Genomic DNA, 72089 nt, shown 5'->3' with positions numbered 1-72089 from the left:
GAACTGGATTAGATACTCCATGGTGACCACAGTTAACTGTTGGAGGTTTCCTTTCTAATCTTGGCCTTTTCTCACTGGTGACCTGCCTTTTAGTTTTTTTCTCTGCCCTACGGCAGTAAGAATGATGGGCTCCCATCTTCATAATCCATTATAGCTGTTAGGCCTAGCTGTAAAATTGACCAACATTAGAGACAAATCTTTTTTGAGATTGGCCTAATATTTTGTTTGTCCACCTTTTTATTTGTATTATCTAGTTATTTGTTTTCTTTCATTATCTAACTACACTGAGCTGTGAACAGTAACGTAGGCTGTATCCCTCATATTCTTCTATTCGCGCATGCCTATTAGACACGAAGTGGGGCTGTGTTGTCACCGTTTTCACAAGAATTGCGTATTGCTAGTTTACACAGCAACGATAAGGGTGGCGTTCTTGAATAATTCTGGAACCCGGTTTCAAAAGTTTGCGGTTTCAGGCCCCCAAAACGCCATCATGTAAACAAAAGGCCATGCCGCAAAAAAAAAGTCTGCCGTTTTATAGAGGGATCGTTGTCGTGTAAACAGGTACAAAATGCCAGGCCAGAAACCTAGGTGTCGTGTTGGACTCTGATCTTAGCTTTGAAGCCCATGTCGTCGCTGTCGGGCGGAAACCTTGTGTTTCCAAAACGGCTACTTTTCAGCAAATAAAAAAAAAAGTGTTTTTTGTGCGTGGCTGTAAGACAGCACCTAGGATAGCATTTGTCCGGTTGTCACTCCCTCTCTCCCTCCTGTCAATGTTGACCTGCATTTCTCTGTTGGCACCACAAGAGGCAGTAGACCCAGCACACCAAAATAAAGGACACCAAAATCAACCCGCCAATCTCCACTGCACGAGTAGCGGTGAAAGTATTGGACTCGCACCCGGGAGATAGGGGTTTAAGACCTAATGGGGATGATTTCATGGTACTATACCCCAAACCTCCACACGTTCATCCTTTCATTCCAACCTTTTCCCAGATAGCACACAGATATCAGTCCTCCATCAGAATCAGAGCGACAATCCGCTGGAGTGTTTCTACTTGGGGGTGTCTAGAGGGGCACCGTTGTTAAACAGCTGGAGAATTTCTGCTGGCGAGTCGGTAGTAGTCTCCGAATGGAATTCCTCGCGCATTCGCACGTGCTGACACCCTGCCCTGTCGCTTTTCAGATGGGAAAACTCATGTGGACCTCTGTTGGGATACCGTCAGAATTCCGCTTGCATGGCATGCCCTCCCCTGTCCCTTTTCCCATGGTGGAACTCGGTTGCGATACCGTCAAAATTCCGATTGCAACCGTCACTGGAGGTTAGTCTTGAACAACCTAGTCACTGACGACCAGCTCAACACAACACCCCGGACAGGTCAAGTAAATTCTGGTTACCTCCGCCCCAGGGGCAAAGCCCCGCAGGGCAGAAGGTAATGTTTTCGCCCGTCTGTGTGTGTGTGTGTCTGTAGGCGGACAGGATTAAACAAAAACTATCGGCCCGATATGCATGAAACTTGATGGAGGGGTGCAGCATGGGCCAAGGAACTCACCATTACATTTTTACCATGATTCATTCATAGGTGTGTCTACAGTACCCATATTACTGTAACTTCAGTGTAGCGGGGGATTTAGGTTTCAGTTTCCTCATCGGTTTCAGGTTCTTGGCGCCACTTGCAATACCGAGCTTGGCCACCACGCCAAACACTGGCTGTTCCTGGCCATGGGGGCTTGCTTCATGCACCACTGAGTAACTTTCATTGGATTGAATGGGCCGCCATCTTTGCATGCCTTATCCACTTCTTATAATACATCCATGATCCAGCCATGATCAGTTATGCTCGCGTCAACAGGTTGGTCTCTATTTACTTTTTCAGCTCGATTAGGAAGGTAGATTGCTAGAGCCCGCCTACCATAATTCTTCCGTCCGGTGGATGGAAGATGATGCTGCAGCAGTGTTATTATTTAAATCAGCAATATTTAAATTTCGCCTTGCGCCTGACGAGACTACTGGCTGCAGTATAGAGAGTGAAAAACAAGCTGCTAAAGCTATTGCTGATTGTTTTTTTGTGCGCACAATACCACTTAGTGCATTATCAACTTGTTTGCTAACAAAGGCTACTAGTTAGCTGTTGATAACGAGATCAGCTGTTGCAACTGGAATGCTCACCTCAGGAGTGACCATTGCCAGTTCCCACTCGCACCTCCCGAGACAAATGGAATGCACCATAACGTTATATTTCTAATTTGTGTGGATAGTTGAAGCAATGCATTCTGTAGGCTACCTCAATAGAGTCTGCTAAATGACCATGTTTAATGCTTTATGTATACTATCTGTTAGTGTGAAGTGTGATGATTTCTGTACATTTCTGTCCGCTGATGAACATTTTCCATTAGACCACGTTTCTGTATGCTGGTTTGAAATCCTCCTCCTGGTTAGGTAATGTGGCTAGCAACTGGCTAGGTAGCTGACTTAGCTAGTGAGTTGACCTAACCGAACCTAGTGTAGCCAGTTAGCTTCTGTGGTCAGAGGGAAGAACACCGAGCCTGACCGAGCTCCCGTCCCTACCACCAGCTAGCTAAACGTTACATTTTAGAAAGCTATTTATTTACTTAGATGTGGATGGGACATTGTCATGAAGCTAGCAACGATTAGCCGATCGGCTAACGCCATTTGTTTTCTGATGTTTTCCAGACGCCCCCTGCAGACCAGGCTGAGCCTTCATATACTCTCAAACACAAACGTAACTCTTTCCCACCTTCACAGACTATTCACAGCCAACTACATGCCTTCTTGACTACATTGAAAGAAATAACTCAAGAACACCTGTTGGTTTCAGTTTATTATAGCTGTAACCCAGTTGAATTGATTCAACTCACTCATTACAAATACCGCCCACCCACACCATCAAACCTTTTCAGTGGCATAGCTGACTGAAGCCGTGTTTATGAGAAGTGGTGACGTGTGTTGGCGACTAAGAGGAAGCAACATCAAACCCGAATTGAATTAGTTAAACTCATTCCTCAGTATAAACACTTGTCTTGGCAAGTCAGAGGAGCCAAGATGGAACCCAGCATGGGCAAGTGAGCGTAAAGGCAGTACTGCCAAGCAACACAGTGACACCTGTTATATAGACTAGTGTCTCAACTTGCATTTAAACGATAATGTAAACTTCAAGCATTCAAAGTAACCTGCAGACACTTTTAGGTGGATGAAAATAAAGTGTCTGCACATTTGAATTGCTTTATTTGTAAAGGGACAGTGTACATTAATTCACATGTTCAAGTCATGTAAATGTACCAGATTTAGCCAGCAGGGCTAATTTACATCCATAGTCCCAACATAAAAACACAATAAACAAACAACATAAAAACATGAGTGCAAATAACAGTTTGTTCACACATAATAGATAATTCGGTACAAATATAAAATTACAATATCAAATTATAAGTGATTGCATGTTTGACTGTCTAGTAACCATTGCTTTATAGATTTTGACATTAAAATGATTGACTTCATAGAAAGCTATATCTCGCCTATAGACTATAGATTTAACATGTCATTGGCTGTATAACTTCCATCTCAAATGTACATCTTGTAAACTACTGTCTGCAGACTATGAACCAGCCCACTCCTCCCTCCACTACTGCTCTGCTTGGCTGTTAATGAATGTGAATGGGAAGTCTTCACAAAACTAGCAACGTTTTGGAAATTGGAGAGGAAAGATGTCAAGCAGAAAGAGGAAACTACAGGTGGTGCTACAGTAACCAATTCAAAAAGCCAGTAGGAGAGCATAGCACATGAGAGGTGGTGGTGGGAGGAGGAAAGGTAGAGGGGGGGGGGGCGTGAAAGGGGGAGGGCAGTTGAGGGGCAGAGGTCTGCACTCCCCTCTAGTTAACATAGCAATGAGTCCATTCTCAGTCACAACCCCAAATAACTGTTCTTTGAAAATCACCTTCCTTCGTTCTGGGGCTTAAATATTGTGACTATTCGATTTGATGACAATCACCTGGCCTACTAGGACTAGTTGAGCTTGATGCCAACCACCTGCGACTCACTGTCAGGGACTCTAAAAGTGACAGAGCCAGTGTTGAACGCTGTTGCTGGGAGTAAGACAGAACTGTCTGTGTACCCGTCATCTGTCTCAGAGAATCAGTTTGTGGGTAGGGAAGATGGTGAGACAGAGGGGGGGGGGGCAGTCAGTGTGAGGGACCGGGTCTTAAAGGACAATGCTCGTTTTTGACAACCTGGACCTTATTTACGACATATTATAAGACGTTTGACTCACTGAGATCACTTTGGTGTAGTTCGGAGGCATGTAGAAGAAATTTAAAATCCAGCGCGAGCCAGTATATCCATGTAATGATCTTTAGAAATGTCTTTAGAAACAAAATAGCTTCCTCACTTGCTCCAGCACGCATGCGCACAGCGTGCTGGAGCAACGATTGCGCGCTGTGCGAGGAAGCTATTTCGTTTCGAAAGACGTTTCTAAAGATCATATTACAGAGGCATGTGAAATACCACCACAGGCCTATGCTCTATGTAAACACAACTAGCGATTCATCAAGACAGATTGATGAAAACAACCGTTTCGCGGCAGAAAATAGATTTTTAGAAACTGCATTCTAAGTGCCCCGACCACCGCCATTACATGGATATACTGGCTCGCGCTGGATTTTAAATTTCTTCTACATGCCTCCGAACTACACCAAAGTGATCTCGGTGAGTCAAACGTCTTATAATATGTCGTTAATAAGGTCCAGGTTGTCAAAAACGAGCATTGTCCTTTAAGAGTGCCGACTACTTCCCAGCCCAGTACCGGGTGCATTGTGCTAGAACGCACCAGAGGCCTGTACTACGAATGTAGTTCAACACATCCAGTTAAACTTCTCGCTAGCTCGCTCGAGTAAACGAGACAACCGCAATCACGGATAAACGGTACCACGAAGGTGGTTATCAACTCGTTAACTCGACCCAGCTGATCTAATCTAGCTATGAGCGCGTGCACATATAAAGAGGCGGTGTTTGCCGGTATGGCCAATCGCAAACATGGAGCGATCTAGAGCCGCCTACTTCACACAAGAGGAGCAGACGCTCATCATTCAGAAATATGAAGACTACAAACATATTATTCTGGCCAAGAGTAACACGGTTGCTGCGACTAAAGCGAGGAAGTAAAGCTGGCAAAAAATTACTGACTGTTTGAATGCGTAAGTTAATAGGCTTATCCATATTACATTTAATTAATATAGCTGTTTGGTCAATAGCCATATAACTTGCTACATGCCCCATGATGAACGCACTATGCTGGCCTAGATGTGACGTTTGCATGCCTTAACATGAATGAGTTGCATAGATGTGACGTTAGGAATATTCTTATATATACCTTAAGTGCAAACCCTGGCAATGGGAAACATTCATGGGAGCAAGTGAAGAACAAACATAAAAACATAATCCAAACCGGTAAGTAGCCTAGGCATAGGCCTACTTGAATTTCTCCAATAAACGGCCTACATGGTTGTAATGTTTAATACAAAAATTAGCTGACAGATATAAATGATCCCTTCTGCCGAAAATCGGTATCTTTCATATAAATAGTCATCCGAAAACTCTAATGGGTTTTGTCGGTCCTACTCTCGCCTTCCTTAGAGACCCTCTAACTATTCGCGCACCGAGCTCCACGGGATCCTCTAAGAAAGGACAAGACATTTTCCGCATGTATTGACTGGTTGACTACCGGTGTTTTTATAGCGTCGAGCCGTAATCTGGAACTTAACCTGCCCCGAGCAGGTTAGCTGGGCAGCATAAGTTACCATGGCAATATAACGCGGTGAAAAGAGATCCACCTTCGTGATACGGATAAACCAGTCTTGAACCTGAAGTTATCGCGCTAACCCCGTAATCCAGCTTCGTAGTACAGGGCTCTGGGCTGTTGTGACTGTGGGGCGGTGTCAACGGTCCCCTGCGGGCCTCGCACTCACCCGGCCGGGTCCCCAAACGCAGACCGCAGGGGAGGGTTGCCCTAGTTCCAGATGGAGGTTTTAACCGTTTCATTACATGTTTCTTGTTTGTTTGTTTGTCTGTTGTTTGTCTTGTCTTGTGGTTATGTGCTGTCTCGTATTTTATTAGGTCTCAGTGGGAGGTACGGAGGGGAGGGCTGAGCAAGGTTTTACAGGACACTGTGGAGAGCGGCCTCGTAGACTTGGATGTGGGTCAATTGACCATAAGAGTGGGATCAACAATATAATACAATAAGATGATAGCAGCCCACACTAGCGCACCACAGTGACACACGCATATCCCCCACATGGGCACTGGCCACCTTTAGACACTACAACCATAAGATCCCACTCCTCCCTCCGGAAATAGGGCGACACCCCCCCCCCCTCCCGCGGTCTGAGTGTGGGGTGCACGGCATCGACCCTATCACTTTAATTCACATCTCTTTCCTATCTCTTTAGATTGTCGTAAAAGCTGTGGAAGTGTTTTAGTATGACCTCCTTGAGCTCTTGGAGGTGTTTGTATTTTGTCTCCTCGATCTTCTGGCTCTCTGTGTAGAGTGGTGTGACTGCAGGCGTGTCTGATGTGGCGTGTCGGAGTTGGTGCTTCGGAAAAGGAGTCCAGTCTTCCGAGTGGTGGATCTTGAAGTCCATGGTCCCATTGATGTTGTACCTAATAACATACAAAAAGAAAAAGTTCACAAGAGCTTAAACACCACCATTCACACAGCATCATCAAACACTTTACATACAACACATACTTTTACATAACAGGAGGAAGTAAATGTGCACCCATTGTGACTTTTTGACCTAGAATGGTGAGAGAGACATTGTTTTAGTTTTAGTGATAGTTACCTGATGGCTCTTATATCATGGACAGTGGTGTCATCAGGTTTGATCCCTGGGCGGATAGACTTGCAGAGCCTCAATTGGGTGAAGTCTTGGAAGAAGGTGTGGTCCACATATCTGACTTCATACGGGATGGGCTTGGACCGTGCCGTCTTCATCAGGGAAATATATTCAGTTGGGACGCAGATTTCCTGGTTTCTCAGGCGCCTCTCAATGACACTGTGCACGGAGTCACACTCCATCTGTGTGTGCCACTTCTCCAGGTACTTTTGGGTGACTACCTTCTTCTCTGTTGAAAACTTCAGAAGAGCGTTGCTGAGTATCAAATTGCGGTTCAGGTACCCACAACCATCACTCCACAAAATGTACTTATCATGCTCCTCATGCTCACTGAGGAAACCGGTGACACAGGATGCAAACTCACTAGCAGACAGCGCCCCCTCCCCTTCATGCCAGACATAGCAAGTGGCGTTGTGCGTGGACATGTCATAAATTGTGAAGTTATGGACGGCGAGTTTTGTCTTATAGTAAAGAGCCGACACCTTCAATCTGGGGCAGAGGAGGAGGGCTTGCAGATCCATACAGACAACCATGGTCTTATCATTCGCCTCATTTTTGTCCTGCACTTTTGCCACATGGGCCTCTTCTTTTTTAAATAAGTGATCCTGCCACTCATTATCTGGCAAGTTGCCGGCCTTGAAGGAGCAGCAGGTGTCACACTGGCCCTTCTTTGGATGGTAAAGACCCAGATTCTGACGGTTAAATTCTTCTGAGAACACCTGCCTTGATAACGGTCTCAGAATCTTCTCCTCAGCAGCACGATGGTACAATTTATGGAGGTCAACCATGGACTGAAAGACAGGCTCCAGGTACTGTTTTGATGTTGGTGACTTACAGTCATGGTAGGGCACCTTAGGGAGATCCTTTAGAAAGCTCCTCATGAACTCAGGATCCTACCTCTCTAGCATGATGCTGCATTCCTCTGTGTATTGTTCTGTGACCCAGTTAAGGACGGACCATTCTCCTATTCCAAGCGTTGAGAGAAAAAATCTCCTGCACACTCTCCTTCTCTGCCCATCAACATTTAAAAAGAAAACAAGAGTAGATGACCTTCTTGAATTCTCAGACCCCCTTCTCCTCTGTACTGGGTTGACATCTACTAAACCACGCACATACATTCTTTTCTCTTCCCAGTTCATGTTCTCCAAAAAACATTTAAAAATCTTCTCCCTGTCTGCCTCTCTGATTCTACTGCAGCAGTGCTTGGAGGACTTGACGCATGCAGCTGACTGGAAGCATCTTGGTCCCATCACCCTGGGCTCCTTGGTCACCTCTTCTTTATTACTCCTCCTTCCAACATAGGACTGTCCCGTCATTCTTCTCCTTTTCTGCACACACTTCCAATTACTTTCATTCTTGCGCTTTCTTCCTCGTTCATCCTCAGGCCCACCATGGGAATCTTAAAAAATACAATAAAATGTGTGTGTGTGTTGTGTATATTGTCCACTCTGACTACTGCTGTGAAATGTGACCATCTATCCACCCAACACTCATGAACACTCATTGTAATATTAATTCCTATACAACTCATCAATCATTAACACATTGACTCTATCTGCATCCACTTCATATTCCTCTCCCTACACTCTCAAGAGCGGTCATCTCCACACGTCTCATCCTCTCTCTCTGAGCTGGGATCACCTCCCCCTGGTTCACCCTCAGCCCCACCATGGGAATCTTAAACCAGGCCAGGTCCAGCCTGGCTTATGTGCGTGGCTGGCTTGTTTCTGTTCGGGACTGGTAGGACGGAAGCTAGTCATGCCACTGAAATAGCTGTGAATTGAAATTACATGAAATAATGTCTGATGAATTAAGATCTTGTCGCCTGGACACATCAGTTCCAATGCTTCCAATGCTAATCCAGCACAATAAGAGCGGGATAGCCAGTTAGCTCATGAGCTCACAACAACTAGCAGCAGCTTCCATAACATTAGCGGCTAGTGGCTAAAGCAGTTACACTGATGATTCCGGTAACGTTAGCTATTTTGCTGCAATTGGTTCAACTTCTGTTTCTGGACAAAGGGAAGGGATAAACCCAGATAACACAAGGCTAGCGGACCTACAGCGGGTCCCTGATGGACGATTTGGCGGACCTCCAGCGGAATATAACACAAGGCTAGCGGACCTACAGCGGGTCCCCGATGGACGAGCTGTTGGACCTCTGGCGGAATCCGCTGGCGGGTTCCTGGCCATTTGCACATCGAATACCAAGCGGACCTCTGGCGGATTATTAGCATCAGGGACAGCGGTCCGCTAGTAATCCGAAATGCTCCCGCTATTGCTCCACCACCATTCCACCGGTAGTTTATTGTCTATATTCTATGCCCATTGGCCCTAGGCTTATGGATTTCTATTGCTAAATTAACTTACTCTGAACATTTTTTGGGTAACCCTTCCTTTCATAGTCCCCCAATTACTAAACATTTTCCTGGTAAATGCATGCAAAGTATAGCCTAATATATAGTGGGTAATTACTGAGACACCTATACTGTAGGTATAATTTCACCAGGAGTATTTCAAATGTTCAATTACTGCACATAAATTCAATAACTGACATAGCACCACCAGGTAACCACATTTTTACATAGCTTCTATAACATCCAGTGAAAAAAATCTTCCCCACCAGGGCTTGAACCCCTGACCTTCCGCATGGGAATCAGACACTTTACCCACTACACTATTGGGGATCTGGACAGTATGTGGTGTCATAGTGTATTTATTTTGGTGTGCTGAGACCACTGCCTCTTGTGGTGGCAACATAGAACTGCAGGTCAACAACAGGACAGAGGGAAAGAGGGAGGGAGTGACAACCAGACAAATGCTATCTATGGTGTGCTGGCTTACAGCCACACACAAAAAGTGATTAGTCAACTCCAACTGATTCAAAATGCTGCAGCACGTGTTGTTACAAAGACCAGTAGGAGGGTTCATATTACATCAGTTTTAAAATCCCTACACTGGTTACCTTTCAGTTTTAGAATTTATTTTAATTTTATTAGTCTAATCCATACATCATGCATCTAAATACATGTCAGACACGGTATTGTGGATGTGATACTGTGATTGCATAAAGGTAGAAACATTGACATTCCCAGACATTCTAGACAAGAGAGTCCCTGAGCCTTGTAGGGGATATTGTCACGGATGTGACTACTGTGATTGCATACATGTAGAGACAGTGACATTACCAGACATTGTGGGGAAGAAACCTTGAGTGACTTTACCGGTTGCCATTGGGTGTGCTGTGTATATTTGCTGCTTTTGTCCTCAGGTGAACCGGAAAGGCGCTGCTGGTAGGGGATAAAATGGACGGCAGCCTTTTTAGCCGTTTGAGACACAGACATAGTGAATGAAATTAACCGCTGAGAATTCGCACACTAGAAAAATGGCAGACGCACTATATAGGGAATGGGGAACGGTTTCGAACACAGCTCGTTATTGTGTAGACCCGGAAGCAGCTGTTCTTCTACGGTAGCCTCCTCCAACCACAGTTGCCCCCTCCCAAAACTCAAGCGGAAGTTTACAAACGTATGTACTGCGAGTGAAAATAGCTCTATGTTAAATGATAAATAGAGCGCTACGTGTCAGTGAGCTTCCACCACATTAGCATCGCATGTTAATTTCCCATAGGCTTATTTTTTAATCCTTATACTTCAAGAATACAGTCATGAACCCAGCTAATAATTCATCAGAGGACTCATGACCAGAAGTCCTTATGATAGAAGCCAAAAGTCCGTATGATATTAGTCTCGCAAGCCAGACGAGTCGACTTCCGGCCCGGACTGTCAACTACGTCTGGAACTCGGGCACTGAAATTTTGATGAAGTAAGTTGAGGAAAAAACGGGCGGATATCCCGTCAAAATTCCGTAGAGTAGTAGACATTCCGTACCGGAAGTGATGAGTTTTTTTAATAACTTCCTTTTACAAATTCTAAGTGGATGAAGTCCAGACTCTCTCCTCCATAGTCTGGCTCCGAGACTAATATGATATCAACCTTGTTTAAAGCAAATCACGTTTTATTTGCAGTAGCATTTAGAAAAACATTACCCACAATCCTCAAGCAGTGTTGTTACCATGCAAATGTGTACACTGTCGACGGTTGGGCGCAGGCTAGAGTGACTGACGTTTTTCATTCATTCTTGGATCTAATAATGTTAACAAGGGTTCTAGCTAATGTTAGATGCTTATCCTATGCAGCTCTTGCAACTCACGTAATAGCTTAACATTAGGTATGTGAATGTACCTGCATCACAAATTCATATTATTAAAATGAGTAATGCCTTATCAATATGATTCACCGCTTCCTTGCCAACGCCTTCTCGGGGAATGGGTCGAACCGGTGGCAACGACGGTCATCCGAGCAGTGAACGCAGTCAGGAACGAAGCATGGCATCATGTTTCTGATGGCTAACGCATTAGCTAGCAAACGTTACACTCAATATAAACACATTATACACACACAACACAAACTAAAATACAAATATTAACACTTAACAATTACAAAGATTACATTTATGAAAAAGCAAGTTGGAATTCTGAAGCAAATTTGAAACTGAGCAAGAGACAAGTCTCATTCGCAATGGTTTTCGGGATGCGTAGTTTTATTCACTCTTACAACAGGCTAATTATGTACACAGTCTTGTACCATAACCTTTTTTTTCACCCCCCCCTAAAAAAATTACTCCAATACACGTTTTAAGGTCACGATTCGTCTGATGAATAATTAGCTGGGTTCATGACTCAATTCTTGAAATATAAGGATTTTAAAAATTAACAATGGGAATTAACAATGCGATGCTATGGGAATTAACAATGCGATGCTAATGTGGTGGAACTATCCCCCAAACAAACAGGGAGGGGTCACTGACACGGTCTATAAAACCTGATTGGAAGCATACTTTGTAGCGATTTATCAAAGGACACAAGTGACCACTCAGTGAGTTTCCTGTCTCTGAATTTTGTCTGTGCACCTACGGATCCATTGAGTGTGTTAGCGCCGAAACGTAGGATCAAATCAAATTTTATTTGTATAGCGCTTTTCATACACAGAGGTAACAATGCGCTTGACAGAGCAATGAGGGGTCGGCATAGGTCCCACCCCTACATATTCCAGAGGGAAGCAAAAAAAACAGTTTCACAGGAGGGCCAGAAAAGTGAGCAGTAAAGATTTTTCCCTGACCTCTCTCAACGAGAAGATCGAGCAAGCTCCTGGAAAATGTTTGTCTGTTGGTTAAGATAGAGGTAGAGTGCACAAATAGTTACAGAGACGTTGCCTACATGGAAGGCCTTTATGTGTTAGCTATCCCTCAGGTTGTACCTGAAGACGGCCGAAACATTGTGCTTTAATAAATCACTTTGGGAGCTTTTGAAACAGTGTGCAGACCTCTTCTTTCTTCAATCTTAAAATATAACCTACCTTTTTAAAATTGCTTTTACCGCGTAGCTTTTCTTGAGTTAATATCTTAAACTGTTCTATATGTATTGGCCCTATTGTTTTTTTCATACATTTTTAATTATTTTATTTTTTTAGGGCTGACATTGATTGCTCACGATCGGTTGTTCGGTCCAAATGCCATCATCTGACCAAGATTCTATTCTATAAAGCTTATACTTGGTTAGACAAAAAATACATAACATTAACACTAGAACTGCCGCGGCTCACTATATACCTACCTACCTATACCTAGAACGCATCGTTTTTTACGGTATATGGTCTAAGGATTGTACTGTACAACTCAAGGCTTAATGTTGTCCTTTCATACTACTCACAAAACGTGGAAATAAAATAACACAATAAAATGTTATTTTCGCACTAACAAGAATAGTATAGCCTACACAAAAAGAAAAATCGATGAAACGGCTACAACAGCAGCATTTTGGCTAAGGATCCAAATAAAACAGTAGCCTACTGTACAGATGCAGCATAGAACGTAGATACATAATAATTATCAAATTAATAATTATCTAAGTTAATATATGAGAACGCATCGCTTTTTACAGTAGGCTAGGCCTATGCGTCTTGTGATTGTACTGTACAACTCAAGGCTTAGGCCCTATTGAAGTCCTTTTATAGCCTACTAGGCTACTCACAAAATGACTATGCCAATAAATTAACACAACAAAACTTTCTTTTTGCACTTTAATAAAAATAGTAGCCTACACTTCACAAAAGGAAAAAAGTTAATGGACAGAACAGCATTTTGGCCAATTTCAAATAAAACATAGGCTAGGCCTCGGCTACGGATGCAGCACAGAACTTCAATGTTTAATAATTATCTAATAAAACTAATAATTATCTAATTATCTAGTTGATATATGTATAAAACAATAAGCCGTTTTATTGGCTATGGGCTACTAGTTGTAGGCTATACATGAGTTGATGCACTCTGCTCTTACGCGCGGTTGAGGTGGCAGCTCAAATACACTTCGCACATATCCTCTGCACCTTGGCAGTGCAACTGCCACAGACAGCTTTGGTGCACTTTGTGCATTGGTAGACAGTTCTGTTCTTGCTGCAGCTGGTCTTCACCATGCAGGTATTTTTTTGGCGGGGTTCTTCTGTGGACACTGCGAAGGGCGCCGCAGGTGGCTGTTTGGAGGCCATCCACTCGGTGCGCAGCTCTTCAGCCAACTGGAGGATGAATTCGCGTCTGGGGAGGCTGTGGTTCATGCAGGTCCGGTAGAGCACCCAGGCATTGATGGCTGCGAGATCAAGCACGTTGTAAAAAGAAGCAACAGGCCAACGACGTGTGCCACCTAGAGAGAGAGAGAGAAAGAGAGAGACAGAGAGAGAGAGAGTTAGGCCAGCAGCAACCAGACAGAATCCCCCTCAATAATATTATTAATAATAATAATAATAATAATAATAACCTTTTACAGAGTACTGGCGAGCCATTTGGTCCACCACATCGACTCCCACTTTGGTCTGGTTATAGTACAGCACCGTCTCTGGCTTCTTCTTCCTTTCTTGGGAGATATCGACATGTTGGTGCTGCGTGCTGAGGATCTTCACGTTCTTCTTCTCCATGCACTGGTACACTGTCAGCACCAGCTCCTCGTGTTTGAGAAGCTTGGTGCTGAACAGACTCATTTCTTCATGTGCAGAAGGTGGGAGCTCCTTCTTCCTCCGGTTTACAGTACCGACCAGGGTGGTGTTTCTCGTGAGGAGAGCTTTTGCGAGTGGGACAGATGTGAAAAAATTGTCTGTTGTCACGTTTCTTCCTTTGTCGAGATAGGGCTCGACCAGCTTGAGCACCACTGTCTCGCCAACACTCTGGTCCTTGGGCCTGGTGTCAGCTTTTCCCAGATAGGGGAACCCGTTAAGCATGTACTTGCTGTCCACATCTACTGCCAGGTAAAATTTGATGCCGAATTTGTCAGGCTTGTTGGGCATGAATTGGGTAAAGGGGCACCTGGCTTTTGTTGGAAAAAGCTGCTCATCCACTGTGATATCCGGTCCAGGCTTGTAGTGTGCCTTACAGTTCCCCACGAAACCATCCCATACCTCCCGTAGGTGTGCAAACTTGTCTGTGGTCAGCCGGTGTCTCCGCGTCTCCTTTCTATCAAATCTGAGGTACCGCATGATCTCTCGAAAGCGTTTCCTTGGGAGGGTAGCAGAGAAAAAGGTGTTTCCCCACTTTTCGGCCCAGAAGCTGTCCATCTCAATATTCTTGCCACAGAATGCGCCCTTGACATAGAGAACAGCTATAAAGGCCTTAAGCTCTGCAGAGGAGATATCCCACTCGCTGTTTCGACCTGCTCCCTGCGCCTCTGCTATCGTGCACTCACGGATATGCTCCAATATTGGAGCATCAATCAGGCACAACCAGGCAGACAGTTTGTCACAAACATTACGCTTGGCAGTGGGCGTGGGGCCAGCGGACTCTGTTACAATATTCTGCCTTTGCTGCCTCCCAGTCCCCGAGCCAGGCTCCATTACTGTCCACACCAGTCCCCCTTTGCTGACCTCAGTTGGTGGCGGAGATGGTAGTGATGGCTCCGTGGCATGCACTTTGGAGAGAAGAAAACACTACGTTATAGACATTTATTTATTTATTTATTGTGTGTGTGTAGGCCTACGCGTCAGCGTGTGTTATGATAAATGTGCTGCCCAGTCTGTTCATTACTTCCTAAGATTGTTTTTTGAGTTCAGCACCGCTAGTCCTGCTTTTTTTGCAAAGCGGACTCACTGAATTTAGTTGTTTCAGGCTATCATCACAATAATTAGCCTACAAGCCACAGGCGTTCGATCAGAGATTTTAAAATAAAACTCTGCAGGCTGCAGCATAGCCTATTCTTTTGAACTATGGTCAGATAGCCTACCCACATGTTACCAAGTTATAGATGCCTATATATTGGCCTATTTTTCAAATGAACACACGTTTATAATGCTCACCTTCTGTAAGTGTTGGGATAACAGGAGCAGCTGCCCCTGTCCCAGGACCCGTGGAGCTCCAGCTCGGCCCGTCTTCCAGTGGAGGGGGCGCCGGCCTACCCACTGGCCTCTTTTTTCGCGGAGGTGGTAGAAACTCTTCATTGCTGTCAGATGAATCCGGTTCGGACCCAAGCCAGGAGGCATCGCTGAATCCCGACGCTTCCCCACCCTCAGATTCATAGCCGTCCATGGCATAGAATAAATCCAATGCCCGATTTGCGGTCGTGTTTCTTTTTTTTCTCAGATCCATTTTGAATGAAGCACACCCGGAAGAAAAGCCTGTCAGATGTCAGTGTGTGTCTGTATCTACAGTATAGGCATTCTGTACCCTATAGGCTATATGCATTGCCATAGCAACATATATAGTTATTTTTCAGAAGTTATAGCCCTGCGAAATAACCCCGCGAAGTTACTACCCGGCGAAATGTATCATAGTCGTGCGTGTGTTTGCGTGCACGTGTGTGCGTGCGCGTGTGCATGTGACCACGGTAGCATGACAGATAGATAGATGAATAGCAAGCTAGATGCTTACTTTATTCATACCCTTGGGGAAAGTTAGGCCTACTAGTTCTACACTTGACAAAACGATGAAATGATAGAGAACAGAACAGTAGTTCAAAATCACATCCTGAAGCGCTCAGTCTGTGAGCGTATGGAGATGAGCCGTCCGCTGCGGCTAGCCTTCTGCTCTGCCCTGGCTAGTGAAGGGGTCGTGGCTGTCATTGTCCATGACGGCGGCTTGCTCTGTAGACTATGTGTCTCTCCACCAGTCCCCAGCGAGTCCAAGCTCCCCCAATGAATAATACTTATTTATAATAGCCTACATAGCGCAAAACTGTGCATATAATAGGCTATACATACTGTAGCGCGAAGCTGCGCATTCCCTATAGACGTTCATTGAATGACTGGCGGCCGATATTGGTATAAATTAAAAAACATCCTCAATAATTTTTTTATTTGAATGATCTTGAATATATCTAACAATAGGGGGTGCAACAGAACACCATTTTAGGAAAAGTCATTGACTGGCGGACTTCAATGTTTTACTAAAATATAGTTATGTGCAAATGAAAACCCACAATCGTCCAATGAACGTATTTGGCGGTTCCAGTGTTAAGGTCAAGACAAAGGCTTTAGGCTGCATTTTGCAATTCGGAGAGAACTGAATGCCCATGTGCCTGTTATCTTATTTTTTATTGTGATTATCACTACAAGTATAGCCCCAAAATAATGATGATTGCGATCAAATTAAATAATGTAAGGGCAATGCATGCAATTTAATGTATTTAAATAATTTGGATGGATGTAGGCGGCCTAAAAAAAAAAGGGATCATACAGGCCTACATGAAAAAGACTAAATTAGGCTATATCCTAATAAAATACCATAAAGAATAACTTATGCCGAATAACAAATTACTAGTTCATTAGTGAATAATAAAGAATAATCAGCTTAATTTAGAAATGTAGGCAAGGCCTGAGAGAGAAAAACGAAGCCAAAATTTACCAAAATCGATTGGTCGGGAAAAGATTATGCCTGTCAGTCGATCAAGATTTTCTTTGGTTGAAGACATCCCCATAATTTTTTTTTTCCATCTCTTTTATAATAACACACTATGTGGTACATTGATTTGTATGAATGGTGCTATAGAAATAACATGACATTGACTTTTAGAAGAGAGAAAGAAGACAGGAGAGGAGAGACAGAGGATACCCCTAATCTCCTCTTGTTCTGTCAGCACTAAGGAAAGAGGTGGATGAGAGAGAGATGGAGGAGGAGAAGACAGAGGGAAGGAGAGTCGAGGACAGCTACCTCTAGTGTTGCTCTTGTTGTCCCAGAAGTAGTCGAAGGAGATGGTCTTGTATCTGTACTCCTGTCCGTACCAGACCAGCAGCTCCTCCCCGACATCCAGCAGCCGACAGCAGCGAAACAGGATCCCTCCACGGTACTGAAACGCTACCAGGTTCTGCTCTTCCTCAGTCCGGGCACAGTTCACATACCTGGGGGAGAGGGAGAGATGGCTTTGTAATAGCATAGCTGGGTGCTTGGCTGACATCTCGGAGTGGATGGTGACACACCACCTCATGCTCAATCTGGACAAGACTGAGCTGCTGTTCCTCCCGGGGAAGGGCTGCCCCCACTGGGACCTGGTCATCACAAGTGACGACACAGTGGTGACGCCCACTCAGACTGCGAGGAATCTGGGTGTGACCATGGACGACCAACTGTCGTTCTCCGTACATATCACATCCGTGACACGCTCTTGCGATTCCTGCTCTACAACATCAGGAGGATTAGCCCTTTCCTTACTGATGAAAAGGCGCAGGTGCCCTTCCAGGCCCTGGTCATCTCCCGGCTGGACTACTGCAACTCCCTCCTTGCTGGAGCCCCAGTGTCAGCCATTAAACCCCTGGAACTTGTCCAGAAAGCTGCTGCTCCCGTCACTCCGAGGCCCCTGCGGTCGATCGACCCGGTCGTGGCTCCGCAGTGGTGGAATGAACTGCCCACTAACGTCAGGACAGCAGAGTCACTGCCCATCTTTAGCTGCAGGCTGAAAACTCACCTGTTTAAGAAGCACTACCCTGACCCTTCCTCTTAAGCACCTATTGTATTTTTACTCTTAGTCACTTGTTTTAGAAAGAGATCCACTTGTGAGTTCTGGTGAATAGTAGCACACTGACTTTTCCTATGTTAAATGCAATTATTGTAAGTCGCTTTGGATAAAAGCATCTGCTAAATGAATGTAATGAGATGAAGTTGAGGGAAGGAGTGAAGGGAGGAAGGAGGGATAAAGGGGGGAGGGGAAGTGGGCGAAGACAGAAACCAATCACTTGACTCGGTTCCTCACCTCATCCAGTTGGAGTGCGTCTCTTTTTCAGCGTCGATGTACTTGCTCTTCCTGATCTGAGAACACAGAGTCTAATGTCAAAGAAAAAAAACTCCTAAGATCAGCCTTTTTACTGAACATTAGTTCACGAGGATCCTCAAAACACCTCCTCATACACACCACACACCCCAGCCCTCATACCCACCACCCAGGTGTATCCGCTGTCGATGGCCTCCTCCTTGTCCATCACCTCCCCCTCGTAAGGGCCGTAGTGGGTTCCCTTGGCAACCGCCTCCCCACAGTTGAAGACTCCCAGCCCCGCCCCGGGTATCTGTGACCTCCTGACCTCCAGGCCGGGTGGGAGGGTCAGTCTGGCCCGGTCAGACTCCCCAAGGACCACCGGGGTGTCCGGTATGAAGAGGGGGGCGCCGTGGAGCTCACACTCCTCCAGGAAGAAAGACTCACACTCCTCACAGTCTGGAGGACAGGAGAGGGTTAGGGGGGTGAGTGTGTGATTAAACTGAAATCTTTCGAGGGAGAGAGACTGAGGAGAGAGAAAAACAGAGAGAGAGACTAAGAAGAGATAAACAGAGGAGACACTGAGGAGAGAGAGAGAAACAGAGGAAAAGGTGATGGGGAGGAGAGAGAGAGAGAAGAGAGCAAGAGGAGAGGGGGAGAGAAAGAGAGAGGAGATACAGTTGCATCCCACAAAAATTTAAATATATTCATTATTTTCCATAATTTAAAAAAAAAAGTAAAAGTAAACTCAAAAAGTGCAACTTTCATATATTATAGATTAATTACAGGAGCCCCGACCAAGTATTGAGTGTAATGAACATAATGAACATACTGTAAATCTTAAAGATTCAAACAAAAAGGCTTGAAATATTTCAGTTTGTGTAATGGATCTAGAATACATGAAAGTTTCCCTTTTTGAATTAAATTACGGAAAATAAAGAACTTTTTCACAACATTCTAAGTTTTGGGATAGACAAGAGGAGACAGAGATAAACAGAGAGAGAGCAGCTCTCTTACAGAGGTAGTGGTCATCTTTTGGTTCCTCCTGCTCGGTGTAGTTGACTCTGGTTCTCTTAGGTTCCTCCCACTGCGGTACAGGTTCCTCTTTGACCTCTGGTTCACCTTTGACCTTTGGTTCACCTCTGACCTCTGCCTCCTCAGCCATTCTCAGACACGTCTGACACACACACACACACACACACACATCATTTATTCATGTCCACAGGAAGGACATGAACACTAATAATGCCATCAGACATTAGGAATTAGGAGTCTGTCAGTTACATAAGTGCCCAGTTGACAATCACACAGTATACAGTACACACAAGAAGATGACACTGACAGGTCGACAGGACACAGTAGTAGGGTTGCCATGGTTATCGGTGATACTCGGCATTCAGGCGTACACCAGTCATTCACCGTTCAGGCGTACACCGGTCATTCACCGTTCAGGCGTACACCGGTCATTCACCGTTCAGGTATACACCAGTCATTCACCGTTCAGGCGTACACCAGTCATTCACCGTTCAGGTATACACCAGTCATTCACCGTTCAGGTATACACCAGTCATTCACCGTTCAGGTATACACCAGTCATTCACCGTTCAGGTGTACACCAGTCATTCACTGTTGCATTCCTTGCCCACCGTCGTGTTGCTTCCTTAAAACACATTTAGTTCATTTTTGTGTATCAGCGTCCATGCAAAAGGGCTATATGAGAGTATTCTAGTATATAGTATACTATATAGTTATCTACCTGTGAGGGAGTATTCTTTCTTGATTGCCAAATGCAGATTGTGGCCAAAAAAGGGTATCCAGGTGCAGTCAGCAAATGCCTGCCGGTTGTTGTGATACCAGACATTTTGCCCCTATCTAGCTCCCAGGAACGTGTGACAATATCTTCCAGGGCTCCTTCAGAGTGTCGGCTGTGCGGTCAGAGTGCAATGCAGAGAGCATCCTATGCACCAGGACTGCACTCCCCAGGACTCTGTGATGAACTGGAGTGTTACAGCCATGTACGTGCTGGTCCAGAGGTCCGCGGGGCAGGAGGGGAAGGGCTTTGCTGTCAGCTGTGCACTGATTATAGACTACGTCTCATCATCATACATGTTGGGAATTTCATTAGGCATGAAGAAATTCCTTAAGGGGAGGTCATACCTTTTGTCCAGTACAAGATTTGTGAACCCAGCTTTGTCAACTGTAATACTGGCACTTGGTGCATGCAGATGAACTCTGCCACTGCCCTGTTGAGCCTTCTGGCATCTTTGGACTCCTCTGGGTTCTTTATATGCTGCTCAAAAACAGCTTGGAGGGTCGGTTCTGAGTGGAGGGCGTCACTCTCTGTGAGCCAAATGGACCAAACTTCTGACGGTTTTAGAAAGGGTTAGAAAAAATATGGTTTTGTTATTATTATTATTATTATTATTATTATTGTTGTTGTTATTAATATTATTGCTGTTGTTATTGTTATTATTATGATTGTTATCATCATACATTTATCATAGCAGAGGGCCTTATTAGTTTCATATGCCATAAGCTAGAAAACATTTTGATGAGACTGATTAGATATATGCTGTCTTTATACTAGGCTCTTAGGCTGTGTATGAAACATTAAATGGGCAGCTGTCAAATGTCTCTGTATAAACCCTGTTTGTGACTTCGCTATAGAGATGCACGTGTGCATCAGTTCATTTCTGTTGTGGGTACAGGAACATGTATACTGCTATGTACATTGCCAGGCTTTCCAATTAGGACGTGTATCCTTCAAATGTTTTGCTAAGTTTGATGTATTGTCTCCCTTGGCGAGACAGATTACATAGACAGACTACATAGGTACATAGGGCATCTGGGCACTTAGAAACACTGAACACCAAATGCCATGTCAGAAACCTAGGGGTCATGTTTGATTCAGATCTTAATTTTGAGGCACATATTAAGAATATGACAATGGCATATTTTTATCACTTCAGAAACATTGCTAAGGTGAAACCTTTTCCCTCACAGGCCGATACTAAAAGACTAATGCATGCTTTTATCAGTAGCAGGTTGGATTACTGTAACACTCTCCTATCTGGTCTACCAGATAAGGCTATTAGTCAACTTCAAATACTACAAAATGCTGCAGCATACAGTCCTCACTAAAACCAGAAGGAGGACACCCATCACACCAGTCTTACAATCACTACACTGGTTACCTGTCAGTTTTAGACTTGATTTTTAAAGGTGCTCAGTTCAATTTTTTTCGGCCACTAGATGTGGCAGTGGTGCAGCGTATCAGATATAAATAAGTGGGCGTTTTTACTCCATACGGTGTCGTTCAGGGGGTGGGGCTCAGCTCCGGGCCGACTTCGCTCATAATAAAAAGAAATTCTGCATTTGCTCCACTACACCGTTGGCTATATTTTCTGTACAGATAGTTATGACTCCCCTGGACCTATTTATTGCATATATTGGATTTATTTATTTTTTACAAAAAGTGCAGTAAATCGAACAGAGCACCTTTAAGATTATTTTATTAGTTTATAAAGCACTCCATAATCATGCACCTGAATACATGTCAGGCATGCTTTTATGTTATACACCAAGTAGGTCCCTGAGATCCTCTGGCACTGAACTTTTAACGGTTACTGGAGCCAGGACCAAGAGACATGGGGAGGCAGCCTTCAGTTTATACGCCCCCAGCCTCTGGAATACCCTGCCAGAATAGATATTATATTAATATATTTTACCTATATAAATTTTAAAATATATTTTTTTATACTCACTTAATTTTATTTAATTTTTCGACATGTTAACTGTTGGCTGTTAACTGATTTGTCTTTTTCATTGACTTTCAAGCTGAATAAATAAAATGTAAAAACTATTTAAAAAAAGACAATGGCCGGGTTTCCCGATAAAGAACCTTCTTAAGGAACCCTTCTTAAGCAACCCTTTGTATGGGAGTTAAGAAGTACTTTGGAGTTAAGTGCTTCTTAACTCGTTCGGGAAACCCGGCCAATACCGTTGCACCAATACCAAATGCAGTTTATTACCGTTTCGAATACTCTAGTACCGCGGTACTGTTTTCATTTTTTTATTTTAGTATACCGTGCAACACTATTAACCGATGGGAATAAATCCTCCATAGTGAGCGGCTCCCAATAATGTCTGAAACTGAGCAGTACCTGGCTAACTGCTTGGCCCTTCTCCTAGGGAGGCCAACTCAACGCCCCTCACAACTAAATTGTGCACATGACCCAGGCTGCCAAATATAAATATAAACGCGCATACACACCCACACACAGAAATGCACACACACGTCACATGGGGTTAACATGTCACACATGTTATCATGTCACTCAGTGGAACTTACAAGTGTACATGCCACACCTACACACATATTACAGACAGAAAGACAGAGACACACACACCATGCCTGTCAACCCTCCCGTTTTTCCCAGGATTCTCCCTTATTTTACCCTTCTCTCCTGCTGCCCTCCTGTCTAAATATTTTCCCGTAAATCTCCCGTATTTTTAACCTGTTTTACTTGTCTCATTCATGTTAGCACAGCGTCCAGGGTAGAAGTGGACTGCATTTCCCAGCATGCCCCAGGTTACAGAGGGGGGTTGGCGGAAGGAAGGAAGGAAGGATCTCTTATTTCATCCACTTTACATAGCTAGATCTGTTGTAACTACAGTATGTAACGTTCAGTGCTAGCTAGCTATGCTCTTTATTAGCCGTTGCTTTCAGATGCTAGCACTAGATAGACACATGATTATTCTCACAGGAAAGTGTACAGATATCTACATCTATACAATGTTGAGTGAAGTGTGAGTGCTCTATGGTATTGGCACATTATATTGCCTTCTAGAAGAAGAGTGAAGCAAACTAGGCAATTGTAACAAGGGGCAATTGAAACATCTCAAATTACACCAATCAGAAATTAGATAGAACCATGAAACTCATTATGCACATGCTCTGCGATGATCCCTCTCTGCCTGCCAAAGGACAAATTGATATATCATACTTAGCAAAGTGTTTCTGCCAAGATTCATTTTTGAGGTATGAAAGTAAATATTTTCAACTACAGTATTTTCCTCATAGTATCTTAACCTTTAATAGCTATGAATTTAAATCTGTCTAATTTTGATGACTATTCTGTTGTCTGTTGACATTTGATATTTTTGTTAGCTCTGTTGTTTCTACTGTAGCTACCAGGGTAGCTTGTGTCATGGGTGGTACAGTTGGGGGCAATTGTAACACTGTTAACTAGCTTATGTCATGTGTGGCATCAAAATAGATTGTTTTTTAAATGTTTTTATACAAATTCTGGTAACCTTAAGTGTGCATTAACTACTATGTAACTACATAGTAGTACATGCATTTATTACATAGTAGTTACTAGTTATTATGTAAATACTATGTATATCATGTAAATACTATAGTGTAACTACACTATAAGTCAGCAAGTAAGACTTGTAGTGTAATTACACTATATTTACATGGTATACATAGTATTTACATAGTAATACTAGTAATTACTATGTAATAAATGCATTTACTACTATGTAGTTACATAGTAGTTAGCCTACATAGTAGTTAATCCACACTTAATGTAAAGTGTTACCCAAATTATTTTTGTCTTTCTTTTGACTTTTTGCCTACAGTGTAGGCAGTGTAGGAATTAGGTTATTGTGGTCCTTGGTATTTATATAAAGGTATTACGTGTGTTGTTACAATTGCCCCCATATGCTGTTACAATCGCCCCTGGACGTGGGGGCAAATGTAACATTTGACTTCTAGTGTTTCAATCAATATTGTGACTCTAGCATTGCTTGTAAAAACATTTGTTGACTGTTAACAAGTAGAACACAGATACAACTTACCTACATAAAAATTGTATCCAAATAGTTCGAGGTTTTTGAGTAATGACATCAAAACCAAAAATTGTTACAATTGCCCCCGGTCTCCCCTATTGCCTATGAACAATTTAAACCAGTGTCAGTGTTGCCCTGTCTCCCAACTTGAAGATTAACCAAGCAACAAATGCCAAGGCGGCTTTAACATCAGATACTGTAAATACACAAAGGTTTATCTAGCTAACTAGCAATTGGAAATGCAAAGATTTCTTTTGATTCCTGAAAATAACATAGCTAGACCTAGCCACTTTCCTGTGAGGAGGGAAGGGAAATGTGACATTCCAAATGTGACAAAGACTATAGGATTAGGTCGGAGTGAGACACTGTAGCCTACTGCCAGGAGTGAGCTAGGATTCAGAGTCAAAATAGTTGTTAGTTGCAGCCCTATGGCACTTATATTTTATAGCAAGTGTTTGACTATGGTGACTTTAGGGATCCGCACACAGAGAGAGAGAGAGAGAGAGAGACAGAGAGAGAGAGAGAGAGAGAGAGAGAGAGATAATTAGTGTTGAGGGAGAGGGAGGACAGAGAGAGAAAAGAGAAAGGACGAAGGAGTTGTAGAGACCACACGCACTCACCACTCAAACAAAGGATGAAAATGCAACACGTGAAAATACAGTATTTACTCCTCTGAGTCTCACCTGAGGTTGTCCTAGGGGTCTCAAGGCTCAAAATACAAAATAAAATTACAAAATATATTAACCGCGTGATAATATAGTACTCACCGAAGTTAAGACAGTTTTGGAACGACGGAAGTTTTTGAAATCCTTTTCTCCGAGGTGGTTAGGCTAACTCGCAGACCCCACCTTTTACAAAGCACTTAAAAAGCACATATCCTCCTAGCTTGGCATCGCCAGTAGTAAGTCTTCAAATCAATGCAAGGCTAGGACACTAAATCCATACATGATGTATTTCAAAGCAGAATGGTATCAATGGATGTAATTTTTCAGAGTGAATTCGGTTCCAACTCTGCGCCCAGCAAGCGTTTCAGGAACAAGCGACGGGTTCCGTCATATCCGGTCTCTTGCCGGAACTCCCGCAGAACCTCGGGGCTGATCCCAAGCAAGCCCCCAGGATCAGCTTGGCGCATTGAAGCCACCATGGGCTTTCAGGCCAAGCCCGGTATTGCAAGGCATGCGGCCCAAGAACCCTTATTTCCCATGTTAGTGGATGATGATAGATAGGGCTAGAAAAGGAAAACAAAATTTTTCTGGGTATCATTCAGCATCAGAGACCAATCTTATCAATATAAACTTTTAGTTTTAGGGGTTTGGGGGTTTTTGAAGCCACCAATACCTGTATTGAGCCATTTAAACATGTGCTGTGCACGAGCCTCGGGGACGCGCTGGTCGCGCGTTCGTGAGTCCTGCGAGCTCGGGAAAGCACGTGACCATAGGAAGACCCGCCCTACTCTGCCTCTGATTGGATAGGAAGTCATGTAATGACATCGGTTAACATTTGCTATGCTTTTAGCAATGAAGCTTATGATCATGCTAATCATAGATATGAACGTATGTCTATGATGCAAATGATCATGACATGTGGTTACTTTAGGACATCGTTGGAAAAGATCTAGAGGGTAAGTTGGTCAATGTTGAATAACTTAGCTAACATTACCTAATGTTACATTTCTTTATATTAACATCAACTATATTGATAGGCTAGGGAGCTATGCTAACGGTAGCTAATGCTAACGGCTTAGGGTTAACGTTAGTTAGTTAATGCTAACGTTACGTTCGGAGGTCTCAGATGTATTTCAATTTTAACAATGTTGAGCATGATCAATGTGACATTGTTCATACATTGATTACAGTCTGTAATCTTGTCTGGCATTATTTAGCTATAGTGGGCTGATGCTTGCTGCTGCTACTATAGCATTTGCCACATTATACATCAAATTAATCAAGCATAGTGTTATTACCTGAAGGCATTATTACCATTGCAAGTAAGCATGCCATGTATATGCCATGCCTGGAAATCAAATTAATAGTGTAATTATTCCCCATCATAGCTCATTGTACACTGATATAATCATTCTCCTTGCCTTTGCTAATACTCATCTCTTTTATCAAACTTTATGCTAGGAAAGAAATCTGGCTGTGATTCGTCGCTAGTGCTCATCCAGGCTGTTGTCATCTCCCGCCTGGACTCCTGCAACTCCCTACTTGCTGCCATCCTGCAGCGTTGGCCATCAGACTCCTGGAGAAAGCTGCTGCTAATCCCGTGTTCAACGGCCCCATGCTCTTCCACACAACTTCCCTACTCCTATATGTATAGTCTGTATGTTTTTACGTGTTTCTTTACATGTCTTTACATGTGTATTTGTCAGGGTTTGTCTGTTAGTGATTGTCGTGTCCCCACTCTTGGCCTGCACCTTGACGTGGTGAGTGGGCTTTAAACCAAGCCAGGCCTTTTATAGTTGTGTTTTGTGTTTTTCTGTTTGCTTAAGTGTCTAATATTGAAGGTACAAAACCTTTAAAAAAAGAAGCCCCTTCCTTCCCATAAAATTCCTGCGATTGTAACAGGTGTATTGATTCCACCACACTTGCCCACACTGGGTTCAAACCCGGGTCCTCTGACTTAGGAACGCACATGACCACCTTTCTAGAACACTGCCACCAGCTATCCCAATGAAAAGCTAGCGAATCAATTGTGCACATGGGCAGTACTAATACTGAGGACAGAGTTTAAACCAGTTCAACCAGATATTCACTGAGCCTGACGGGCACCTGCCAGCTAAAAAACCTAGTACTGTCACCCTCGACTTCTGCTGCGCCTGTATCCAGCCATAGGGGCTGATTATTTATAATGATGTTGATGAAGTTTAAAACCTTATTTACACATAGTGTTTGCTGTTTTAAAAGATAAATGCAGTGATATGAGGCGCCACCTATTGGTGAGGACAAAATCATTTTTTGACTGACTAGATGAGATAATGAATTCCTGATGTGCATAATGATGTCACTAAATCCCACTGTGATTGCTTTTTCAGTCAGTGAACAGGAAGCAGAGCAACCCCTCTGTGTTCGATCACCTGATAGAAGAACCTCCTAGGTGAGACCACACTACAGTACGTTGCTCCAGTAAACATATAAAGACCCAGCCGTATTTAAGCTGTCTTGTCTAATTTGAGCTGTCTTGTGAAGTCCCTGTTTTTCACATACTCCCCCCAACCCCCCCCCACCTACAGATGTGTAGTGCTCTGATCTACAGTCCCCCAAGTACAGGCAAGACCCCAGTGGCGCGGGTGCAGACTAACGAGTGTAGGCAGGGAAACACAAAGGTGTCTATAAGGAAAGGAGCTGACTGCCTTAGCAAGTGGGTTGGTGAATCAGAACACATAATCAGCTCTGCCTTCTCTTTGACCAGGTTAGCCAATGGGGCAACTGTGGCGGTGGGGGGAGGGGGGTATAATTATTGGACAGGACACCTGACCATCATCCTCAGTGTTGACTGAGAGCTTGTGATGGCTGTTTGTTGGTCTCTCCCCAGGTCAACCTAATGAGACCCTCCTTCATCTTCTTCAACAAGATAGACCGGCTGTCCCCAGTATGCTCCAGCAGACAGGACCAGATACACAGGTGAGGCCTGTCTGTCACGGAGCCACCGCCATGCTCCGCCTCTGGTGTAACTCGGTTCTTTAGCTTGGCTGCGTACTTGATTGATGTTGCACATGGGCGATTGGAACTAAACTAACCTTGCGTTGCATTTGTCTCTCTCTCTCTGGCTCTATCGTGTCCACTCTGCTGGCGCTGATGGATGGGTTGGACAGTCAAGGGGAGCCAGTGGTCCAGTTCCTGTTCATGCTTGGTTGTTGCCTACTCACCTTCCCATCTCCTGCATCACCTGCCACCTGTCTCCACTCTGCCCAGCTGCACCTCATCCCTCATTACTCTTAGCATTAATACCAGTCAATTTCCCTTGGTTCTCTGTAAGATCATCCAGTCATCTACCAAGTCTGCTCAGCTCTTCTGTCTGCCATATTTTGAAGTTGTTTATTGAAATTGAGTTAAAGTAGTTTGTATGGGTCAAGCATCCTCCAGTTTGTATGACTCAAGATCTGTTTACTGCCATGTATATGGTTCACACATACTAGAAATTTGACTAGGGTTAAGGCATACACTGGTGACATGTTTTTAATTGTTTTGTGATCACTGTCTTTGTGATATTTTCTGATGACCAAGCCTTTGATCTAAGCAGAGCCTTAGCACATTATGGAGGAACCATGTCCCTTTCTTTTACCGATCCCTGAGAGCAAGACCTGTGAATGTCCTGAACAGTGTGGTGGCCACATTTGTTGGGAATTTGGGTGGAAACGGTGTGGAACATCATTGCATAGTTTGACTGCCATTTCATACCAACATTAAGAGAAAGTGGAGAAGTAGGCTATACCTAGAAAATACTATAGTTGTGCAATTCGTTTGTACAGTCTAGTAGTTAAATGGTTAAAAATGGGCAAGCAATAACATTGGAGGGAAATGTATACTGACACTGATGATTGTTTCAGAAATGGTCTGAGACAAAATAATGAAATGTTATACATCAGTATTGTGAAACACTGAACATATTTTAATGACTGACAAGGAGAGAGGAAACAGTCCAAGTTAATCAATAATAACTAGGCTCACTATGAACAGTGTGTATTATTGGCTCTGTTCTGACATCAGTGCACAGTTCATTCCACCACTGTGAGGCCAGGACAGAAAAAAGCCATGGCCACGCCAATCTGCCGTAGGGGGGCTTGGAGCAACTGGGGAACCAATCACCTCAAGGCAGCAGAGCTTGACCACAGCCTGGAGGTCGGAGGGAGCTGTTCATTTGCCCTGTAGGCTCGAACCACAGTCCTAAACTGGATGGGACAGCGCAGGGAGCCAGTGCAGAGAACAGAGTAGGGAAGTTTTGTGGAAGAGCATGGGGCTGTTGAACACCAGGTCAGCAGCAGCTTTCTCCAGGAGTCTGATGGCCAACGCTGCAGGATGGCAGCAAGTAGGGAGTTGCAGGAGTCCAGGCGGGAGATGACAACAGCCTGGATGAGCACTAGCGACGAATCACAGCCAGATTTCTTTCCTAGCACAAAGTTTGATAAAAGAGATGAGTATTAGCAAAGGCAAGGAGAATGATTATATCAGTGTACAATGAGCTATGATGGGGAATAATTACACTATTAATTTGATTTCCAGGCATGGCATATACATGGCATGCTTACTTGCAATGGTAATAATGCCTTCAGGTAATAACACTATGCTTGATTAATTTGATGTATAATGTGGCAAATGCTATAGTAGCAGCAGCAAGCATCAGCCCACTATAGCTAAATAATGCCAGACAAGATTACAGACTGTAATCAATGTATGAACAATGTCACATTGATCATGCTCAACATTGTTAAAATTGAAATACATCTGAGACCTCCGAACGTAACGTTAGCATTAACTAACTAACGTTAACCCTAAGCCGTTAGCATTAGCTACCGTTAGCATAGCTCCCTAGCCTATCAATATAGTTGATGTTAATATAAAGAAATGTAACATTAGGTAATGTTAGCTAAGTTATTCAACATTGACCAACTTACCCTCTAGATCTTTTCCAACGATGTCCTAAAGTAACCACATGTCATGATCATTTGCATCATAGACATACGTTCATATCTATGATTAGCATGATCATAAGCTTCATTGCTAAAAGCATAGCAAATGTTAACCGATGTCATTACATGACTTCCTATCCAATCAGAGGCAGAGTAGGGCGGGTCTTCCTATGGTCACGTGCTTTCCCGAGCTCGCAGGACTCACGAACGCGCGACCAGCGCGTCCCCGAGGCTCGTGCACAGCACATGTTTAAATGGCTCAATACAGGTATTGGTGGCTTCAAAAACCCCCAAACCCCTAAAACTAAAAGTTTATATTGATAAGATTGGTCTCTGATGCTGAATGATACCCAGAAAAATTTTGTTTTCCTTTTCTAGCCCTATCTATCATCATCCACTAACATGGGAAATAAGGGTTCTTGGGCCGCATGCCTTGATTTGACTTGCAATACCGGGCTTTGGCCACTACGTCAAATGGCTTCATGCGCCGGTGAGCAACTTTCATTGAAATGAATAGGCAGCCATTTTCAATGCCGTCTCCAGTTATATTATACCTCCATGATCCCAAGCCCCCAGGATCAGCTTGGCGCATTGAAGCCACCATGGGCTTTCAGGCCAAGCCCGGTATTGCAAGGCATGCGGCCCAAGAACCCTTATTTCCCATGTTAGTGGATGATGATAGATAGGGCTAGAAAAGGAAAACAAAATTTTTCTGGGTATCATTCAGCATCAGAGACCAATCTTATCAATATAAACTTTTAGTTTTAGGGGTTTGGGGGTTTTTGAAGCCACCAATACCTGTATTGAGCCATTTAAACATGTGCTGTGCACGAGCCTCGGGGACGCGCTGGTCGCGCGTTCGTGAGTCCTGCGAGCTCGGGAAAGCACGTGACCATAGGAAGACCCGCCCTACTCTGCCTCTGATTGGATAGGAAGTCATGTAATGACATCGGTTAACATTGGCTATGCTTTAGCAATGAAGCTTATGATCATGCTAATCATAGATATGAACGTATGTCTATGATGCAAATGATCATGACATGTGGTTACTTTAGGACATCGTTGGAAAAGATCTAGAGGGTAAGTGGGTCAATGTTGAATAACTTAGCTAACATTACCTAATGTTACATTTCTTTATATTAACATCAACTATATTGATAGGCTAGGGAGCTATGCTAACGGTAGCTAATGCTAACGGCTTAGGGTTAACGTTAGTTAGTTAATGCTAACGTTACGTTCGGAGGTCTCAGATGTATTTCAATTTTAACAATGTTGAGCATGATCAATGTGACATTGTTCATACATTGATTACAGTCTGTAATCTTGTCTGGCATTATTTAGCTATAGTGGGCTGATGCTTGCTGCTGCTACTATAGCATTTGCCACATTATACATCAAATTAATCAAGCATAGTGTTATTACCTGAAGGCATTATTACCATTGCAAGTAAGCATGCCATGTATATGCCATGCCTGGAAATCAAATTAATAGTGTAATTATTCCCCATCATAGCTCATTGTACACTGATATAATCATTCTCCTTGCCTTTGCTAATACTCATCTCTTTTATCAAACTTTGTGCTAGGAAAGAAATCTGGCTGTGATTCGTCGCTAGTGCTCATCCAGGCTGTTGTCATCTCCCGCCTGGACTCCTGCAACTCCCTACTTGCTGCCATCCTGCAGCGTTGGCCATCAGACTCCTGGAGAAAGCTGCTGCTAATCCCGTGTTCAACGGCCCCATGCTCTTCCACACAACTTCCCTACTCCTATATGTATAGTCTGTATGTTTTTACGTGTTTCTTTACATGTCTTTACATGTGTATTTGTCAGGGTTTGTCTGTTAGTGATTGTCGTGTCCCCACTCTTGGCCTGCACCTTGACGTGGTGAGTGGGCTTTAAACCAAGCCAGGCCTTTTATAGTTGTGTTTTGTGTTTTTCTGTTTGCTTAAGTGTCTAATATTGAAGGTACAAAACCTTTAAAAAAAGAAGCCCCTTCCTTCCCATAAAATTCCTGCGATTGTAACAGGTGTATTGATTCCACCACACTTGCCCACACTGGGTTCAAACCCGGGTCCTCTGACTTAGGAACGCACATGACCACCTTTCTAGAACACTGCCACCAGCTATCCCAATGAAAAGCTAGCGAATCAATTGTGCACATGGGCAGTACTAATACTGAGGACAGAGTTTAAACCAGTTCAACCAGATATTCACTGAGCCTGACGGGCACCTGCCAGCTAAAAAACCTAGTACTGTCACCCTCGACTTCTGCTGCGCCTGTATCCAGCCATAGGGGCTGATTATTTATAATGATGTTGATGAAGTTTAAAACCTTATTTACACATAGTGTTTGCTGTTTTAAAAGATAAATGCAGTGATATGAGGCGCCACCTATTGGTGAGGACAAAATCATTTTTTGACTGACTAGATGAGATAATGAATTCCTGATGTGCATAATGATGTCACTAAATCCCACTGTGATTGCTTTTTCAGTCAGTGAACAGGAAGCAGAGCAACCCCTCTGTGTTCGATCACCTGATAGAAGAACCTCCTAGGTGAGACCACACTACAGTACGTTGCTCCAGTAAACATATGAAGACCCAGCCGTATTTAAGCTGTCTTGTCTAATTTGAGCTGTCTTGTGAAGTCCCTGTTTTTCACATACTCCCCCCAACCCCCCCCCACCTACAGATGTGTAGTGCTCTGATCTACAGTCCCCCAAGTACAGGCAAGACCCCAGTGGCGCGGGTGCAGACTAACGAGTGTAGGCAGGGAAACACAAAGGTGTCTATAAGGAAAGGAGCTGACTGCCTTAGCAAGTGGGTTGGTGAATCAGAACACATAATCAGCTCTGCCTTCTCTTTGACCAGGTTAGCCAATGGGGCAACTGTGGCGGTGGGGGGAGGGGGGTATAATTATTGGACAGGACACCTGACCATCATCCTCAGTGTTGACTGAGAGCTTGTGATGGCTGTTTGTTGGTCTCTCCCCAGGTCAACCTAATGAGACCCTCCTTCATCTTCTTCAACAAGATAGACCGGCTGTCCCCAGTATGCTCCAGCAGACAGGACCAGATACACAGGTGAGGCCTGTCTGTCACGGAGCCACCGCCTCGCTCCGCCTCTGGTGTAACTCGGTTCTTTAGCTTGGCTGCGTACTTGATTGATGTTGCACATGGGCGATTGGAACTAAACTAACCTTGCGTTGCATTTGTCTCTCTCTCTCTGGCTCTATCGTGTCCACTCTGCTGGCGCTGATGGATGGGTTGGACAGTCAAGGGGAGCCAGTGGTCCAGTTCCTGTTCATGCTTGGTTGTTGCCTACTCACCTTCCCATCTCCTGCATCACCTGCCACCTGTCTCCACTCTGCCCAGCTGCACCTCATCCCTCATTACTCTTAGCATTAATACCAGTCAATTTCCCTTGGTTCTCTGTAAGATCATCCAGTCATCTACCAAGTCTGCTCAGCTCTTCTGTCTGCCATATTTTGAAGTTGTTTATTGAAATTGAGTTAAAGTAGTTTGTATGGGTCAAGCATCCTCCAGTTTGTATGACTCAAGATCTGTTTACTGCCATGTATATGGTTCACACATACTAGAAATTTGACTAGGGTTAAGGCATACACTGGTGACATGTTTTTAATTGTTTTGTGATCACTGTCTTTGTGATATTTTCTGATGACCAAGCCTTTGATCTAAGCAGAGCCTTAGCACATTATGGAGGAACCATGTCCCTTTCTTTTACCGATCCCTGAGAGCAAGACCTGTGAATGTCCTGAACAGTGTGGTGGCCACATTTGTTGGGAATTTGGGTGGAAACAGTGTGGAACATCATTGCATAGTTTGACTGCCATTTCATACCAACATTAAGAGAAAGTGGAGAAGTAGGCTATACCTAGAAAATACTATAGTTGTGCAATTCGTTTGTACAGTCTAGTAGTTAAATGGTTAAAAATGGGCAAGCAATAACATTGGAGGGAAATGTATACTGACACTGATGATTGTTTCAGAAATGGTCTGAGACAAAATAATGAAATGTTATACATCAGTATTGTGAAACACTGAACATATTTTAATGACTGACAAGGAGAGAGGAAACAGTCCAAGTTAATCAATAATAACTAGGCTCACTATGAACAGTGTGTATTATTGGCTCTGTTCTGACATCAGTGCACAGTTCATTCCACCACTGTGAGGCCAGGACAGAAAAAAGCCATGGCCACGCCAATCTGCCGTAGGGGGGCTTGGATCAACTGGGGAACCAATCACCTCAAGGCAGCAGAGCTTGACCACAGCCTGGAGGTCGGAGGGAGCTGTTCATTTGCCCTGTAGGCTCGAACCACAGTCCTAAACTGGATGGGACAGCGCAGGGAGCCAGTGCAGAGAACAGAGTAGGGAAGTTTTGTGGAAGTGCATGGGGCTGTTGAACACCAGGTCAGCAGCAGCTTTCTCCAGGAGTCTGATGGCCAACGCTGCAGGATGGCAGCAAGTAGGGAGTTGCAGGAGTCCAGGCGGGAGATGACAACAGCCTGGATGAGCACTAGCGACGAATCACAGCCAGATTTCTTTCCTAGCACAAAGTTTGATAAAAGAGATGAGTATTAGCAAAGGCAAGGAGAATGATTATATCAGTGTACAATGAGCTATGATGGGGAATAATTACACTATTAATTTGATTTCCAGGCATGGCATATACATGACATGCTTACTTGCAATGGTAATAATGCCTTCAGGTAATAACACTATGCTTGATTAATTTGATGTATAATGTGGCAAATGCTATAGTAGCAGCAGCAAGCATCAGCCCACTATAGCTAAATAATGCCAGACAAGATTACAGACTGTAATCAATGTATGAACAATGTCACATTGATCATGCTCAACATTGTTAAAATTGAAATACATCTGAGACCTCCGAACGTAACGTTAGCATTAACTAACTAACGTTAACCCTAAGCCGTTAGCATTAGCTACCGTTAGCATAGCTCCCTAGCCTATCAATATAGTTGATGTTAATATAAAGAAATGTAACATTAGGTAATGTTAGCTAAGTTATTCAACATTGACCCACTTACCCTCTAGATCTTTTCCAACGATGTCCTAAAGTAACCACATGTCATGATCATTTGCATCATAGACATACGTTCATATCTATGATTAGCATGATCATAAGCTTCATTGCTAAAGCATAGCCAATGTTAACCGATGTCATTACATGACTTCCTATCCAATCAGAGGCAGAGTAGGGCGGGTCTTCCTATGGTCACGTGCTTTCCCGAGCTCGCAGGACTCACGAACGCGCGACCAGCGCGTCCCCGAGGCTCGTGCACAGCACATGTTTAAATGGCTCAATACAGGTATTGGTGGCTTCAAAAACCCCCAAACCCCTAAAACTAAAAGTTTATATTGATAAGATTGGTCTCTGATGCTGAATGATACCCAGAAAAAATTTGTTTTCCTTTTCTAGCCCTATCTATCATCATCCACTAACATGGGAAATAAGGGTTCTTGGGCCGCATGCCTTGATTTGACTTGCAATACCGGGCTTTGGCCACTACGTCAAATGGCTTCATGCGCCGGTGAGCAACTTTCATTGAAATGAATAGGCAGCCATTTTCAATGCCGTCTCCAGTTATATTATACCTCCATGGGCTGATCTAGGAGCAGATTCTACTGCGCGTCTTGTCGGCGGCTCCAACGGTAGAAAAATAAATACATATTTGTATGTATGCGCTCCTGGTAGATGCTAGTTTCCATCAACGCAGAGACCAGCCAACTAGAAATTAGCTGAATCCCAAATCGTGCACTTAGGCGAAAGTGCAGAGCACTCGCGACCTTGTGGCCTTACATGCGCGTTCCCGCTAAGTCCACAAGGGCTCAGGGTAGTCATGGAGGTATAATATAACTGGAGACGGCATTGAAAATGGCTGCCTATTCATTTCAATGAAAGTTGCTCACCGGCGCATGAAGCCATTTGACGTAGTGGCCAAAGCCCGGTATTGCAAGTCATGTCAAGGCATGCGGCCCAAGAACCCTTATTTCCCATGTTAGTGGATGATGATAGATAGGGCTAGAAAAGGAAAACAAAATTTTTCTGGGTATCATTCAGCATCAGAGACCAATCTTATCAATATAAACTTTTAATTCAAAAAGTTTTGGGGTTTTTGAAGCCACCAATACCTGTATCGAGCCATTTAAACATGTGCTGTGCACGAGCCTCGGGGACGCGCTGGTCGCGCGTTCGTGAGTCCTGCGAACTCGGGAAAGCACGTGACCATAGGAAGACCCGCCCTACTCTGCCTCTGATTGGATAGGAAGTCATGTAATGACGTCGCTAACATTTGCTATGCTTTAGCAATGAAGCTTATGATCATGCTAATCAGAACGTATGTCTATGATGCAAATGATCATGACATGTGGTTACTTTAGGACATCGTTGGAAAAGATCTAGAGGGTAAGTGGGTCAATGTTGAATAACTTAGCTAACATTATCTAATGTTACATTTCTTTATATTAACATCAACTATATTGATAGGCTAGGGAGCTATGCTAACGGTAGCTAATGCTAACGGCTTAGGGTTAACGTTAGTGAATGCTAACGTTACGTTCGGAGGTCTCAGATGTATTTCAATTTTAACAATGTTGAGCATGATCAATGTGACATTGTTCATACATTGATTACAGTCTGTAATCTTGTCTGGCATTATTTAGCTATAGTGGGCTGATGCTTGCTGCTGCTACTATAGCATTTGCCACATTATACATCAAATTAATCAAGCATAGTGTTATTACCTGAAGGCATTATTACCATTGCAAGTAAGCATGCCATGTATATGCCATGCCTGGAAATCAAATTAATAGTGTAATTATTCCCCATCATAGCTCATTGTACACTGATATAATCATTCTCCTTGCCTTTGCTAATACTCATCTCTTTTATCAAACTTTGTGCTAGGAAAGAAATCTGGCTGTGATTCGTCACTAGTGCTCATCCAGGCTGTTGTCATCTCCCGCCTGGACTCCTGCAACTCCCTACTTGCTGCCATCCTGCAGCGTTGGCCATCAGACTCCTGGAGAAAGCTGCTGCTAATCCCGTGTTCAACGGCCCCATGCTCTTCCACACAACTTCCCTACTCCTATATGTATAGTCTATATGTTTTTACGTGTTTCTTTACATGTCTTTACATGTGTATTTGTCAGGGTTTGTCTGTTAGTGATTGTCGTGTCCCCACTCTTGGCCTGCACCTTGACGTGGTGAGTGGGCTTTAAACCAAGCCAGGCCTTTTATAGTTGTGTTTTGTGTTTTTCTGTTTGCTTAAGTGTCTAATATTGAAGGTACAAAACCTTTAAAAAAAGAAAGAAATAAGAAGCCCCTTCCTTCCCATAAAATTCCTGCGATTGTAACAGGTGTATTGATTCCACCACACTTGCCCACACTGGGTTCAAACCCGGGTCCTCTGACTTAGGAACGCACATGACCACCTTTCTAGAACACTGCCACCAGCTATCCCAATGAAAAGCTAGCGAATCAATTGTGCACATGGGCAGTACTAATACTGAGGACAGAGTTTAAACCAGTTCAACCAGATATTCACTGAGCCTGACGGGCACCTGCCAGCTAAAAAACCTAGTACTGTCACCCTCGACTTCTGCTGCGCCTGTATCCAGCCATAGGGGCTGATTATTTATAATGATGTTGATGAAGTTTAAAACCTTATTTACACATAGTGTTTGCTGTTTTAAAAGATAAATGCAGTGATATGAGGCGCCACCTATTGGTGAGGACAAAATCATTTTTTGACTGACTAGATGAGATAATGAATTCCTGATGTGCATAATGATGTCACTAAATCCCACTGTGATTGCTTTTTCAGTCAGTGAACAGGAAGCAGAGCAACCCCTCTCTGTTCGATCACCTGATAGAAGAACCTCCTAGGTGAGACCACACTACAGTACGTTGCTCCAGTAAACATATGAAGACCCAGCCGTATTTAAGCTGTCTTGTCTAATTTGAGCTGTCTTGTGAAGTCCCTGTTTTTCACATACTCCCCCCAACCCCCCCCCCCACCTACAGATGTGTAGTGCTCTGATCTACAGTCCCCCAAGTACAGGCAAGACCCCAGTGGCGCGGGTGCAGACTAACAAGTGTAGGCAGGGAAACACAAAGGTGTCTATAAGGAAAGGAGCTGACTGCCTTAGCAAGTGGGTTGGTGAATCAGAACACATAATCAGCTCTGCCTTCTCTTTGACCAGGTTAGCCAATGGGGCAACTGTGGCGGTGGGGGGAGGGGGGTATAATTATTGGACAGGACACCTGACCATCATCCTCAGTGTTGACTGAGAGCTTGTGATGGCTGTTTGTTGGTCTCTCCCAAGGTCAACCTAATGAGACCCTCCTTCATCTTCTTCCACAAGATAGACCGGCTGGCCCCAGTATGCTCCAGCAGACAGGACCAGATACACAGGTGAGGCCTGTCTGTCACGGAGCCACCGCCTCGCTCCGCCTCTGATGTAACTCGGTTCTTCAGCTTGGCTGCGTACTTGATTGATGTTGCACATGGGCGATTGGAACTAAACTAACCTTGCGTTGCATTTGTCTCTCTCTCTCTGGCTCTATCGTGTCCACTCTGCTGGCGCTGATGGATGGGTTGGACAGTCAAGGGGAGCCAGTGGTCGAGTTCCTGTTCATGCTTGGTTGTTGCCTACTCACCTTCCCATCTCCTGCATCACCTGCCACCTGTCTCCACTCTGCCCAGCTGCACCTCATCCCTCATTACTCTTAGCATTAATACCAGTCAATTTCCCTTGGTTCTCTGTAAGATCATCCAGTCATCTACCAAGTCTGCTCAGCTCTTCTGTCTGCCATATTTTGGAGTTGTTTATTGAAATTGAGTTAAAGTAGTTTGTATGGGTCAAGCATCCTCCAGTTTGTATGACTCAAGATCTGTTTACTGCCATGTATATGGTTCACACATACTAGAAATTTGACTAGGGTTAAGGCATACACTGGTGACATGTTTTTAATTGTTTTGTGATCACTGTCTTTGTGATATTTTCTGATGACCAAGCCTTTGATCTAAGCAGAGCCTTAGCACATTATGGAGGAACCATGTCCCTTTCTTTTACCGATCCCTGAGAGCAAGACCTGTGAATGTCCTGAACAGTGTGGTGGCCACATTTGTTGGGAATTTGGGTGGAAACAGTGTGGAACATCATTGCATAGTTTGACTGCCATTTCATACCAACATTAAGAGAAAGTGGAGAAGTAGGCTATACCTAGAAAATACTATAGTTGTGCAATTCGTTTGTACAGTCTAGTAGTTACATGGTTAAAAATGGGCAAGCAATAACATTGGAGGGAAATGTATACTGACACTGATGATTGTTTCAGAAATGGTCTGAGACAAAATAATGAAATGTTATACATCAGTATTGTGAAACACTGAACATATTTTAATGACTGACAAGGAGAGAGGAAACAGTCCAAGTTAATCAATAATAACTAGGCTCACTATGAACAGTGTGTATTATTGGCTCTGTTCTGACATCAGTGCACAGTTCATTCCACCACTGTGAGGCCAGGACAGAAAAAAGCCATGGCCGTTACAATCTGCCGTAGGGGGGCTTGGAGCAACTGGGGAACCAATCACCTCAAGGCAGCAGAGCTTGACCACAGCCTGGAGGTCGGAGGGAGCTGTTCATTTGCCCTGTAGGCTTGAACCACAGTCCTAAACTGGATGGGACAGCGCAGGGAGCCAGTGCAGAGAACAGAGTAGGGAAGTTTTGTGGAAGAGCATGGGGCTGTTGAACACCAGGTCAGCAGCAGCTTTCTCCAGGAGTCTGATGGCCAACGCTGCAGGATGGCAGCAAGTAGGGAGTTGCAGGAGTCCAGGCGGGAGATGACAACAGCCTGGATGAGCACTAGCGACGAATCACAGCCAGATTTCTTTCCTAGCACAAAGTTTGATAAAAGAGATGAGTATTAGCAAAGGCAAGGAGAATGATTATATCAGTGTACAATGAGCTATGATAGGGAATAATTACACTATTAATTTGATTTCCAGGCATGGCATATACATGGCATGCTTACTTGCAATGGTAATAATGCCTTCAGGTAATAACACTATGCTTGATTAATTTGATGTATAATGTGGCAAATGCTATTGTAGCAGCAGCAAGCATCAGCCCACTATAGCTAAATAATGCCAGACAAGATTACAGACTGTAATCAATGTATGAACAATGTCACATTGATCATGCTCAACATTGTTAAAATTGAAATACATCTGAGACCTCCGAACGTAACGTTAGCATTCACTAACGTTAACCCTAAGCCGTTAGCATTAGCTACCGTTAGCATAGCTCCCTAGCCTATCAATATAGTTGATGTTAATATAAAGAAATGTCACATTAGATAATGTTAGCTAAGTTATTCAACATTGACCCACTTACCCTCTAGATCTTTTCCAACGATGTCCTAAAGTAACCACATGTCATGATCATTTGCATCATAGACATACGTTCTGATTAGCATGATCATAAGCTTCATTGCTAAAGCATAGCAAATGTTAGCGACGTCATTACATGACTTCCTATCCAATCAGAGGCAGAGTAGGGCGGGTCTTCCTATGGTCACGTGCTTTCCCGAGTTCGCAGGACTCACGAACGCGCGACCAGCGCGTCCCCGAGGCTCGTGCACAGCACATGTTTAAATGGCTCGATACAGGTATTGGTGGCTTCAAAAACCCCAAAACTTTTTGAATTAAAAGTTTATATTGATAAGATTGGTCTCTGATGCTGAATGATACCCAGAAAAATTTTGTTTTCCTTTTCTAGCCCTATCTATCATCATCCACTAACATGGGAAATAAGGGTTCTTGGGCCGCATGCCGTGACATGACTTGCAATACCGGGCTTGGCCTGAAAGCCCATGGTGGCTTCAATGCGCCAAGCTGATCCTGGGGGCTTGAGGGTAGTCCCAAAACGGAATTGCTAGGTCCACAAGTGCGCCACGCCGCCATTTTGCGCATTTTAACCGCACTTACCGAAAGTCCGCAATTTCACGGACTTAGGAGCAGAAAATACCCACAGCCCACCGCGTCTCATGTGACACAGGCTGCGTTCCGAATCGCATACTTCTACTACTTACTACTAGTACCTACTACAGCTGCCCTCAGAAAGTACGTACTTTGCAAGCAGTAGGCATCCAATTGGGACATACTACTCTGTCATAACATTGCGCCCTGAAAGCTGACCACATCCGTCGCAGTCCATAAAGCGACATTCGCCCACAGCTGTCCGCAGAGACGCGCAAGATTCGAGATGGTTGGCGCAGTAAATCCCTTGCAGATGCACGAGAACGCCAGAGACGCCAATACCGTCGGAGGACAAGAGCTCTCCTGTTGTTCCTTTGCAATGTATGTAGTTTGAACTGAATTGTACATTTTAACCTGATCAAGGTATTTATCCACGTCAGTAAAATTACATAATGCATTTCAGTCATTGTCATTCTATGTCCTGTCTGCATGTGAAGCAGCCTCACATTTAACTTAGTAACGTCAGTGTAAACATTATTGCCAATTCTGTTGTGTAACTTAGTTGACTGAACCTACATTTTACTAACTTTGATATGTGACAGTATATAATCAGATCATTGCAGTTGTAATGTAGTGTCCTTGTATCTCAAACTGGAAATAAACCATTCATGCAATTAAGTTAACTTTTTATTTCCCATTCATTTCACTTCAATCACCATACTCATATTCATAGGATGTCCACCCTACAACATATTGCCAGTTGAACCCCAATGCACCCATCCTGCAGCTCTACTTTGATGATCTCCTGGCTGCAGCAGTGTCTGCACCACTTGACTGTGTTCCAGCTCTCCAAGAACACGATTACACGATCCAACATTAGGATACACAGCATCACACCTCATTGTTTCTTCACCAAAACCAAGCTTGATGCCTGTTAATTTGTTCTTCATTTTGTATTGTCACCCTCATTTTCCCAAGCTACCATTATGCATTATGTTTTGTTTAACACGTGTGATGTATAAATCCAATGATCAATCATAACTACATCTAATGATCAATCATGACTTGTGTATTGTGTACTGTGTAATCCACACATCACTTTGTCCCAGTTTCACCTGTAACTTTGAAGGAAAAAGTGTGGATGCTTTGAAAGACCATTTCAAGTCCAGTGGAGGCCAAGCTACCCGTCAGTCAACAATTATTCAACACTCAGGATACAGTATATTTGACTGATTGAGCTCTAAGAAAGCACAGGTTAGTTGGTCGAAACATTTAATGAGGCATTTTAAGCAAACAAATGAAGCTAATAAAATTAAACATGCTGCAACACAAGACAAACAAAACAAACAAAGCTAAATGATCATTTCTTGGCGAGTGCCTCCAGTAGTGCCAAAAAGCGGTCCTCCCGCCTCTCCTCTCTTGACCGAGACTCATCCTCTCTCCTCCTGGCCTCCTCGTCTCTTCTCTCCTCCCTTGTAAGTTTTATTAGTCAGGTGCACATCATACAGGTATAATATGCACTGGAATGCAATTGCTAGCTCCCAAAAGTGCATAGTACAGTAAAAAAATAGAAGTAATTAAGTAAAAGACACTAAAGATTTAAAAAAGAGTAAAAATACAGCACAATCTTGTTATACTGAGGGAGACTGGAGTAGTCCACACCATCTTGTATTTGTCATACCTTGTTCTGGCCACCTCCTCTCTCCTCCTGGCCTCCTCTTCTCTCCTCTCTCCTCCTGCTCTCCTGGTACCTCTCTTCCTCCCTAGCCCTGGCTGCCTCCTCTCTCCCCCTGGCCTCCTCATACCTTTGCCCCTCTAGTGCCTGCTGTCTTGCCTCTCTCTTTTCCGTCTCTCTAAGGTAGTCCAGTACCTGGCTACTGGACTGACCTCCCTCCCTCCTTCTCTTTCGTGGTGGTACAGCAGGACACTCGTCCTCCACAGGAATGGGATCAGACACAGAGGGAGTTGAGACTTCAACAGCCTCCTGGCTTGCTGATTAAATTAGCAATGGTGGGGTGATGGATGGCTTACTGCCCAATGCAGCATCCATCACCCCATACCATTTCCAGGAGGCTGCTGTTGCCTCCCCTCCCTCTGTGCTGACCCCTGTTTTAGGACACTTCAAATCCTGCAAATTAGATGACAGGATTAGTTAATGACACTAAAGCATAGTAAATGGCTAATCGAAGGCATACACACAACACTGGTGACTGACTTTCTATTTTAGTTTGAGGTTCTCCCATTTCTTTTTTATGGTGGCTGGTGTCACCTTCCCCTCCAAGCCAAGCTCAACCACAAACATCCTAAGGGGACAAGGAACATGCCCAGCAATGACAAATGCTCCTTTCATCACATTTCGTAAAATAGGGTCAAGTGTTACTCACTCAAACCCCTTTATTGCTGCATTTCTCTTCCCAGTGAACAGCTCCTCCTTCTCCATCCTCCACTGGATGAGTTGCTCAGTATGTTCATCTGTCCCTAACAAATTAATGATGTTTTCCAGTGAGACAAAGCAGTTGACTGACTAGTACTTCAACTACCTAGTTAACGTTAGCTAACTGACGTCCTGGATAGGCTCGTGCATTAACAGCAAACTATTTTCTGGTGAGCTGAATTGGTATGTCGTACCGTACATAGCTAGCTATACTGACTTGGCTTGCATTCTGCTTTTTGGCAAATTTGACGAATGATGAGAAGAGTGAGAGGTAACGTTGTTAACTTCAGTGCACCACATAGCTAGCTAGCTAACTAGCTGGCTAGTTGATGTTACAGAAGTAAGTTACGCTAGTAGCTACCACTATATAGATACCACTAGGCCACTGGCTGAGGTTATAGGTTTACATTTGCGCTCATTTATCCACTTAGCTTCGTGCAGCAATAGTATCTTTTAATGTTTCAATTATACACACAACACGAGTCGCTACAAATATGTAGTGACGTTACTGTACTAACACTTGAATGCGCTGCCGCTGCCGCTTGCACATCTGTCTGCGCGCCGCAGGATTCATAATAAAGCCTCCAGCGCGACTCGCACGTGACGTAATTTCCGCTGCGCACAGGATTGTGGGTCAGAATAGGCAGAGAAGACTGCTGGCGTGCATACTGCAAAATACGACCGGATGTAGTATCACATCCTGGCATTTTTGCCATACTGCATGTGGCATACTATGTATTGGGACATACTACTTTCTGTTTTGGCATACTATATAGTAGGGTAGTAGGCGATTCGGAACGCAGCCACAGTGCTTGAGTGCATCCGAGTCATGATCCGAGTGCATCACACATAAATGATGACATTTGCAGATAACACAACATTTATCTTGAAATCCACATGCTGTAAACATATCCCACTCAACATAATTTTTTAATTATTATTAAATTAAAACAGACGTCAATCGGTCAATTTGCAGAGCTGAAGGGAGCGTCAGAGCAGCCTCTGCGTCGGAGGAACGCGGCAGCCAATGAAAACGAAGTGGGAGGGGCATTGAGCGAAACTGGAAGTGCTGTCCCATTTAATTCACGGCCCTGCACCAAGCCCCCAGGATTCTCTGTGCACCAGCTTCACTACTTCCTGAAAGTCACTTGGCATCTTTATTTCCTGTCCAATATGATTGGATTAACAGAGCCTCACAGAGCCTATTGAACCGCGCCATCTTGGCTAGATTTGTAGTCGTTTTGCTATTTCCGGTGACTTTTGTACTTGCGCAGTTGTCCTTTTCTGTCCTACGCGTGTCCACGTACGTTCCCGGCTCTCCCCGCTTTGATTTAGCAATGAAAACCGGCTTGCATATTAACCTGTTTTTGTAAAATATATCCATTGGAGAAATTATTTTTTCATCCAGGCATCTTAGTTTAAACAGGTTAATTATAACTGAAGATGTTTTGTTTGCTAGTAGATGGTATTCATTCCGTTCGCGATAACGTTATTGCCGCCAGGCTAAATTCCTCCAGGGAGCCAGTGACAAGCGAGTTGAAAAGCTTCACTCCCTGCCAGCAGGAGCTTTGGCCGCTGCTACCGCATCTCGGATAACCCGCTGAGTTCGTGGCTGCTATTGCACATTCGCCCTTGATCAATCCCAATACCGATCCATGGTAATAATGAATCAATCGTTCAGATCGGCAGTGCTGCATGCATGTTACAACATCATTGTTAGCTTTATTAACATAACCATAGACTACATTTATCTCTCTAACGTTAGGCTATCCATCTTACACCAGTCGGCCATTCGATAGCTAGAAGCGGTCAACGCCAACGTTGACCGTGGACGTGGACGCGCGTAGGACAGAAAAGCACAACTGCGCAAGTACAAAAGTCACCGGAAGGCCAGAAAAGCACAACTGCGCAAGTACAAAAGTCACCGGAAATGGTCAAATGACTACAAATTTGCCATGATGGCGCGGTTCAATAGGGCTTCATTGTTGAAAGCGGTCAGTGAATGGAGTGGCTGTATTCAGTTCTATTAATACATCATGCCCTGCACCCTCTGGCCCTTCCAGCTGACGTCAATTAAGTGCTCAGGCCTCAGGTCAAGTGCGAGGGGCCGCAAGGGCGGTTTGCGCACTCAGATAGGGACTCAGCTATTGTCCTCAGCGAGCACAGACCTCAAACAAACACATACACCAAGAAACGGCTCGTGGTTCTGTGTTGGAGATTTTTGTAGAACTTTATGAGCAATTTTGTAATATACCGGAAGATCATGTAATACACTGTATGAACACACTGGACATTTTGTAATACAATGTAAGAGTTAGGACCAATTTAATTTGTAGTACGCTATGTATCCTTGTTTAGACAAAGATTATACTGAGGATGTGTTTACAGACAGAGTTAAAGGAGTAGTAAAGGGAAAAATCATGTTTAGCCCTGTTTTAAGGTTACTTATGATCATATACAATGGTTCAGATCAAAACGTTGACAAAACTAGCACTTTTGATAAAGTTGATAATTACTCTACCACCGTTAAGTTCATAGAATGGATGTGGGTGGGCACCTTGAAAAATCATTCAAAAACATGTTAAACTCTCGATTTCAAAGACAAGAAGCCCACCGAGGGGGTAATTGGTGTCCTGACATCAAATTTGCCACAAAGTATGAATCCTGTAGGGTTTTATTGATCATTTTATGAAATCCATTGACTTGTATTGACGCGACCGTTGTGGATGTGTAGATCAATCCGCAGAGGGGATTCAGGAAGCGGAACTACTTACGGTAGCTATTGTTATTGTTTATGTTGCTAGGCTACCTAGTTTGCGGAAGTTTACACATGTATGTGCTGCGACTAAATAGTTCTATGCGAAATATTTAAAAAAGCCTTTCCAGATGAACTAGAATCTTACTTTATGGTGAATTATATGTCAGAATGCCAACTAACACCTCAGTGACTTTCTTGTCTTTAAAATTGAGAGTTTAACATGTTTTTTGAATTATTTTTCATGGTGCCCACCCACATCCATTGTATGACCAAAAGGGTGGAAGAGCAATTATAAGACTTTCTCAAGTGGTTTGGTCTGAACCATTGTATATGATGATAAGAAACCTTAAAACAGGGCTAAACATGATGTTTCACATTACTACTCCTTTAAGCACTATTCAAAGAAATGTAATTCAATCAACTCTCAACTCGGGGGATCCAGAGATTATGATATTCAGTCTGGTCAGACCACATATTCTATAGGAGTAAATAAAAGTGTTGTCACCGTGGAAAGTTATCAATAGGAGAAAGCAGTATAGTGATTTACCTAGGAGCTGGTTCCAGTCTGGTTTGGCCTTTTTCTAGACAAAAGTTGACTAAAAATGGAATAATTAAACACATCAGTCTAAGATATTATCCAATCTGAGCAGGATATCAATATCATAGATCTCGTATTGGATGAGATTTTAAGATAGGCAGAGATTTAGCTATGAAATAGGAGAAGCGTATTTGGGATATAAAAACTATGTCACAAACGTTGTGCCTCAGAAACTCCAGACTTTCTATCTTAAATTAAGATAGGTCTTGTCGCCTGGACACATCAGTTCCAATGCTTAATGCTAATCCAGCAAATTAAGAGCGGGATAGCCAGTTAGCTCATGGGCTCACAACAACTAACAGCAGCTTCCATAACATTAATGGTAGCAGTCAGAGGCTAAAGCAGTTACACTGATGATAACAGAAAGTCATCCCCACTGGGTCTTGAACCCCTCTTTTCATCTGACCTATATGGCAAGGGGTAAAGGTCGGAGTGAAAGGATGAACATGTGGAGGTTTAGGGTATAGTTCCATAAAATCATCCCCATCGGGTCGATTTCCCGGGTGGGAGTCCAATGCTTTCACCACTACTCTACTTGTGCAGTACAGATTTTGGTATCGTTCTTGATTTTGATTTGGTGCCAAGTGCCAACAGAGAAATGCAGGCCAAGATTGTCCGGAGTGACGGAGGGAGGGAGTGATAACCGGACAAACGCTATACTAGGTCCATCCGTCCGTCCGCTTATCCAATCCTTTTTATTTTTAATTTTTTTGAAAAAACAGTTTCACAAGTGAAAAAAGGGAAAGGAAAAATAAGACCAAGAAAGGAAATAGATTTATTGTACAGTAGTGCTCATGTACTCAGCCAGGTATAGAGCTACTGATGTCCATCTGATGTCCATCTGCACAAAGGAATCGGTTTTCAGTTACAGTTGTGCCGTCATTTCTTCCATTGTGTGTACTTGTCTCAGTCTCTTAGTTCATTGTTTCACTGTTGGGGATTGAGTTTGCAGCCAGAATAGTTATTATTTTCCTTGCAATTAACAGTAATATCCTTAAGTTATACACCTCATCCCCATGGGGTATACCTTCCGGTTTACATCACAGCATATAATACAATGGGTTCAGGGGCATACTGTATCTACTTCTAAATGGCTGTTATCTCATGTCTAATTTTCTCCCAGTATTTCTGTAGTTTTGGACAATCCCAGAAGATGTGTGTATGATCTCCATCTACAGCCTCTCAGCATAGTGGTGAGGAACCTCCCTCAAACCCAGACACCAGCTGAGGAGGTCTAAAATACCTGACCTTAACTTTCCAGTCAGACTCCCTCAACATACAGAAGGTCCTTTTATGAGCTTATGGTTCCTTAGTTGACTCTCCACCCAGTCTTCATCATTTATTATCACATTGGCTTCCAACTCCCATTTTTCTTTAATATAAGAAGTCTCTCCTGATTCATCCAATTGTAACATATTGTAGATCTTAGATTTTTTCATATTTTTTTTCTCTCATGTTAATAAAATACCCTTCCACATTAGTTAGGGGTCCCTTATTGTTTCCTGCTCACTGTGACTCATTACATACTGTAGTGTCATATATGAAAGTATCTAAACATGTCTTTCGAAGGCAGCCCAAAACATTGCTGTAGCTGTGCGAAGGATTTCACACAATCTCCTTCTTATTGCATAATCAAGCAAAAGTAGGGTTAGCTCAGCTCTCCCACAGCAGCTAGCTTCCACAGAGGAGACACTCACAAAAAAGAGACATATTCTCATAACCAGCTAGTACCCTTCTCACCCCTCTCGTCTCGTGATCATAAGATGCCCAGACCACCAGGTTATCTTGACCCTTCTCTCGAGCGTCACACATCTGCATCTTCACACACGGTGAGAGAAGACTTCTAGCCAACAGATACGATATTCTCAAACAGATATCACTTACTGAGACGTCTAAGAGACGCCAAACCATCACCCTTTGTCTCTACAATATTAACACCTGGCCTTTAACCCCCTTGTATCTGGGCGAGGTTGCATTCAGAGCTGTATTTCTATTGGCTGGCTTGACTTGGGTGCAGTAGATATTGTGAAAGGAAGGGCGGTGTGGAGCAATGTTTTATGTTAACATTTGCCAAATTGTAAATTAATTAACCGCAACCCCTTAGTCCCCCTGCCTATCATCGAGGTCCCTTTTGGGCAGGTAGCCCTAGACATAGTCGGGCCGCTGCCCAAGTCTAGCCACGGACACCGCTATATCTTAGTCCTGATGGATTACGCCACGCTCATCCCTCTCCTCTCCACCGACGCCTGAGGTTCCCCTCGGGGACCAGCTCGGGCCTGACCAGAGAGAGGACCTCCGCGAGCTCATCCAGCAACACCAGGACGTGTTCTCCGAGCGGCCCGGAGGCACCAACGTGACCCAGCATGACATCCTCACACCCACCGGGAAGTACGTGCACGTGTGGTCCTATCGGATCCCTGAGGCCTGGAGGAAGGCGGTAAGAGAGGAGGTGGCAAAAATGCTGAAGTTGGGGGTGATCAATGCTTCACATAGCCCCTGGTCCAGCCCCATAGTGATGGTACCGAAGCCAGATGGTAGTTGGCGGTTTTGTAATGACTTAAGGAAGTTGAATGAGATCTCCCTGTTTGACGCATACCCCATGCCGCGTGTTGATGAGTTGATAGAGTGCCTAGGCTCCGTACGTTATGTCTCCACCCTTGATCTTACCAAGGGCTACTGGCAGGTCCCCCTCACCCCCCCAGGCCAAAGAGAAGACTGCATTCGCCACCCCTGAGGGTCTGTTCCAATACACTGTGCTCCCCTTCAGCGTCCACGGAACCCCTGCCACTTTCCAGCGCCTAATGGACGAAGTGCTCCGCCCTCACCAGTCATATGCTGCCGCCTACCTTGACGACATAGTCATACACAGCGCCACTTGGGAGGCTCAACTCCAGCAGCTCTGCGCTGTCCTGAGGGCCCTCCGGAGGGCTGGCCTCACTGCAAACCCAAAGAAGTCTCACCTGGGACTGGAGGAAGCCGCCTATCTGGGATATCGCATTGGCTGGGGGTGCGTTAGACCCCAGGAGGGGAAAGTGGAGAAGATAGCCAGCTGGCCCACCCCCACCACGAAAAAGTGGGTGAGGTCCTTCCTGGGATTGGTGGGGTATTATTATCAACGCTTCGTCCCACAGTTCGCCACGCTGGCCGCCCCTCTCCATGACCTCACCCGGAAGTACCTCCCGGTGCGGGTGCAGTGGACTGCCCTGGCCCTCCGCCAAGCCCTCTGCTGTGAGCCCGTTCTCATGACACCGGACTTCGCTCTCCCCTTCACCGTCCACACGGATGCATTGGACGTGGGCCTGGGGGCGGTCCTGTCCCAGGAGCGGCGCGGTGAGGAACACTCCATCGCTTATGTGAGTAGAAAGCTCCTCCCTCATGAGATGAACTATTCCACAATCGAGAGGGAGGCACTGGCTATGAAGTGGGCACTGGGGCACCTCCGTTATTACCTACTTGGCCATGAGTTCAGGTTGGTCACGGACCAACGATGCCTGCGATGCCAATTTTCACCATGTTCTACTCTCATTAACTTCTAACAACATGGGTGATCACAGCACTTGCATGAAAATGTCTTCTTGTCGATCTAGCGGTAAGTAAAATCGACCAAATGTCAAGAGGTGGTGGTCATTATTTTCCCCTCAGCCTACAGAATCTAGCAATGTGCTTTTGAGCAGTTTTCAATCAATTATTGTCGTTCTAAGTACTGAGAATAACCGCATACATTTCCCCATTCATTCTGCATGGCGCCTGGTTCCGATACCTATATCTCAGATTCTGGGGGGGTGACGGGCATATAATGGACTAAATGGCCAATTACTGATTACCAACAGGTATGAGAACTAGTACAACATAGAAAACAAACAGAAATCAGAAACAAGATGTCCGATGTGACGTCTGACCTCAGAGAAGACTGGAGAGACGGCTGGACTTGTTAACCTGGTTCTGATCATGAGGAGGAGGAAGAGGGATGAGATCAGTTACTGCAAATCTGCCCTCTATGATGCAAAGTGTTACTCTGTGAAAATAAAGACATGCTTCAAAACAACAAATGTGTATCCTATCCCAGTGTTTTTCAACCGGTGTTCCGCGGCACACTAGTGTACCGTGAGAGATTGTCAGGTGTGCCGTGGAAAATTGTCAAATGTCAGTAATAATATTAAAATTATAATAATTATTATTTTTGAGAATGACTGACTTATTTAGCCGACATGTAGGCTATGCAATCGTATGCAATCAAGTAGAAATCGCTTGACATGTTACCTCTCACTCAAGAATGTCAAGGACATGCAGCATTGAACGAGACAATAGGGGAACATTTGGAAAGCCTCGAGGAGAAGATGTCATTTTATTTCCTCTTAGCCTCCACTGACTCATTGGACTGGGTGAGGAACCCATACAGCTCATCTGTTCTTTTCGGAAAGGACATGACTTTGCAGGAGCAAGAAGAACTAATTGAACTGAGACAGGACCTTTCAACTCTGCTTCCCTTTTCCACAACATATCTTTGCGAGTTCAGCTTCTCAAGCCTAACTGCAATTAAAACAAAAAACAGAGAGAGACAGAGCTGTTGAACAAGAGCTGCGTGTGTGTCTGTCATCTATTCCTGACAGGATATCAACGTTGTGCTCGACCAAACAGGCCCAGATCACACTGAGTAAGCAGAAACGAGGCTCAGAGCCTGTGTAAGAGAAGAAGTAGAATCGAATTCAGAGACTTAAGACTAAATAATGATCAAACTCAGGTTTTGTAATAATAGTAGGCTATTCATAATTATAGGGAGAATTGAACTCCCTATGAAAATGAAAGTAATGAAATTAAAAATGTTTATTAAAAAGGTTAAATGCTCTTTGTTTATGTGTAGGCCTAAATGGTGACAAGTTTCATATTCATGCACTCCATTTAATAAAAGTGCCTAAATTTGACCGTGTGCACCAGTAACTGTATATACTTCTTTCCATGTTAATTATTCATTTTGGGATGGTGGTGTGCCGTGGGATTTTTTTAATGTCAAAAATGTGCCGTAGCTCAAAAAAGGTTGAAAAACACTGCCCTACCTGTCCTACCTACACTGTCCTGTAGCAGGTATATATTTTGTAATGAAAAAGAGTAAAGTTGCCTGATGAAGACCTGAGCAGTTGAAATGTTGTTTGTAGCCAATAAAAGAGTACTGGGAGCATTAATCCAGTGTGCGGATCTTTTCAAACCTTCAATATATTTTGTAATGTACATTCAAATTATCCAATAAATTGCAAAACGTTATTTTTAAAATAAGTCATAGCTTCAATTAACAGTACTAAACAAATGTCTTTTGTCAATTAACAGTACTAAACAAATGTCTTCTTGAAAATTGCTCTAAATCCCAATGAATACAGAGCATAGATTTCTTACGCTCAAATTTCTGTTACTTTAAAAACGCCATCAATGGTGGCGTCTAGAGTTCTGGATCTTGACTCTTACTAGAATACAGATGTCTCTTGAAAACGCTTCTGTCTTGAAAACGCGGGTGTCTCTTCAAGTCACTTGAAGTAGTGAAGTTCTCCCCACAATGGTCACAGTGGTACGGCTTCTCTCCTGTATGAACACGCTGGTGTCTCCGGAGATCAGCCTCTAAGCTGAAGGTCTTCCCACACTGGTCACAGTGGTACGGCTTCTCTCCTGTATGAACACGCTGGTGTGTCCTGAGATGATTCTTTCGAGTGAAGCTCTTCTCACACTGGTCACAGTGGTACGGTCTTGTCTTGTCTGTGTCGCTTTGTCTCCACGCGGATGCTGGGGTGAGGGGGTTGTTGGAGGTGGTGATAGGGAGTGATGGAGACAAGGAGTAGGACAGAGTCTCCGGTCTGATCTCTCTGCTCCTCAGCAGAGAGACGTAGAGGTTGTCATGGCTCCTCTTGATGTGCTTGTGGAGGAAGATCTGGGAGGTGTAGGAGAGTGGGCACTCGGAGCAGGAGATCACCTGAGTCTGGGACATTAATCCTGGGAGAGCAAGAGAGAAAGACAGAACATTAAAATGGATTCTCTCATAATTGTAGTACAAGTTCAAATGTAGAGTGATTATATGCATCTAGTGGTAGGAAACACAACTACACCACAACATCAGATTGAGGACAGGAGGAGGGAGGAAGAGATGGAAAAGAGGTTCCTCTGGCTGAGCTTGAGTGACGGAGAGCGACAGAGGAGACAGAGAAGAGAGAAAAAATACAGGAGAGAGGGAAGGACACAGGACTGTAGAGGAGAGCTAGTTGGATACTCCTGTGACGAACAGACCTCTTGTTCTGTCAGCACTAAGGAAAGAGGTGGATGAGAGAGATGGAGGAGGAGAAGACAGAGGGAAGGAGAGTCGAGGACAGCTACCTCTAGTGCTGCACTTGTTGTCCCAGAAGTAGTCGAAGGAGATGGTCTTGTATCTGTAGTCCTGTCCGTACCAGACCAGCAGCTCCTCCCCGACATCCAGCAGCCGACAGCAGCATACAGGATCCCTCCACGGTACTGAAACGCTACCAGGTTCTGCTCTTCCTCAGTACGGGCACAGTTCACATACCTGGGGGAGAGGGAGAGATGGCTTTGTAAAAACAAACGGGTGAGATGATGTTGAGGGAAGGAGCGAAGGGAGGAAGGGGAGATGAAGGAAGAGAGGGGGGAAGAAAACAAAGTGGCCGACATGTGGGGCGTGCCTGTAGAGAGGGAGAGGAGGTAGACAGAAACCAATCACTTGACTCGGTTCCTCACCTCATCCAGTTGGAGTGCGTCTCTTTTTCAGCGTCGATGTACTTGCTCTTCCTGATCTGAGAACACAGAGTCTAATGTCAAAGAAAAAAAACCTCCTAAGATCAGCCTTTTTACTGAACATTAGTTCACGAGGATCCTCAAAACACCTCCTCATACACACCACACACCCCAGCCCTCATACCCACCACCTAGCCCCTTTCAGGACTATAGCTACGGCCATCGGATGAGCTATTGGCCGCTACTGGCGGTGGGTTTAGAACGCTCGGAATTGCTAATTAACGTTTAATATATTATCTTATTACACGGCTCTCTGAAATACTTGATTCTGATTGGACAATTGTGCGTTCTATTAGTGAATTCTTTCTCTGGTAACAAGCAATATTCACCGCTGCTAAGGGCAACACATTATGTCTATGAAAGTGAAAGTTTGAACATTCTAAACAACAACGGTTTGGCTGTTGTAGATTATGTGAACCATTTCACTGGCAAAATAAAAAGTCTTATTAGTATTAATGTCATTGGTAGGTAACCGTGTAGGGATAACGTATGGCCAGCCGGTCATTATCGAAAAAGAAGAGCCCTTCAGTGCGTTACTAAACCCCTCAGCTTGGCCTCAGGGTTCTGAACTGTTATACGTTCAGAACATGCTTATTAGCAATTCTGAGCGTTCTAAACCCACCTCTAGTTATGGAGAAACCCTCCTGAGTGAGTATCTTTAAAATTTCTCTGCAACACTGTGTTGAGAAGCACCACTTGTTAGAAGAGTGGGAGATCCTTTTTAGGACAGCTGGTCTACTGCAACACTCTTCTCATCGGGATCCCTAGCAAGAACATCCAAAAGCTGAAGTACATTCAAAACAGCGCTGCTAGGATCCTGATGAAAGTGCGAAAATACGACCACATCACACCCGTCCTCAAATCCCTTCACTGGCTTCCTGTCCCATTCAGGATTGAGTACAAAGTCTCCCTGCTTACCCACCAGTGCCTGCATGGAAATGCCCCCCTACACCTTAAAGAGCTGCTCTCCCCCCAATCCTCCACTCGACACCTCCGCTCTGGACAGGCCAACCTCCTCCAGCCCCCGAGGACCAAGCTCCGAACCATGGGAGACGGGGCTTTCTGCTCCGCTGCTCCCAGTCTGTGGAACGCTCTTCCTGACCATCTGAGGGCACCACAGACTAAGGATGCCTTTAAAAAAAAGGCCTAAAAACCCATCTTTTTAAGAAAGCTTTTTGTTTTTAAGAAAGCCTTTTAAGACAGCTTTTTGTTAAAGTCCCAGTTAACCAAAATCAGAGATTTGCTTGAAAACACATTCTAGTGATGCATTGCTGATAACATGTAAAAATGGGATGAACCATGTGTAGTACTGAATTGTGAAGTTAGACCAGTTTTGTGTTTTTGACCAGTTTTGATTTCTGGATTTTCTGGGCGGGCTTAAAACGGTACCGGATGACGTAGAGCGGTGTTCTTAGCATATCCCCGCCCTAACACTAGCCTATATAAAGCTAGAACGGATTTGAATCTTCGGTTCTCCTGCTCAATCTTGAGTCTAGAATAAGCTAGTTTTAACCAACAGTATAGAATTAGCTAGTTTTTCTTAGTTAGCAATGCCTATGTGTAGCGGACAGGCCTTGCCCGCGTAGTGGGGTGTGACTGCAGGACTCACCGGGTGACTGGAGAGCGCAGGATCCAGGTCTCTGTATCCCCAGCCTTTAATGTCTCTTCACTACTGCGCTTCGGGTGTGGATGATTTGTGCTGAGCCCTACAATTTCTGCTAAACTCAGTCTAACCTGAGGTGTGTGAGCAGCATAAGCTGACCCTAAGTCTGACCCAACTGTTCCTTTCCACACTGAACCACCAGGCTATAATAAGAGTACACCCCCACACCCAGTGAGCCTTATAGACCAATTACTTAGTGACCCGGGCCTCTAATGCCCACTCTCATATAAAAAAGAAAGAAAGAATTCCCCCGCTACTGGCTTGTAAGAAAATTAATACTATTTATTAGAATACCAAGAATACCAAAAAAATACTAATGTTAAAGTTTATGAAAATGACCCTCTTAACCCTATCAGGTCCGGTCCATACAAAAGAACACTGACATGAACTCAAAATGACATCAACAGTCAATGAGAGAGATACCCATACACACAGCACTTCAGTGAAATTCAGTAATAACCCACACTTTCCGTACGAACACGGCTGAATAGTCCCGCGATGCACACACACGCATACAGAAAAAGTCACTGGAACTCTAAACAATCCGAACAGTTCAGTTCCAATGCGAACGTTGCTGAATGGTCCCGCGTTCACAAGAACGGTCTCCGTCTAGAATGTGCACTGCCTGGCTAGTCGGAGGAGAAGTGCGGACGGACAGAATTCACCTGCGTCCCAGAAGACAGGTTGCGATGTTGATCCGGGGGTTGCCCAGCCGGAGCCAAGCCGTAGTGAGGGGATGCAGAGCTGTAGCAGGGATCCTTGAGGACGTCCCTCTCCAGAAAGTGTGCCGACACGACGCAAACTAGTCACAACACAAAAAGCTAGCTCACAACACTGCAACTGGCTAACCTAGTGCTGTGCGCACGCTAGCTATTTCACTTTACACATCGACGGTCTCGGTTTTAAACGTCCTCTTCTCGAAGGCCACTGGAGCCTAACTTAGCACTTTTATTCATTCACTGTCCACTACTCGCAGATATTTTTGTCAAGATCCACGGAAACGTCGTCAGTCGCAGTCCGTCCTGAACGACCAGCATCATTTTCTCTTCCCGCCACACCACCGTTGTCCTCTCGCTTTCTTATATCTTTTCTCTCTCCTGCACGTACACAGGCGTTTCTCTGGCAGTCACTTCACTGGTTGGCTGACTGTCACTCATGTTAACGTGGGCGGAGCACATAAAAACACATGTCCAATCAACAACAGGAAAAACACATAACACTAAGTATATTCATATAAACCACATCTCTACATTCCCCCTTTCTAAAGTTTGCAATATCCTCGTGCAAACCTTTACATATCACCTGAAACAAGGAACTTTTCATGCCCCACATATTTTATTGTACCCTACAACCAGTTAAGACCTATGGGCATTCACGCTTGCATAACATACCCTTTTGCCCTCACAAGACATAGTCATTATGAAACCTATACGGAAGCTGGCCCCTTGTACTGCGTGCTGGCCTAACTGGCCTCTCTGACCCCTCACTCCCTGTGTCCGACTCGTCAGCATCCCCTGACTGTACCCCTGTTGCAGACTCCCCATCGCTCGCTACCTTACATCTATCCTGCTGGCCGTGACCCCCATCTGTGCCAAGGTCAGGCACCACCTCTATATCAGTGCGATCATGTGGTGAGTGTGTGATAGGGACATAAACTATGTCATCCAGATCTGAGCGACTTTGGACTTCATGGGCAGTATGAGTACCACCCCTGCGACCTGGACTGAGAAAGGTGCAGGGCTTCATTTGATCTCGATGCACCACCCTCGTGGGACCACCAGCTTCAGGTTGCACAGTGAATACGGGCATGTCGGCATGGTTTTGGGAGACAACCAGGTAAGGTGTAGATTCCCATTTGTCCTGAATCTTGTTGCGACCTCTGGGACGGTGATTCCGCAACAACACCCGATCTCCTGGCCTGATGAGCGCCCCCCGGGACTTCCGGTCATACAGCCTCTTGCGCCGACGTGACGCATCCTGTGCTGCAGCCTTCGCCATTTCAGCAGCGACCCTCAGCCGCTCGTGATGTCCCTTCACCCAGTCATCTAAGTTTTCAGCGTCGCCGCCCTCCAAGTCCCTGCCACTCAGCACATCTCTAGGCATCCTTCCGTCCCTTCCGAAGAGGAGGTAGAAGGGGGCATACCCTGTGGAGGAGTGCACATGGCAGTTGTATGCCATGACAAGCTCTGGCAGGTGTTCCTTCCAGTTCTTCTTCTTTTCTGCAGGTAGGGCACGCAACATCTCATGCATGGTACGGTTGAACCTCTCGCATTGTGCATTGCCTTGGGGATGATAAGGCGAGGTGCGACTCTTGGAGATTCCATACATCTTGCACAGCTCCTTAATCACGCTGGATTCAAAGTTTCGACCTTGGTCTGCGTGAAGCCTTGCGGGGCAACCATAACATACAAACCAGTGTTTGATTAGAGCTGCCGCAGTGGTCCGCGCAGTCTGGTCTTTGGTCGGTACTGCCACCGTAAACCGTGTAAACATGTCAGTCAGTACCAGCACGTTTTCATAGCCTCCTGTTGATGGCTCCAACACGGTGAAATCCATTGCGAGGACCTCGAGCGGTGCAGTGACATTAGTGCACGTCATCAGAGCCTGTGTTTTAGGGAACACATCCCTGGCCAGAGCGCACCTTTTACACTGTTGTGTCCAGCTCTTCACATCTTTTGACATCCTTGGCCAGTAGTAACCACGGCGCAGCAGCTGTAAGGTACTCCTTTCACTGAAGTGACCACTGTGGTCGTGTTGGGTTTCATAGATATACCGCTGTAGCGCTGCTGGTACAACCAACTGTCGCACTTCTTCACCATCGTGGGGGTCACGCAGGTACCGGAACAGGACACCCTTCTGCAACTGCAGCCGTCCCCATTGCCCATACAGCCTCCGCTGGAGCAAACTCATTTCTCGGAGCTGCAACATAGTAGGGGGGGTACCCCGTCTCACCGCTTCTAATATCGGGCCCACGTCAGGGTCCTTGATTTGGAGTTGCTGAAACTCATCCCAGCGATGGCCGCAGAGGTTACCTCGCACAGTGGCCTGCGTTGCAGTGACGATAGGCCCCTTATCCTCCTCAACCATCTGCGTGGGCCAGAGACTGGCACGGACCTCATCCTCTTTTATTACTAGGAAGTCCTTCTCAACATCCTCTGTCTCCGGCTCCTGCCCCACTGGGATGCGTGACAACACGTCAGCATTCTGGTTCAGCCTTCCAGGTTTGTAGTGGACCTCAAAGTTATACTCCGCAAGCTGTGCAACCCATCTCTGTTCCACCGCTCCAAGGTTAGCAGTCTCCAAATAGCGCAGGGGGTTGTGATCAGTAATGACAGTGAACTTTGAGTAGAGCAAGAGGTCTCTGAACTTTTCAGTAACTGCCCACTTAAGGGCCAGGAGTTCAAGCTTGAACGCACTGTAGTTCTTGTCATTACGTTCGGACCCACGCAAACCCCTTCTGGCGAAGGCTACCACACGCTCCACCCCATCTTGCTGTTGACTCAGCACTGCTCCTAGTCCAAGGTTGCTTGCATCTGTTGTCACGACAAAGGGGCGTCGGAAGTCAGGGTACGCTAGCACAGGCGGAGACATCAGACACTTCCTTAACTGGTTGAATGCAGCATGGCAGTCCTCACTCCACACAAACGGCATGGGCTGGGACCCAGTGGCCCCTTTCCTCTTAGCTTTTCCCATCAAGGCGTGCAGTGGGCAAGCCAATTGAGCAAAGTGCGGTACGAAGCGCCGGTAGTAGGACATGAAGCCCACCACCTGTCTGACCTCCTTCACGGTGCGGGGCACAGGCCAGTCCTCCAGCGCCTTCACCTTCTCCACATCCACCTGTACTCCAGCGGCCGACACGATGTGCCCGAGAAACTTAACCTCTGTCTTGAAAAGGAAGCATTTCCGGGGCTTGAGTTTTAGGCCATGTTCCCCCAGGCGCGTGAGCACCATGTCCAGCCTCTCACAGTGGCTGTCGAAGTTGCTAGAGAAGACTAGAATGTCATCTAGGTACACCAGCAATACGTCAAATGCAAGGTCCCCCAGCACTACCTCCATTAGTCGCTGAAACGTTGCGGGGGCATTGCACAACCCGAAGGGCATGCGGGCCCACTCGTATAGTCCGAACGGTGTTGTGACGGCAGTCTTCTCCTGGTCTTGCTTCTCCACGGCCACCTGGAAGTATCCTGCGGTCAAGTCCAGAGATGAGAAAAGCTTGGCCTGGCCCAGAGCATCCAGAGACTCTTCCACTCTTGGGAGAGGGTATGCATCACGGTGCGTTACGCTGTTCAGTCTGCGGTAGTCACAGCAGAAACGCAGTGACCCATCCTTTTTGATCACAATCACAGCCGGTGATGCCCAGGGGCTGCAGCTCTCTCTAAGTACCCCCTGCGTGACCAGATCCTGGACATGCTGCTTAAACTCTTGAAACACATGAGGGGGCACCCGCCGATGTCTTTGCTTGATGGGTTGTGTGTTGTCAGTGGGGATACAGTGGGTGACTGTGGTGGTGTACCCAAAATCACTGTCGTCCTGTGAGAACACAGCACGGTGCTTTTCTAGAAGTCTGTTTAGCTGCCCCACTTGCACTGCATCGAGGTCTTGGAGGTTTGCCTGAACCGGGATAGATAACGGTCCCATGAGCTTTGACACAGGCTCCTTCCCCCGTTCCAGCATCCTGACTCGCAGCTCACCAGTGGCTTCTTCGAACGCCACCATCTCTTTTAGTAGTACTTTACTCGGCTTACTCATTTCACCCAGCCTCGCCCTGGGGCGCAGTGTGACGGGCACTCCACTTGAGTTTAGCAGCCTGACTGGCACCTTCCCGTTGGTGGAGTGCGTCAGGACGTTGGCGACTAGCAGGCCACAGGGCAGGTTGGAAGTCGGTGTCGCCTCGACCAGGACCTGGCTGCTTGCCCGTGGGGGCACCCTGCAGCGCCCTTCAATGACCACTTCACTATGTGGAGGAATGACTACTGGACGTCGCCCTGCTACTTTGATATAGCCGATCTTGCCAGTGGGACCACCGTACTGCTCTTCTCTGCCGATCTCAGCAAAAATGCGGCGAATCTTCTGTGTCGCGGCGGACGGTTTGTGCTGGCCCATCTTCTGCATGCCGTCGAAGCCAGAGAATAGACTGTGGAGGTTACCAAGTACATTCATCCCCAGGATCCCGGGCACCATACTCTTCTCTTCGCTGCCACCGTTGCTGTCCTTTAAGACAAACACACATTTTCCTGGCAGTTTCATCCCTAGACACTCCACATCTGCATAGAGGCACCCAACAACTGGGATACTCAGCCCATTCGCGGCTGTAAGTTTAACCCATCTCGCTGAGGATAGCTCCGTTCCCTCATATTGTTTCCGGAAGTGGGCTTCAGACATGGTTGTCACCTCAGAACCGGTATCCACCAAACAACATGTGCTCACCCCATCGATTAAAACATCCAGTGTGAAACAGCTGCCAAAGGTGCCACCTGACTCCCGACCAAACTCATCCAACACGGACAATGTAGACGTGGCCCGCTCTACAGCAGCGGTCCTAACGCTGGCCTGCACATCTGTCTCAAGCAGCTCCAGTTCCTGAGCATCAGACCTGATCGTATTGGTTTGACGTGGCTTGTCCTTCACACTGGGACAGTTACGGCTGATGTGACCGGGCTGTTGGCAGGAGTAGCAGATCAATTGCCCTCTGTCGTCTCGTCGCGGCGGCCTGCGCTGACCACTGCTGGGGCTGTCGCGACGTTCAGTCCTCTGTAATGCCTGGAACAGCTCCTCTTGTCGAGCTGCTAACTGCCTCACTGATTCTTGAAGTGCTTGTATGGCCGACGCGGGGGTCATGTCTTCTGCAGCCGCAGCATGAACAGCCCCACGGCCAGGGCCCCTGGAAGCAGCGGTGGGAGAGGATTCCTCCTCCTCCGACCAGTTGATCGCTGCCTGCATTAGCTGGATGAACATCAGCCCTGGCTCAGCCTTCGCCCGCCGCTTCATCTCGCGGCGCAGAGAGTCATCCCTCAATCCCAGTACAAACTGCTCTTTCAGTAAAGAATCTGCATTGGGGACGCGGTCAGGATCACGTTGCTTTAGGCGGCGGAGCTTCTCCTGTAGATCATAGGCGAACACTCTGGTTTTCTCCCCGGAGGCTTGATGACGCTCGTAGAATTCCTTGAGACGTGTGCCGATCGGAGCCTTGTCTCCATAAGTCTCCTCCAGGACCTTAAAGACTGCCTGTGTATCTGCAGCATGTCCCTCCAGGACAAATCTCACTGTCAGTCTCGCTTCTCCCTTTAGATGCTCCTTCAGAAGTTCAACCTGGTCTTCCTCCGGCACGCGGCCTACTCTGAAACCTGACTTCATGGAGGCAACCCAGTCTTCGACACACAGTTCCCCTCTTTCTTGACCCCCACTAAAATCAGGGTATTTCCGGTCTCGCTGTACATACAGCGTGGGTGCACTCCTTGCACCAGCGGCTTGCTCCAGGACCCCCCTTGCCAGAGCAAGAGTGTCTCTCTGATCACTCCGTGCCTGCTCAAAGAATGCAGACTGCTCTTCCATACGAGCCTCCTGTTCCGTGAGCTTACTTTTTAGGGCGTCGAACTGCGCTTGTAGCTGCTCCATGTTGAATACTTTCTCTGTGCGCAATACACTCACAGGGTTTCTGTGCAGGAATTGATCCTGTTCGTGACGCCAAATGTAGCGGACAGGCCTTGCCCGCGTAGTGGGGTGTGACTGCAGGACTCACCGGGTGACTGGAGAGCGCAGGATCCAGGTCTCTGTATCCCCAGCCTTTAATGTCTCTTCACTACTGCGCTTCGGGTGTGGATGATTTGTGCTGAGCCCTACGATTTCTGCTAAACTCAGTCTAACCTGAGGTGTGTGAGCAGCATAAGCTGACCCTAAGTCTGACCCAACTGTTCCTTTCCACACTGAACCACCAAGCTATAATAAGAGTACACCCCCACACCCAGTGAGCCTTATAGACCAATTACTTAGTGACCCGGGCCTCTAATGCCCACTCTCATATAAAAAAGAAAGAAAGAATTCCCCCGCTACTGGCTTGTAAGAAAATTAATACTATTTATTAGAATACCAAGAATACCAAAAAAATACTAATGTTAAAGTTTATGAAAATGACCCTCTTAACCCTATCAGGACCGGTCCATACAAAAGAACACTGACATGAACTCAAAATGACATCAACAGTCAATGAGAGAGATACCCATACACACAGCACTTCAGTGAAATTCAGTAATAACCCACACTTTCCGTACGAACACGGCTGAATAGTCCCGCGATGCACACACACGCATACAGAAAAGGTCACTGGAACTCTAAACAATCCGAACAGTTCAGTTCCAATGCGAACGTTGCTGAATGGTCCCGCGATGCACACAAACGCATACAGAAAAAGTCACTGGAATTCTAAACGATCCGAACAGTTCAGTTCCAATGCGAACGTTGCTGAATGGTCCCGCGTTCACAAGAACGGTCTCCGTCTAGAATGTGCACTGCCTGGCTAGTCGGAGGAGAAGTGCCCACTAGTGGGCTAACGGACAGAATTCACCTGCGTCCCAGAAGACAGGTTGCGATGTTGATCCGGGGGTTGCCCAGCCAGAGCCAAGCCGTAGTGAGGGGATGCAGAGCTGTAGCAGGGATCCTTGAGGACGTCCCTCTCCAGAAAGTGTGCCGACACGACGCAAACTAGTCACAACACAAAAAGCTAGCTCACAACACTGCAACTGGCTAACCTAGTGCTGTGCGCACGCTAGCTAATTCACTTTACACATCGACGGTCTCGGTTTTAAACGTCCTCTTCTCGAAGGCCACTGGAGCCTAACTTAGCACTTTTATTCATTCACTGTCCACTACTCGCAGATCTTTTTGTCAAGATCCACGGAAACGTCGTCAGTCGCAGTTCGTCCTGAACGACCAGCATCATTTTCTCTTCCCGCCACACCACCGTTGTCCTCTCGCTTTCTTATATCTTTTCTCTCTGCTGCACGTACACAGGCGTTTCTCTGGCAGTCACTTCACTGGTTGGCTGACTGTCACTCATGTTAACGTCGGCGGAGCACATAAAAACACATGTCCAATCAACAACAGGAAAAACACATAACACTAAGTATATTCATATAAACCACATCTCTACATATGCATAAAACTAAACGAAAATGCATCCTTCCTGGATGCCAGCAGGAATGGGATGATAAGATCTCCTTCTTTCACTCCCGAGTACAGCTGAAATGAGAAGCAAATGGTTAGCATTTTTGAAGAGCCATGGTGTTACAGAGTCTGTCACCGCTAGCGCCCGCCTCTGCAGCAAACATTTCACTCCCGAAAGCTTCTGCAATTATAATATGAGGCTTTTGGGTTTCACGGACTCACGACTGGTCCTGGTGAATTCGGCGGAGCAAACCATCTCCCTCCCCGGCCTCCATTCTCCTCCTGTCGCATCAACCTTTGGTGCCGACACCGCTGCCTTGTGTGCTTATAGCTAATTAACGTTATAACGTTAGCTAGGTAACGTAAGCAATAGGAAAATACACTGCTACGTTAATCTACAAAATGTGTCTTGACATTTATGTGGTAATGTCAGCTATGATGAATTATATGTAATCTTAGGAGGAATTATAGCTAACATTAGCTATGTAGCTTGCAGATGGGAGTGTGTATATAACCTTAGTCTAGCTAACACAGCTAGCAGCACCGACCAGGCGACCACCCACCAAATAACGTTACGGATGATATATTATGACTATAAGCGTTAACTATACAGAAACTGCCTGCCATATTTGTGGCACCTGATATGCGTATGGGTTCACCAGTAATGGTTACAATATATTTCTCCAGCGGGAGACCGGGAGGCGGGAGCGAGGGGGATGGTTAGGTAGACCAGCTGGAGAAAGACGCACCCTCTCCCAGTGAAGCGGTGCTCGGCGGCTACTGGCTGAACATCCCAGTTCTGTTGGATATGAGAGGGAAAGTTGAAGCCGAGTGCTCGTTATTCTCACACATAACATTGCCAACAAGAGTGGATGAGTGTGTCCCGATTATCAACTCCGGTAGTGGACGCTTCTTCGCGCTATCAGCGCTGTTCAAGCCAGTGACTAAAAGGTACATTTTAAACAAGTTTTTCCATTGATCCCAAGGGACGACAGGATCGCCTGGGAGGGATAGGAATGGGTCCGGAGGTGGCAGGGAGAAAATAGGGACACTCATACATTCCTCGTTGCCTGTTTTTGTATTTTGCATCTAAGGGCAGTAACACTGGCGCGTTGGTATAGAGTAGCTACAGCTTTACCTGTGTTGTTTGTCAGGAGGTAGGTTAGGAGGAAGCATCTGTGCGTTTGACTCATTAGACAAGTGTAATTTCAACTCCTCTCTGTTTTCACAAAGCTGTGGCTTCCTACCACAAAAGAGACGGCGTGCCAGTGTGACAATATGCAGACCAGAGAACGGTACTATTTGACAGATTCTTCCCTCCACACCCCCTCCCCACGCAATTGGGTGTGGCTTCGGTGCCTTCAGCAGACACGCCCCCACAGTCTCAGACCAGAGAATGCTGCTGATTTTTTACCGATTTTGAAGCCTTATTTTATATACTTAGCGACATTTTTAATCACTCAGATTTGGCTGGGTGGTTAATGACATGTTTTCCTGTGGTATGTGAAGCTCATAACAAAAATTTGAACTGGGTTAACCTGGACTTTAAGGTTCTTTGTATGCTAACTTTAGCCCTATGAAGCATTCTTTTTTCTAAATGTTCTTACGATCTGTAGCACTTTGAGATTGTTCATTCGATGTGAAGTGCATTTACAAATAAAATGTATTATTATTATTTGTCTATGGGTAAGGGTTAGAGACAAGGGACTGTAGATACGGAGTATGTAGCTCATCCAATGGCTGTACCTAACAGTCCCGAAAGGGGCTAACCCACCACCCAGGTGTATCCGCTGTCGAAGGCCTCCTCCTTGTCAATCACCTCCCCCTCGTAGGGGCCGTAGTGGGTTCCCTTGGCAACCACCTCCCCACAGTTGAAGACTCCCAGCCCCGCCCCGGGTATCTGTGACCTCCTGACCTCCAGGCCAGGTGGGAGGGTCAGTCTGGCCCGGTCAGACACCCCCAGGACCACCGGGGTGTCCGGTATGAAGAGGGGGGCGCCGTGGAGCTCACACTCCTCCAGGAAGAAAGACTCACACTCCTCACAGTCTGGAGAGGACAGGAGAGGGGGAGTGTGTGACTAAAGCTGGGTTGACATACAACAACAGAGATGAGACACTAGTTCCAGAATGTCTGTGTTGTCGTGAGTTTTTAAAATGCATCTAGAAAACAGCAGTTCTAGAATACTCAGGGTTCCAAATTGGCAATACTAAATTGAGAACCTACGAGGGAGAGAGAGAGAGAGAGAGATAGAGAGAGAGATAGACTGAGGATAGAGAAAAACAGAGAGCAGGGAGAGAGAAAAAGAGAAAGGGATGAACAGAGAGAGGAGAGAGGAGAGAGGGAGAGAAAGAGGAGATAGATGAGAGAGAGAGATAAACAGAGTGAGAACAGCTCTCTTACAGAGGTAGTGGTCGTCTTTTGGTTCCTCCTGCTCAGCGTAGTGTTCACTGGTTCTCTCAGGTTCCTCCCACTGCGGTACAGGTTCCTCTTTGATCTCCGGGTCACCTTTGACCTTTGGTTCACCTCTGACCTCTGCTTCCTCAGCCATTCTCTCTAAAACACGTCTGACACACACATACACACACACACACAAATCATTTATTCATGTCCACATGAATAGAAATACAAAGGACATGAACACTAACAATGCCATCAGACATTAGGAATTAGGAGTCTGTCAGTTACATAGGTGCCCAGTTGACAATCACACTGCATACAGTACACACAAGAAGATGACACTGACGGGTCGACAGGACACAATAGCTACTTCATGGGTTTAGAAAACAGCGCCACCTCCATACTGAGCAGCTCCCAGTAACAGAGCAGTTCCTGGGTAACTGAACGCCCCTCACAACTAACTTGTGCACATGACCAAGGCTGCCAAATATAAGCACGCACACACACGCACTCACACATACCACACAAACACACAGAGAGACACACACACTCCCCACCTCGGGGCTCTCTGTCCCACCTCCCTGAGTGGTGCTGGGATCCGCTTAGCTCGCGCTAGCACGCCTTCAAAGACCTCAAGAAGGGAGCTGAAATCGTAGCTCTAAAAAGTTACGAATAATTCACTTTACTAAATAAATTAACCGAGTGATAATATATGTCGTTACAGACAGTTTTGGAACGATGAAATCCTTTTCTCCGAGACAGTCCCCTGTTGTGGGGCGTGCGCGGAGCGCGTCACGGTCTGCCTCTCCGACGCCGTCTGACCAGCCCACCACCTCTGCGCGCTCAATGAGAGCGTTGGCTAGGCGACGACGCAGCCGGTCTCCATCAGGCAATCAGCGCACCTGTCGCTGATTGCCTCCGCTGCTACAAGAACCAGCGGGACCGGCAGTTCATCGCCAGATCGTAGCCTTATGTACACGGTACAATCTCGCTCCCTGTGATTCTTAGTAAACTTGCCTTTTCCTTCCCGAACCCTGCCTTACCCCGTTTTGTGTTTTTCCTTCCAAGATTCCCACGGACCCTCCCTCGCGTCTCCCCGGCCCCAGTTCCTCTCGCCCTCCCGCGGATCCCTTCCCCGTCTCCCCGGACCCACAGAACCCCTCGAACCACCCCCGAACCCCTGGACACCCTCGGACGGATCTCCCGGTACCACGCTCGCCTCCTCCCTTGGACATCCCTTTGGACTCTCGGACTGTACTGTAGCCAGGCGCACGCACATACATACAACACCCTGCCCGCCTATATCACCCCGCACCCACGGTAGACCACACACATAGTCTTCACTACGCACTACACATAGGTATTCACACATCCCATACTCCGAGACCATTCGGCGCACCACACTTTCTCCCGCATATCCCCTTCCCAACATCCTGTAAATAAACAAACCCACGGGCTAACGGATCAACCGCTCTGTGCCGCTTCTTTGGTCCCCCCGGGTCGTACCACACAACATTACGATCTGGCCATGACGGACCCCAGCGGCACAGGGGCGGCTGACGCCCCGGCTCCACCGGTACCCAACGTCTCGGTCCTCACCGTTCTCTCTGGGGCTGTCCAGCGGCACGAGGGACGGCTAGCCAGCCTGGAGACCCAGCTCACCGACGCCTTTGCTCTGATTGTGGCTCGTCTGGATCAGCTGGACAGCACCGCTCGGGCGCAGTCCCAACCTCCGCCCCCCGCCGCTCAACCCATGGCAGCGTCTCCCCCGTACCAGGCTCCTGCGCCCGTCGCTCCGGAGAGAGAGCCGAACCTAGCCACCCCTAGGCCCTACGAGGGCGACTTCGATCTCTGCCGTGGGTTCCTCAGTCAATGCGAATTAGCATTTCGCTACCAACCTAGCCGGTACGCCTCTGACGGGGCTAAGGTGGCATACATCATGTCACTCCTCACAGGTAGGGCCCTTAGATGGGCTACAGCCGCGCTAGGTCAGAACGGGTTACTCACCTCAGATTATGCGGTTTTCCGTAGGGAGTTCACTCTGGTGTTTGACCACCCCGTAGACGGATGTGACGCCGCTACACGCCTCCATGTAATCCAGCAGGGCTCTCGTTCTGTCGCGGAGTATACCGTCGAATTCCGCATCCTTGCGGCCGACAGTGGGTGGGGAGACAAGGCCCTCCTCAGTGCCTACCGACGGGGCCTTAGCGAGGCTGTCAAGGACGGTCTTATGAGGGACAGACCCGAGACCTACAACCAGCTGGTGGACCTGGCTCTCATGATGGACCAACGTCTCCGTGAGAGACGCGCCGAGCGCTGTCACCGTCTTCCTCCAGCGGCCCCTAGATCCTCTCCCCCGGCTCCCCGATTCCACCCCGAACCACGGTTCACGACACCCAACGAGCGTGCATCGGCTCTCCGTCCAGCCGAGTCCGAGGAGGAACCGATGCAGGTAGCCCGGTCACGGCTCTCGGAAGCGGTGCGCGAACAGCGCATGCGCGGAGGGCTTTGTTTATACTGTGGGGAGCCCGGTCACTTTATCCGTGCCTGTCCTACCCGCCCAAAAGACAGGGCTTACTAGCTGAGGGGTTACTAGTAAGCCACCTGACGCTGCCCCAGAACAAGAGCTCCTGGAGCTCACCTAATATGTTATTCCCTGCCTCGATCTCCTGGGACAGCCAGTCATTTACCGTTAGCGCTTTTCTGGACTCTGGGGCAGACGACAGTTTCATTGACAGCACGCTTGTCCGGCAGGCTGGTATCCCCCTTGTTCCCCTGGAAACCCCTCTGGTTGCCTACGCCCTGGATGGGCACACTCTAGGGAAAGTCACACACAGCACTAAGTCCCTTTCCTTCTCCATCTCCGGCAACCATGTAGAAACCATGCGTTTTTTTGTTATCTGTTCGCCCACGGCCCCGCTCGTGTTAGGGAGACCCTGGCTCCAGAGACACGATCCCCACGTCTCGTGGTCCACAGGGCAGATCCTCGGATGGAGCGTCGCATGCCACGCCAACTGTCTCCGTTCTGCCCCTGGCTCCCCTAGGACGCTCAAGCCTGACCCCTTACCTCCGGATCTGTCTGGCGTTCCTACTGTTTACCACGACCTAGCCCCCGTGTTCAGCAAGGAACGCGCTCTCTCTCTACCTCCCCATAGACCCTACGACTGCGCGGTCGACCTCATCCCGGATGCGCCGCGTCCCTCTAGCCGGTTGTATAACCTCTCCCTCCCCGAGAAAAAGGCGATGCGGGAGTATATATCCGAGTCCCTTGCCTCTGGTATCATCCGTCCCTCTTCATCCCCGGTGGCAGCGGGGTTTTTTTTTGTTGGCAAGAAGGACGGCTCGCTCAGGCCCTGCATCGATTACCGTCAGCTCAACGACATCACCATCAAAAACCAATATCCCCTCCCTCTCCTTAGTTCCTCGTTTGAGCCTCTCACTACCTCTGTCATTTTCACAAAATTAGACCTGCGCAACGCTTACCATCTCGTCCGTGTCAGGGAGGGCGACGAGTGGAAGACGGCGTTTAACACACACCTTGGGCACTTTGAATATCTGGTGATGCCGTTCGGGCTCACAAATGCCCCTGCCGTTTTCCAAGCCCTCGTAAATGACGTTTTGCGGGACATGTTAAATATTTTTGTTGTTGTTTACCTGGACGACATTCTTATTTTTTCCCGTTCCCAGCAGGAGCACGAGCAGCATGTCCGCCTGGTCCTCCAGCGGCTCTTGGAGAACCGCCTGTATGTTAAAGCGGAGAAATGCACGTTTCACGCGGCCTCAGTGGAGTTCCTGGGGAACATAGTGGAGGGGGGGCACGTCCGGACCGACCCCCGAAAAGTGAAGGCGGTGGTGGAGTGGGCCCAACCCACCAACCGGACTGAATTGCGTCAGTTCCTGGGGTTTGCAGGGTTCTATCGCCGTTTCATCCGTGGCTTCAGTAAGGTGGCAGCCCCTCTCCACGAGCTCACATCCACTCTTCGGGTTTTTTCCTGGACCCCGGAGGCGGACGCTGCGTTTGAGACCCTGAAGGGGTTGTTCACGGAGGCTCCGGTGCTCGCCCATCCAGACCCAGCCCGGCCGTTCATCGTGGAGGTGGACGCGTCAGACACGGGCGTCGGAGCCGTCCTCTCCCAGCGGTCTGAAGAGGGCAAACCGCTCCACCCCTGCGCGTTTTTCTCCCGGCGTCTCACCCCCGCAGAACGCAACTACGACGTGGGGAACAGGGAGCTGCTGGCAGTCCACGAGGCCTTGGTTGAGTGGCGGCACTGGCTCGAGGGGGCTGAGCTGCCGTTCTTGGTGTGGACAGACCATCGCAACCTCACCTACATCAAGACCGCCAAGCGGCTAAACGACCGGCAGGCGCGCTGGGCCCAATTTTTCAGCCGGTTTGATTTTACCCTCTCCTACCGCCCAGGCTCCCGAAACACCAAGGCGGACGCCCTCTCCCGGCAGTTCGCGGAGGAGGCAGCCGACCACGACACCCCTGACCCCATCCTGCCCCCAGCCCGAGTGGTGGGTGTCGTCACCTGGGCCATCGACTCTGTGGTCAGGGCGGCTCTTCGCGCCCAGCCAGGCCCAGGCAACGGACCCCGCAACCGCCTCTATGTCCCGACCCTGGTGCGTTCTCGGGTCCTCGAGTGGGGCCATTCCAGCCGTTTTGCCTGCCACCCCGGCGCCCACCGCACGCTGACCTTCCTCCAGCGGCGCTATTGGTGGCCCTCCATAGCGGCTGACACCAGGGAGTTCGTTGCAGCCTGCATCACCTGTGCCCGGAACAAGGCGTCCCATCGACCTCCGGCGGGCCTCCTACGTCCCCTACCGGTTCCCAGTCGGCCTTGGTCCCACATCGGGCTCGACTTTGTTACAGGTTTCCCCAGGTCCCAGGGCAACACCGTGATCCTCACCATCGTCGACCGGTTTTCCAAGACCGCTCACTTTGTGGCTCTGCCCAAACTCCCCTCCTCTGCGGAGACCGCCGACCTCCTCGTCTCCCACATCGTCCGGCTCCACGGCATACCCCAGGACATCGTCTCTGACCGTGGTCCCCAGTTCACCTCTCGGGTGTGGCAGGCCTTCTGCAAGGGGATTGGGGCCACGGTTAGCCTCTCCTCCGGGTACCACCCCCAGACCAACGGGCAGGCGGAGCGGACCAACCAAAGCCTGGAGGCGATGCTGCGCTGTGCCACCTCCCGCAGCCCCGCCTCCTGGAGCAAGTACCTGGCCTGGGTGGAGTACGCCTACAACTCCATGACCAGCTCAGCACTGGGTATGTCGCCTTTTGAGTGTTCCCTGGGTTACCAACCACCTATGTTCCCCCAGCAGGAGTCCGAGGCGGCGGTTCCGTCCACTTGGGCCCATCTCCGGCGGTGTCGGCGCATATGGAGGGTCGCCCGTGCTGCGCTGCTGAGAGCCACGGAGCGGTCCCGGCGTTGCGCAAATCGACGGCGGGTTCCGGCTCCCATGTACCGCCTCGGCCAGCGCGTCTGGCTTCTGGCCAGGGATCTCCCTCTCCAGGTCCCCTCCCGGAAGCTCGCTCCCCGCTACGTGGGGCCCTATACCATCGACCGGGTCATCAACCCCACCGCGGTACGTCTCTCCCTCCCTCCATCCCTGAAGGTGCACCCGGTGTTCCATGTGTCACTACTTAAACCGGTGTCTGTCAGTGCCCTGTCGCCCCCTGTCTCAGCTCCCCCTCCTCCCCGTGTCCTCGAGGACGGCGACCAGGTGTGGCCCGTCAAGCGGCTGCTCGCCGTCCGGCGTCGGGGCCGGGGGTTCCAGTACTTGGTTGACTGGGTGGGTTTCGGCCCCGAAGACCAGAGCTGGGTGCCCCCTTCCTATCTGGCTGACCCTGCCCTGTTGGCCGACTTCTATCGGGCCCACCCTGATGCCCTTGGGCGCTCGCCGGGAATCTCGCGTCGGGAGGGGGGTACTGTTGTGGGGCGTGCGCGGAGCGCGTCACGGTCTGCCTCTCCGACGCCGTCTGACCAGCCCACCACCTCTGCGCGCTCAATGAGAGCGTTGGCTAGGCGACGACGCAGCCGGTCTCCATCAGGCAATCAGCGCACCTGTCGCTGATTGCCTCCGCTGCTACAAGAACCAGCGGGACCGGCAGTTCATCGCCAGATCGTAGCCTTATGTACACGGTACAATCTCGCTCCCTGTGATTCTTAGTAAACTTGCCTTTTCCTTCCCGAACCCTGCCTTACCCCGTTTTGTGTTTTTCCTTCCAAGATTCCCACGGACCCTCCCTCGCGTCTCCCCGGCCCCAGTTCCTCTCGCCCTCCCGCGGATCCCTTCCCCGTCTCCCCGGACCCACAGAACCCCTCGAACCACCCCCGAACCCCTGGACACCCTCGGACGGATCTCCCGGTACCACGCTCGCCTCCTCCCTTGGACATCCCTTTGGACTCTCGGACTGTACTGTAGCCAGGCGCACGCACATACATACAACACCCTGCCCGCCTATATCACCCCGCACCCACGGTAGACCACACACATAGTCTTCACTACGCACTACACATAGGTATTCACACATCCCATACTCCGAGACCATTCGGCGCACCACACTTTCTCCCGCATATCCCCTT

Source organism: Borostomias antarcticus (genome assembly GCF_949987555.1).
Source record: "Borostomias antarcticus genome assembly, chromosome: 19".
Taxonomy (NCBI): domain Eukaryota; kingdom Metazoa; phylum Chordata; class Actinopteri; order Stomiiformes; family Stomiidae; genus Borostomias; species Borostomias antarcticus.
This window is presented reverse-complemented; position numbering follows the sequence as displayed.